This window comes from Adiantum capillus-veneris, chromosome 26 (assembly GCF_014529385.1).
Source record: "Adiantum capillus-veneris isolate H3 chromosome 26, ASM1452938v2, whole genome shotgun sequence".
Lineage (NCBI taxonomy): Eukaryota > Viridiplantae > Streptophyta > Polypodiopsida > Polypodiales > Pteridaceae > Adiantum > Adiantum capillus-veneris.
The window spans coordinates 15,531,583-15,603,671 of record NC_140956.1 but is presented as its reverse complement, the minus strand read 5'-3'; the positions used below and the strand labels follow the sequence as shown (position 1 = coordinate 15,603,671).

Here is a 72,089-nt window from a genome sequence, read left to right as displayed (position 1 = left end):
AATTTGTGCTTATGGGATTTCCCTTCCTCTCCAAGAGGAGAGAGAGCTTAGGAGGCCTCTTGATGAGACCCCCAAAAGAAGACTCTCTCCCATATGAGAGGAGGAATCCAAAGAACAAGAAAGTAATGAATCCCTAAGTTCCTTTGAAGATGTGGCTCCACAAAGACGGCGGTCTAGATGATCGCCAACTCCTCCCATGAGGAAACGGTCAACACACAGTCCTTCTCCTCGTCACTTCAAAAGAGAAGAGAGGAAACAAAGGAAGAAAAGGTCAAGAAAGAGGTCACCCTCTTCTCCTTCTTCTTCACCTTCCTCCTCTCCTGACAAAAGCTATGGCTATTCTCCTAGAGAATACAAGAGAAGAGAACATCGCAAATCATACCCTACATGGCAAAGATCACAAAAGCTCAAGTTCAAAGAGGGAGGAAAGAGTATCTCTTTTATAACATATGATGGCACCTTTGGTGCCACCGACAAAGTATTGGCCTTCATCCAGCAGTTTGATGCGGCCTTTGGAGACGAGGGCTTCACAAAGTCCTCCAAACTACGCCATGTAGCTATGCACTTCCAAAAATCGGATCGTTAATGGTGGGCTAGCCTTCATGGCAACACTGAAGCCCCAAAGACATGAAAAACTCTACTAGTATCCATCATGAAGCAATTCCTTGCAAGCGATGCAAAGGACAAAGTACTTACCAAATGGCACAGTTTGAAGCTTCTCTTACATGAGTCTATCGCAAATATGTGGACAAGTTTTGGGATTTACATCTCAAGGCTACTGTCTTCCAAAAGATAGGCTTTGTTGAGCAAAAGCAACAATCTTGTGTGGGATTACCTGAAGAAATGGCCGAATATGTCAACTCCCAACGGCCTGGTTCTACCACCAAAGTAATCCACCATACCATGGTTGCTTCCCGCATCAATTTCCAACAAGGGGCTAAACGGAATGTCAAACCCATGGAAAACAAAGACAAAAATGATGCAAAGGGGAAAACCAATGCCCAAAATTCTTCCCAAGGCACTTCCTACAACAACAACAACTACAAAAAAAAATAGGTCCAAGGAGAAGGGAGTTTACAAAGGTAAAACCAAACTCTTTCATGAAGAGCTTGAAGCTTTTCTCAAGGACCATAAGTGTTTAAGTGTGGGGAGCAAGGACATGTCTATTGTTCTTGCCCCAAGAAAAATGCTCGCAACAGACTCCTAGGGATTCCACCATCGAAGCTCCAAAAGAGGATGCTCATTGCAAAGGATCATCTCTCTTCTATGCTTGCAGAAAGGTAAGGGAGCATGATGCCTTCATCTTGTTTGACCCTGGCTCTACTCACAACTTCATATCAATGGAGTTGGCCACCAAGTTGGGCATTCAAGCTTTCGAGATGGGAGATGTTGTAACAGCTCTGACACATCTTTCAAGGGACAACAAGCCTCCGTTACTCCCTTGATTGGGAAGTTGAGGCTTCATGTCCAAAGCTATGTCAACAAAGAAGACTTTTTCAATCTCTCCTCTCTAACATGAGGATGCTATCATAAGGGCACCATGGTTTGATCGCATGGTTGCCAACATGAAGTTCCCTAAAAGGAGAATCTACTTCCCTACAAGGGAAAGAACATGTATATAGATGCTAATGAGTCTAGTCATACTATACCACTTGTAAATTCACCAGCTTTTGATAAGTCAATGAAAAGCTCGATTTCTGCGTAAATGATTTTTGTCAAAGAATGCACTAATGACGCTAATGGTTTATCAAATGAAAATGGCAGGAATCAAGAAGAGTTAGACTTGTCTACTTTTCTAAATGGATTACAAGATGTTTTCATCGATGATATCCCTATGGAATTACCTCCAAAACGAGGGGATGATGACCATCAAATTGAGCTCCTACCAGGGAGCTCACCGCCTAAGAAGCCTGCTTATCAAGTTTCCCAAGCTCAACAAGAGGAGATCATGAGGCAAGTACAAGAATTGGTAGACAAAGGGATGGTGAGGCCTAGCTCCTCTCCCTTTTGTTCTCCAGTCCTTTTAGTGCAAAAGAAAGATGGTACATACCATATGTGTGTGGACTATCGAGCACTAAACGATATCACGATCAAAAACAAATTTCATGTGCCTTGGCTAGAAGGTCTGTTTGATAAGCTACAAGGGTCTACCTACTTCAGTAGGATTGACCTAAAAAATGACTATCATCAAATAAGGATAGTGGATGAGGTATCCTAAAGACCGTGTTTCGTACAATGTTTGGTCTTTATGAATATTTGGTCGTGCCTTTTGGCTAAACCAATGCACAAGCCACATTCAATCGTTTGATAGAGAAAATATTTAGACCCTACCGCAAGTTCACTGGAGTGTTCTTTGATGATATCATCATCTACTCCAAGTCCTTGGAGGAACACAAGCAACATATCCAAGTGATTTTTCAAGCATTGAGGGAGAAGAAGCTTTTTCTCAACCAAAAGAAAAGCGATTTTTTTCCTTCAAGAGATTCAATACTTAGGTCATATTATCTCTCAAGATTGTATCCGTATGGATCCATCGAAGTTAGAGGTAACAAAAACATGGCCTAATCCAAGGAATCTACATGAGCTAAGAAGCTTTATTGGTATGTGTGCATACTATAGATGCCTCATAGCAAAATTTTCTCAAATAGCAGGACCATTACATGACTTAACAAATAAGAACGTTAAGTATTCATGGACTGATAAGGAGCAAAAATCTTTTGACAAGCTCAAAGAGAAGCTTACCTCTCAACCAGTCCTCATGCTTCCAGATCTCTCAAAGCCATTTGAGGTCCAATGTGATGCTTGTGGTGATTGCCTTGGAGCAGTCTTGCTTCAAGAAGGGCATGCCATAGCATATGAGAGCATCTAACTCGTCACTTTTAATGCAATCATATGATTTTGCATTATCGTTAGAAACACTAATAAAAGCAGTGCAAGTTCAAAATCAGCATAAAGATGCACATGCACCGAAACAGATTAAAATTGATTCTTTGAACAACAAACTCCTACGTGAATTTGGTCAAAGTGTCCATATATCACCGAATGTTGAAAGACTGTTAGGTTTGCAAATGATTGTGCATCCCCTACCACAAGTGTGCAATCCTTCACGAGTCTAAGGGACACATTAAAGCGAATGATGTTAGCGTTGTATCGCACACATAATTCATATGCACACTATGTAGACCAAAAAGGGCAACTGTACAAAAAGGATCAACCAGTGTTTGAACGGCCCACATCCCAACTCATAGAATTGTGTCTAGTGATAGATCAAAAAGGATGGTTCATTTCAGAGGATAGAAATTGTTATAGCCCATCCTCTCTAGAGCTGAAGGATATTGCTTGAGTGAACCCATAAATCTCTTCAGAGCCAAACACTCCTCCATCGAAAATCAGACTTTGACGTTGTGACCAAATGAGTGACCAAAACAAACGTAGATATAGACAAGAGTCTAAAATCTATGATGACTTGAGTTGTGAAACCACAGAAGCTCATATCATAGGAGACCCATGGGATAGACAATATCAGGGCAAAGATAATGCTATCTACAGCTTGACTTGGGGAATAATTTGTCATGTTTCACGGAGATATATAGGAAACTATGCAGAAAGTTTACAGATGTCAAACATAAACAATGCTATACAAAGTGTGCCTTCACAGTCCCCAAAGGTGAGACTAAACCAGAGCCAAACATTTTTGAACTCTCATAATGAAGCAAGCTATAGTGATCACCCTAGGAAGGGGGGAGCTGTAAATTCATCAAAATCAGCTCATGCATTAGAAAACCCAATGTCATTTAGAAACCCTAGAGCCTCTAGCCAACATATCCCTTCAAAGAAGAAACCATTGAAAGATCATATGGTTGTTGGAAGTTTCCAATTGACCCCAAATTTTATCAGAGTCTACATATAAATGCCTCTATGAAGATCATCAGGGACAAAAGTTTCAGATGATCTCCACAAATCAAAGTCAAAAGCCGACAAATCCAATAGTGTTCAAACAGTTACATGTGACCAAGCTCACATATGCAAATCAAGATGCACATGGTAATCAATATCAGCAAGATCATGACCTTGTACAAACCCCTATGGATGGTAAGACTGAAGTCAAAGACTATTTGAAGATGATACAAAGCCTCAAGCTGCCAAAATAGGTGACAAAAAAGTCAAAATCAATGAAAGCTAAAGTCCAAAAGGATACACAAATGTCACCACCAAAATCTCCTTCAAAGAGACAGATTCTGCCAGACAATACAATGGATCTTCTAAGATCAAAGGTTACTCAGATGCAAGTAGACAATGCTCAACAATTGCAAGCAAAAAGTACAATATTACAGCCAATGGAGTAAACATCAATTGAAGCAGGTGGTCAAAGCAAAGAAAATGCAGATAAAGCTTAACCCAAAGACACAACCACAACAAAGTTAGTGATTTTATAGGGAATCTCAAGAAAATCAAGTGCAACATTATTGGTGAACACGAAGAAAAGTTGTCAAGTGAAGCAAAGCTAGATTTTTAGCTAGACAAGAACCTCATGTCTTTTCGTACTTGGAAAAGATGTGGCCAACCACAACTGGAAGATGCTCCTAAATTTGTGAGCGTACCTGGAGACAAACGAGTAGAATGCTGGGGAATCGTCTCCACTGCCATTCAAGTAGGTCCACAGATCATCATCGCCCAATTCCATGTGATCACAGCAAAAGATCTTACAGATAACATCATAGTGGGAATGCCAATGGCCCAAAAGATGTTCGAGATACAATGTTCAAACATGACGGAGTCATCAAAGAAAACAAAGAATGAAGATCAAAACTGGTCACCTATGGACGACAGCACAAAGTCCTCAAGCACAGTTAAAATGGAGACTAATATCAAAGTAGATCTTATTGAAGATGATTCAACTCCATCGGACTTAACCTCAGAAGATCTTAAAGAAGATCAAGCATCAAGACGTGCAGATCAAATAGAACAAAGAGCAACCACGATAGCTATTGAGCAGAGAATTCCACCAAGACAAGAAGTAAAGACGTTGAAAATTGCAGACAACCAGGAAGCAATAGAAAGTCCAAAGATCCAAACATTGCCAGCTAAATCAGCTGATGAAATTCAGATTGGAAAACAGAGTCTCAAGCCACCCTCCATAGAGACACATTTAGATCAAGATGAGACCATGACAAAAGTAGGACATGAATCTTCAAGAGCACCTCCAATGAGAATAGCTATAGTCCTCAGTAGTGTAAATGGAGCAAGTGTCAGATGCAATGCCCTATTGGATAAACAAGTAGAGTGCAATATGATTGCAGAGAACATCCAAAGGATCCTCCAGATCACTTCATGCAAATATGATAGCCAAACAATGCTAAGTATACATACAAGTCAAGAAGACATGGTTGCTACCCTTAGCATCCAAAATCATGAAGAGCTAGTAAAGTTTAAGGTAAAGTCTTCAAAAGACATGCATGCAGATGTCATCTTTGGACATCAGTGGTTAGACCAACACAGGGCCTACAAGAAAGATAAAATGTTAATACTCTCTTTTCCAAGAGGTAGCCAACAACATTTACATGTATCGTTAATTCTAGATTCAGAGTTGCAAAAGTCACAGAATCAAAGACAACTCTTGCAAACAAAGGTAAAGACAAAGTGGACCTTTCACCGATTAGCACAAAAGATGTGATAGCATATACCTCTACATCAAAGAACCCTCATGGATCAGCTTCTTCAAGCAAGTCAGACTTTCAAAACTTCAAGTCAATTGTTGACCCAACTGAAACCTCTAAGGAGACACCCAATAAATCAAAGGTATATCAGCCAAAGTACTCAAGAAAGCAAAGGAAAGTCAAGCAAGTATTTGTTCCAAGTAGTTTATTCAAAGTCAATTATCCGGTTTGGATTAAGGACGGGAAATCAACACAAAAAGACAAACACATGGGATGGATAGCATCACAATGGAGCTTAAAAGAACAGGAGTACTATGGAGGTAACAAACAGACATGGGTACCAAAACCGCAGCTTAGAGCATATGAAGTGAATTCAAGACCTTCCCAAGAAAGAAGGCCCACAGGGTATCAACCTCAACAACATCCTAGGATATCTAAGCAGCACGTGTACAATAGAACCACCTCGAAAGATGCTAAAGTCTACCACAAATCTTAAGAGGATACATAACAAAGACGGATCTCAAAGAAAGTTCCTCTTGGACAAGGATTCTACATAGACTATACAAAGATTTGGCTACCATTCAATCACAAGACAATTGCAACTATACCAGACCTGCATGAAGGTCTCAAGAACTCAACAAGACCTAGAGTGAAGCAAAGTCAACAAAGGAGATACAAAGGTCCTCAAGAGATCTGGATTCCTAAGTCTTCCAATGCTCCGAGTCAAAAGGCAAATATCGACAGCCAACAAAGGCCTACAACAACATCAAAGACTTCTTACAACATGACGAATTGGAGAATCAAATAGATAATGGAGTCTTCACAGTCAAAGAAGGACAACCCAACCAACGCGAATGCATATTCGAAGATGATAAAACATGTGTGGGAAAAGAAACCTTCAATGCCAACTTGGTCATTCACTAATCCTCTTTTTGAGGATTCAAGCTTACTTTTACCTGAAGAAATGTTCATAGTAAGCACAAGAATGTAAAAAGTCAAGTCGCCAGGGTGCAAAAAACGTTCTTTGGCGTAGTCAGAGTCGGGTTGCTGAGCCATAAAATGAGCAGAGCATTAGTCCCAAAGCTTCAAGTCGTAATAAACTATGCGCTAAGAGTCGTAGTTATTAGGCTTACGCTCAAGCTAGAAGAGTTCAACATATCTAAGTCATGTCGCTCATGTTGGATGAGATGAGCATAAGAGTCGAAGTCTATTAACTTACAATTGGTGGAGTGTTGTAGAGTCCAACACTCACATACAGTGCACAGTAAGATGAGAGCACATATCCTCGACAAACAAAAATAATTCTTAAAGGAGTGCCAGCTTGCAAAGCCATGTCATATGCTTTTATAGCTACACCATCTTTCTGAAGAACCCCTCAAAATCTTTCTTCCACGGCATCTGGTTTTCCATGCATTTCTATGCATGCACATATAGGAAGTCACACCATTGGAAAATATGCATTAGACACTCTTTTTGGCTTCCACCTATGCACCTTGAGTGAACTACAACAGGCAAACCAATGTTCCATCATGCTACCCTCTCACATTTGCTGCCTTTTTTATTCCATATCTATCAGCAAATAATCCCTTGAGTACTTTATTAATATTTCCCATGCTAATAAGCACTCCAATAATGCATGTACCCAAAGGCACTTTTTTCCTGCTGGGTTTTTCCCTTTGGTCATCGAGGTATTAGACCCTAATTTAGATCCTCATTGTTCTACTTCCCTTGTATATACTTCTCATAAATAAAAAACAGCCTCATCATTATGCTATTACAATGGACAAATGCAACATCATCTCACATCAAAAACAACTCGGACCAATAAAGACGCTGGAGAAAATTGAAGCTCATCAATAAATCCAACAACAAATGAAGACAATCAGTCCATCAAAAACCTTCCACAGCCTCCACAGACACTTTTCAACAGTGCCCGAGGACGGGCACTAAAATTGGAAGGGGGGAATGTTAACTGAGCCGACGTCACTTAGCAGAATCTACTAAAGGCCCGAGCCTTACAGATGCACATCAAAGATCAACATGAAGAAGCAGTAAAGATTGGAGTTACACATTTTTCACATTTATCCAAAATGGTCATGTATTGTCAATGGGAGTTCCAAGCTGTAAAGAATAGGTCAGTTAGTGTGCTTAGGTTGTAGATTCAATAAGTGGTGAAGCCCTAAAGGCCTTGGGCCTGGACATTGCATATTTTTACCCTAGGTATATAAGGCAGTGTGTAAAATAAATTAGGGTTCTCAAGCTCATTTGTTGAGACCACTCTTTAGTGAGAGCTCATGAGGTGTGTGGCTATGGAGTCCTTGAGCTTCTCCTTGCTCATGTGATTTGATTAACACTAATCAATGCTTAATTCTCTTTCACTATGCGTCTCTCATACTTCTTGTGATTGCTAATGATGCTTTGATTAGCTAGATCGTAACTAATTAGTGGTTAATCCCTCTCTAATCTTGTGTAATTGCCCTCTTTTGCTTGTGTGTGCATGTAGGTTTGAATGGAGTGTGGTGCTCAATAGATCTATGTGTGTGTACTTGTGATTAGTATGTTGCCTGATAGGATTAGTGATGTGTGCTTCTTGCGATCATTAGTGTGTGTGATAGGGTTGATTTGAGGTGAAGGGAAGTGGATGTAGAGATTGTCAATCATTGTGGCTTAGCTCCTCCATAGGCCAAGAAGCTTACCTCATAGAGTCACTATTCATGCTGCCATGATTAGCTCATTAATCGTGTTGAGTGTTTTTATACCCTAGTCGGATAACTCATCTCTCCAGGTTGATAATTTTGTTGGTCATTGGAGCTATGCTATGATGGTACCCCCAAGAGCATACCCTACTCCTCTGCTCATCGCCCTCAACCTTTGCATGCATCTTGCTTGTCTGTCTGTCACCTCACCCGCACCTACTCATGCTCACCTGCTCTGCCAGATGCATCGCTTGATACTTGCCATTCCCCTTCCGCTTCCCCCTCCAAATAGATGTCACTTGATTTTCTTTTTTTTTGAATTTCTCCCAGCTGGTACCCCCTACTTCCCTTTCATTGGTGCATATTCAATGGTGATTACTTTGTTAGCAATACAACTTTGTTCAAAATCCTATCTTGACAGTGCACCACATGGCACACCTCTCAAAACGGCTATCTACTTTATTTATTTATCATATTATGTAGCTCACAACTTGTGCTTTTTTACAGAGGGTGCTCACACACATGATCCATAGAGTTACAAGAGATACTTTGAAGCATCCGGGTGGAAGGGAAGGCCTTTCTCTGGCTACAATCACATATGTTTGCACCTTGAAGGCCTATAGCCTTATGCAATGATGAAATTGCTGGCTAGAGGCTCCACATAACGATGGCATCATCCTCACAAATGCACAAGAAGCTCTCGATGGGCTTGTTGATTGCAAGATACGCCCAACATGCATGTGGCACAAAAGCTATGTGTTGTTTTCATCGGATGCCTCTTTGGATGTAATCAGGTATGCTTTATTCAATTGGATGCCAAATATGGTGCCCTCAGAAAAGCACAAAACGATCTTGATGGGCATTTTTTGTGGGATGTCTCTTGGAGCTCAAGAGACCCATCTCCTAGTTGCTAGATACCTAGTTACTTTGTTAGGAATACACTTAGATTCAAAATACTCTGGCCTTTCAAACAGCACCATGGTATTTGTATCGCCAAAAGTAGCACATCTAGCCTAGTTATATAAATTAGCACACAGCTCGCAAAATCACCTCATACAATAGCACACAACTCCACTTATCCTTGCACCTTGAAGGGATACACGGATATACACAATAGGAGTAAAGCTAGAAAGCTCTAGGTTGTTTTCAGCTTCCTATCCAGAGTGTGGACTTGGAATGCACTGATTTTTGGATTTTCCACAATATAAATCTCTAGTCTATTTTCAATAGATGATGCAATCACCTACACATGCATCCTGAAGGCATGTGGCTCACAAGATGCTGATATGGGTACAAAAATTCACAATTATATTGTTAGTCAGAGTTTGTTGAAAAAAGATCTCGTGCTTGGAATTGTCTTGTTTGTTAAGTATGCCATATGTGGTACACTTGAGAAACCACAAAAAGTGCTTGAGGAACTTCCTATCCGGAATGTCACATGTTGGAATGCACTAATTGCAGGATGTGTGCAACAAGACCAGGGCCAAAAAGCTCTAGGCTAATTTTAGCAGCATTGATCAGGAGATATGCACAACAAGAGCAGGACCATAAAGATCTACGCTGTTTTCAACCCCCTATCCAGAGTGTGGACTCTTGGAATGCATTGTTTGCAAGATTTACCCCACAGAAAAAAGCTCTAGTCTGTTTTCAACAGATACAATCACCTATGTGTGCATTGTGAAGGCATGTGACTCTACACAAGATGCTAATATGTGCATAAAAATTCACAATTATATTGTTAGAGTTTGTTGAAAATAGATGTTGTGCTTGGTACTATCTTGGTTGATATGCCAAATGTGGTGCGCTTGAGAAAGCACAAAAAGTGCTTGAGGAGCTTCTTGTGCGGATCACCTCTTCAAATGCATTGATTGTGAGATGTGTGCAACAAGAACATGGCTAGAAAGCTCTCAGCTATTTTTAGCAAATGCAAAGCATTGGAATGTGTTGGTCACGAGATACACACAACAAGAGTAGGGCCAAAAAGATCTAGGCTATTTTCAACTTTCTATGCTGAGTGTGGACTCTTAGAATGCATTCATTGCAGCATATGCCCCACAAGAGAAAGCTCTAGTCTGTTTTTAGTAGATGCAATCACCTATGCATGCATCTTGAACGCATGTGGTTCTACGCAAGATGTTGATATGGGCACAAAAATTCACAATTGTAGTTTTAGTCAAAGTTTGCTGAAAAAATGTTGTGATTGGCACTGTCTTGGTTGATATGTATGCCAAATATGGTGCACAAAAAGTTGCTTGATGCGCTTCCTATCTGGAATGTCACCTCTTGGAATGCACTGATTGCGGGATGTGCGCAACAAGAGCGGGGCCAATGCTGGGGTAAGCCTTAGCTTACACTCACGGTGAGAACGCTCCCTAAAATCCAAACATGCACCATTTAAGTGCATGGTCACATTTTCCCTATGTAACCTACAAAGATTCAAACATGCCACTCATTCCCTACACACATGCTACACACTTGATGGCCACATGCCACTTGTGGTACCCTTTCCATTTCCACTCGAGGTGCATATCCATTTAGCCATTGATTGCACTTCTCCACATTGAGCCTATATATGGCGTATACCCAAAGCTTGTAATTCCTCTTATCTGTGGTATCAGAGCATGGATTAGAGTAGAATTTCCTAATCCATTAGATCCTAATCATCCTCAATATGCTAGATTGCATTGGCCCTCTCTCTCTCTCTCTCTCTCTCTCTCTCTCTCTCTCTCTCTCTCTCTCTCTCTCTCTCTCTCTCTCTCTCTCACAGCCATTGCAATTGCTAATCATAATTCCCCATGCATTACATAATAACATTAGCACTAATTACACTTTCTATTAATTATTAATAATTAGCCAAGCATTGAGCATGTTCTTGGACTAGTTCCTTGAGCCACGACTCTTCTTGGTCTAATTGAAGTTACTTAGGATGTATATTGCATCATGATTTTTTATTTTTATTTTTTTGGTGAATTTCTTGCTTGATTTTTTTGATAATTTTATGCTTAATACCCTTGATTAAGTGAGTGTGTGAGTATTCCCTTCCGAATGCATGTGTGTGGCCTAGAGGACAAAAAGGGGCTCTTTAATGAGTGTGTGTGTGCCACTAGCACTATGTGGCTTGATGCTTTGTAACATTTAATGCACTAGTAACTTGTGTGTAGTGGAAATTGATAACATAGCAAGCATTTCATTAAGAACAAGTTCCTAATGAGCATAGAGAGAGTACTTACTTGAGAAAGCAACATAGCAATTTACACCTACCTAATTTGGCATTGACAATACTTGAAAAGAGAGAGAAATAGAACAATTGACAACAATTGAGGATCGGATTTACATGGATCCCGTCCCCCCTCCATAAAGTATTATAGCTTCTCCCATCAAAGGAGAATTTTGTACAATACACTCTTTGTGTTCCTTGATAAAACTAGTTGGTGTGATGAAGATGGAAGCTTCATACACCAAAATATGCTTGAAAAACACACCTAGTGTTCCTAGCCTCAGTCCCAAGACCTCTCACACCTTCAAAAATGGTGAGAGCTAGCAGGGAATGAGGATAGATTGAGAGGAAGAAGAGGTATCTTACGAGAAATAAGTATTGTCCTCACATAATCACTCTAATAGCATAGCTTAGCTTAGTAATTAGCATGGTAGAGGAGATGAGCATGCCATTGAAGCTTGGCTCTTGGTTGGATTTGCATTCCATAGCCAAGAGTTGTTGCTGTAGGTCTCTACTTCTCAATGCTTGGAAAAGGAGATGGAGTTCTTCTTGCACACATGAGTTGTGTGTGTGTAACAATGTGTTGAGTAAAATGCAGCCCCTTCTCTCATCTTGGTTGACTCCTCTTGCTAAATGCTCATGCTAGCCTCCCATTGGCTCCTATAAAGCTTAGCCAATCAAATTAGAAGCATAGTTGATAGCCTTTTAACAAATGTCCCCCTTTCCCCTTTTGTGAGAGCTTTAGGTATTTAAATAATTCAATTAAACTCTCATTGGACCCTTTAGTCTTCTGGCCAATAGGAATCAGGCAAGCCATTGGGCTGCTGTGGACCCCTTGGTAGATTGTCCAATAGTCTTCTAGGGAGCTTAATTTCTATTGGTTCTTTTATCAAGCATTTTTAATTTGATTAGACTAAGTTTACTTTAGCCTAATTCTCATTGGTCCACCTTTATGGCCATCCAATAGGATTTGAGGGGAGGTTGGGGGCAACTGGCCTAGGAGCTTGACATGTGTCCAGTATTCCCTTTGTGTAAAGGGGAAGCCTTGGAGTGTGTGTGTGTGTGTGTGTGTTTCTCTCTCATCCCCTACAAAATGGGCTCGCCCCCTCCTTCCTAGGGATGTGGGAAGACTTTTTAGTATTCCCCATGACCATCCAATTCCCCTATGCTTTGGCCATTGGATAAAAGGTTTATTTTTGGAACCTTAGCCTATGGAAGTCTTTATGGAAATTAACCTTAGGTCTTTTAAGCCACATTGCTCTTTTGCAGGCTATCCCCCTTTGGATCCCTATTTTCCCTCCTTTCGATCCCTGATAGAGATCGAGGTCTGCAACCTTACCAATATTCTAGCTTTTACTCTCCTGGTACTTCCCTATATTAATTGATCAGTTTAACATGAGAAAATAATTTGGGAGTATTAGATATTAGTTTTTATGACATGCTTGAACATAAAATCAGTTTGTTTCTAATCCCCTTTCTTGAGAGTCTACTGACACACTGGTGGGAGCCACTTTAAACAAAAGTTCTTTGAAAATTTGGATGCCTTGCCAATGCTAGCTTGCTACAAAGATTTGCATCACTCGTAATTAACTTCGACTTCAAAAAGTGCTACAAGGGCTCGCTCGTTGCCGTCAAGCTGCCCACATAACCACGAGCACATCACCTGGTCAATGCTCACAATAGCTCGCCAGAGTTCGATTTCCAACAGCTCGCAACCTCTCATTGTTGCACCATTGTTTCAGCTCCTAGGCGCCACCACTCCTCGTCATTGGCTATTTCAAAACTTGCATGCAACACGTGGCCTCCCAACCGCGCTCGCTCATCAACTCCCTCTGCAAACTATAAGTTGTGCTCACACCTCATCATCTGTTCGCCATCGACTGCTCACGCTGCTTGCCATTAACAAGTTGCTCTCGGCCTACGCATTACTCACCTAATATCTTCGATTTACTTGTGTGTGCATTTGTTGGCCTTGCAACAGAGCCTCATCACACCTGGCTCAACGATTGTCAAAAGGGAAAACTCCAAAAAAATTAAAAATAGTTTTTATTTTATTTGGAGTCTCTTTTCTGTAAGCACCCATTCCCACTGGCCTGCACTACTTGGCTCCACACTGTCTTGAGCTTCTTTTATTGAAGCTTACTTGGCACTAAGGCCCCGATTCCCAAAGGGAGAGCGAACACATCTTGAAGAACATCAAGGCATTCACGCATGAGCATCCACAAGAAGGCATCAAAGCATTCTAGCTTTTGGTAATAATTGCAATGTATGCAACATTTGAGTCATCAAAACTTCCACATGAAAGTGCAATCATTTATGTTATGCATGGCACATTTAATCTCAAGATTGTAAGGGGTTATAGACACTGGCAATATCCATTGGTAAGACCACCCCATAACCAAAGCATTAACATTATCATGCATATATACAAAATGTGCTTCTATGATGAATATGCAATGAACATGAATCCCATGTGCACCCCACCATGATCAAAGTACTCCAGATTCAAAAGCAAGGAAATTAAAGCATCAAAGATGAGGACCTAACAAATTTTCCAAAAGAAAATGATGACCTACAATTGTAAGTGTTTAGACACTACCCCAAACCATAAAGGTTGAAGGTAAGACCTACACTATTTCCTACACTAGATTCCATCTTTATGAGCCCCATGTAGTTACTCGATGTAACCCATGTTAGACTCCCAATCAGAATCCATGTTGTATTGTGTAAGCTTTAGCTTACGAGGGCGTCTCTTGGGGTAAACCTTATCTTACACTCACTGTGAGAACGCTCTCTAAAAGCCAAGCATGAACCATTTATTTTGCCCCACATGTGCAGGGCCACAAAGCTCTCGTCTGTTTTCAGCAGATGCAAAGCGAGGGCCTCTCTCAAGATTCTGTTTGTAGAAAGCAACATTGGAATGCACTATTCTTTGAAGATGCACAACAGGAGTAGGGCTAGAAAGATCTAGGCTATTTTCAGCTTCCTATCCAGAGTGTGGACTCTTGGAATGCACTGATAACAAGATTTTCCATGAATGAAAGCTCTAGTCTATTTTCAACAGATGCAATCACCTACGCATGCATCTTGAAGGCATGTGGCTCTATGGAGATGCTAATATGGACAAAATTTCACGATTATATTCTTAGTCAGAGGCTGTTGGAAAAATATGTCATGCTTTGCACTGTCTTGGTCGATGTTAACCCTCACGGCTCACGGACACCCCATCACCTACGACGGACGTGTATTATGTATTTGGTAGAGTCAGGTACCGGGCTTGTCGGACCAATAGGAAAAGGGTAAGAGTGATCGCCGATGAGAGGCGCACTCTAACTGGGACATTCAAGGGATTAGTTGGCTAAGCATGGGCGCCCAAGTGTGAATGGGGTGAGCTCCTATAAAAGCCAACTAAACCTAATTTTTACTCATTCTCTCATTTGTGCAATAGAAGAGTGCTCTTGCTACATCTCCATCTCCATCTTCTTCTTCTTCACCTCCTTGTGTGTGTGTGTATGTGAGAGAGAGAGAGAGAGAGAGGGAGAGTGTGTGTGTGATCGAGCATTACGAAGGCATGACGGCGGCGAGGCGGTTGAGCACGGCACGACTGCAGCTTCTTCTTCATCGCGGCGAGGAATCCACCACAAAGGCGAGCGTAGAGCGGTGAGTGACACACCCTTTGTTCTCTTGAGCTTGCTAGTTTAGGCTTGTTGTGTGCTTGGAGCCGTTTGTGGCTCGCACACGGTGTATTGGCAAGTCCCTTGCTTCGACAGTGCGGCAAGGAGTGCACATTTTTGGCGCCGTTGCCGGGGATATGCCCTACACTAAGCTCGGTTAGCACTTTACGCTTTTTTGTGGTGCAATCTCTATCATAGGAAAGGCAGGGAATGAGGGTGTGTAGTTGTGTGGAGATTTCTGTTTTTTGCGTTTTCTACGTTTTCTGGTTTGCACTACACAGTTAGCATTTCTTGCGTTTTTGCATTTTCTGCATTTTCTGTCAAGTTTCAATTTCTGTAATTTTCTGCGTTTTCTGTGTTAAATTTTCATATGGACACCCATTACCCATCCACGATAAGCTCTAGACCCTCAGCGGGGACACAAGGTAGCACCACCCAAGACCCTAAAATAGCCGCTAGTGATTCCTCCTCCGACTCAAAAATCATGGAAGCATACCCTACCCAAAACACTGAGAGAGAAGGCCATGCACCTCCCGAAGCTCCACAGCCTAGTACTAGTATGTTTAGCCGTTTCATGGAAACATTAGGTAGAGCTACTCGCTCGGAACCTGATGCAAATGAAGCACACGAAGGGGGTGGGGAAGTGGAATCTCCTTTCACATCGCACGTGGACCCCACACCCCCAAAGAGTGTCCATGTGGATATCCTACCAACTTCTTACCAAGAAGGCCCTGTTGAGCTGCCTCCTTCAGAAGTTCCCTCTAGAGTACCGTTGGTGACAAGTAAAACCACGGGGAGCAACATTGCTTCTACCTCACAAGAAACCGTTAACACGTTGACTCTAGAAGGATTGTTCATTAATGATCATTGGACATACGACCTCCACACTAAGGTGTTGACGGATCTACACTCTGGTCACGCCTACCATGTAGGATGGATAGAGATTGTACAATCCACCACTAGTGCCACGAGCATCGAAGATCAACAGAAAATGATCTGTAATGTTATCCATGGCATTATTCAATCAGAAAGGCAAAACCGAGGGGTAAATATACTCTCAACTGGCCCCATGAGATTTCTGGATACGAGCAAGGCTCAACAGCCTACTCTATCACAAATGGAGACTCCTCTAATGAGCCCCATGGACCCATCTTACGTCATTTCACCTGGGGTCTCTATGCAATCTGAGCCTCCGAGCGAAAACTTTAGCTTCCCTAACTTGGCTCAACCCTCTATTAAGGAAAACCCAGTGCTCACTCCAAGGATAAGCCTGACAGAGAATGTACCGATGACATCTACGGTTAGCGCAGTGCCACTACCTAGTGTCGTAGTACGTAATATGGGGCCTCGACCGTATGTGCCTCTAGCCCCTTATGCACACATGGCCCCACACCTCCAATTGTACCACTTGCTTATGCTCCTCGAGTGCCGCTCCCTAGCTCTTATCCGAGTGGACCTATGCCCGGTTATGTTCCATATCCTGCATCATCCACACATATGCCAAGACCGGCACCTGTCCCTCTCCCACATATGATTCCAAGAGTACCTCCACCGGCCTTGCCTCCTCACATAGGTGACTTGGCAGCGTTTGCTCAAACCATAGGTCGATCTATCGCGGAAAATATGCGTCACGCATCTGATAGAGAGCCTAGAAGTAAGGCAGTACAAATTGCCAAACTCACGCAAAAATTCAATGGGGACGAAGATGCTAGGAAACACATTGAAGTGTTTGAACAAGTATGTGATTCCTTAGGGGAACGCAACGAACTACATAAGTGCAATGCCTTAAGCTTGACATTAAGTGGGAAGGCTGGAGATTGGTATAGAACCCTAAGGGTGGACGAGAAAACAATCTACCCTACCCTTCGAAGGTTGTTTCTAAAGGAGTACATACGAGAAGGTGTGCTTTGGGGTGTAGCATCTCAGCTACAGAAGGCCGAACGTAAGGAAGGAGAGTCAGTAAGGGACTTCATTAGTCGTCTAAAGCACTTAAACTCTCGCTGCCCTGTAAATGAGCGCTTCAACAATAACCAACTGCTTGATCGATTCATCCGCGGGTTGAGGAATGAAGGAATCTATAATGGACTAGTGATTAGAGGTATCACAACCTGGGAAGATGTCACTGCCAATGCAATCCAATTAGAGGACAACTTGATGATAGCAGGCATGAGGGTGTCTACCGACACGAGATCCACTAGCTCACAAGCCATTGAGTATGAACCCATGACTGCAAAGCCCATTGCCAATGAGCCAAAGGTATTTGAGACATTCTTGACAGACCTCACCAAGGCAATCCAAGAGTCTCTTAAGGATAATCGACCCCCTCAAAATAGTCACATGTATCCAAGAAGGGAGCAACAATGGTGTTCCATTTGCTTAGGTCCACATAGCACTAGTGAGTGCCCTACGTTTAGAGTAAAATTTAATGGAACTTGCAACGCATGTGGTAGGTATGGTCACCAAGCTAAAGATTGTTTAATGATCAAACGTATGATGGCAAATAGACCACCTGTAGCCTGGACGGATGCACCTCGAGCTCCTGTATTGATGCCTGCTCCACCTGTTGAGCAACTACCGCAACACATGGTCCCTAGACCTCAAAATGTTGTACAAGCTACACCGCTACCACCTCCTGTGCTAGGACCGCAGCCCCCGCATCCAAGAGTCGCCCCTATGAACCAAGTGGGTTGCGAGCCATCAAATGCTTATCCAGATGGCTGTGAGGAGGAAATAGACACTAGTATTGCCTACGGACTTGATACATTGGAAGAGTGTCCTATATACTACATGGAAGATTGCTGGGGGCAAGTCAAGCCGGTTTATCAAGCTGCTGCTCTCGCATCCAGAGGTCAAAATATCAACACCCAGGCTAGGAGGCCACCTCTTCAATGCTACGAGTGTGGTGGACCACATCGAGCAGCGGAGTGCCCTATTAGGCTGCAAAAGAATGCTGCACAAATGCAAATGAATCAAGGGAGCACGTCTGCAATGCCAATACTCACATGTAATCGTTGTGGCATAGATCACTTGATTGCCCAATGCCCCTATAACCCAAATGCGCCTAAAATCACACCCCTAAATTTGGTCGAAATTGCTAGTGTGACATCGCCAATACCACCCGTCGCACCCGCTTATGCGATTACACGGTCCATGCTTCAAGGGCCAGGCCATATCCTCGAAGAGAGGGATACCGCGTCAGTTATCCAAGCAAAGAAAAAGAAGACACGAAGGAAGAAGTCGTAGAATACGGAAAATTCAAAGCCAAGTTCCAAAACAAACATAGGAACAGGAGATGACCCCGTGTATATGAATGACCTCGAGGATGATTCAAATTCAGTCGAGACAATGGAGACTAGAACCAATACCACAAAGGGAAAGACCGACAAAGAAAACCGTAACATGGAACCAAATGAAAATCGAATAAGAGAAAACCATAAAGAGCCTTTGAAAACACCACAAGTGTTTCCAAATCCAATCCAAGACCCCCAAGATAAACCGCAGGGGCAAAAAGGGAAAAATCGTAAAAAGAAGATTGGGACGTACCCAAACCCAGTAGACGAGATTAAGCAGGTGAAACATCTAAGAGGTTTAGTGGAGGAGACTCAAAGGAAACTAGAACCAGAACCCATGCATGTCAAAATTCATGACACAGTGTTTCCCACGCAAGTTCATCCACCCCACATGAACCATAGACCGTTAGCCATATCTAGTATCATCCAAGAAGGGAGTGAGGACGGAACATCAGAAAGTGAGCATACACCTTTCTTGTTGGAAAGGATGTTTAACGAAGGAATACCTGATCCCATTGAGGAATATGAGATTCCATCCTCACCAGTTCTTAGTCAAGGACCTACACCCTGCAAAACGCCAATGAATGTTGCCAAACTAGTGGACTTCATGTCTTCTGAGGTCCGAACCACGATCATAGCAAAGCTGTATGGAGATCCTGAGTTATTCCTTGCACTTCGAGCATTCCTTAACGGAGAGCTACGAACGGGATTACCGCAGTTTGCGCAACCAAATAGGCCTGACTCGATTATGATTGATGAGGAAAATCATGTGCAATCACTTGACTTAGATGGACACGAGTCTGTGATCGAGGTACCCATTAACGAATTAGGGCAGTATTTTGAAGGCGACGAGTCTAATGCGACCCGACCCATCACTACCAAGGGATTAACTATAAAGGGAATTCTTGATGGTGGTGCGGGAGTTAGAATCGTTACAAAAGATTGTTGGGAATCCATGGGAAAACCCCGCCTCAGTGTTACTAACATTGTGGTAAAGATGGCAAATGGTACCATAGCCAAACCTATGGGGATGCTCAAGGATCTTAAGATCAAAGTTCTAGGACACAAGGTACGACATACGTTCATTGTAATGGATTTCTCTAAACACCTTATGTCATATGAAATGATTTTAGGACGACCATTCATGAGGGAAGCACAAATGGTTCATGATTGGTCTAAAAATCATGTCTATTTGCAATTCCAAGACTCTGTCCTTAGAGTGGATTTGGTGACTGGTAAGGTACACCCCTTAGGGAGTAAAACCATTATTGATCATCGCTCTGACACCACAGTTCACTCGGCCCCACTACAATATTGTTACACTTGTAAGAAGGATACAGACATTGGCCAAGATTCTCCTTACATGGATGTGTTACCGGGTATGACGCAGTCGGACAATGTGGATTGGGTCCACCTAGCATCAACCATAGACACTTGGGGAAATAGGGGGACGACCTGGGTAACACCTGAGGGGGATGAAATGCCTATACCCTTAAATATGCTACAAGCAATGCATATCGCTTCCGACAAGACTCATCCTAAGGTAACAAAGAAAACATACAAGTGGGTCCCTAAAGCTTCTTTAGTGACCATAGCTAGTGCTAAAAAACAGAAGCCTTGTAAGAAACGTACCACTCGCTCCAATAAAAGTAAGAAAATGTTGCGATGGATCCCTAAACGACTATTGGAAGCCCAAGGCTACTATCAAGGAAATGATCAAATCTGGGTGCCAAAACGTAGATTGTGCTCTTACCTATCACCTGACCCAAGTGAGCCCAATCCCGTAGCTCCAAAACGAATCAATGATCGTGGAAAGAAAAAAATCACAGAATGCTACACACCCGCTCCCGAGCTAGTTTGGGTACCAAAGAAAGAACGATTTGTTCCACCTAGCTCAGGAAGGGGGGAGTCCCATGAAGATTCTAGCTCCTCATGTAATACATGCATAGAGGTAAAATCTTCTACACAGCCTCCATCTATAGTAGTGGACCTCCATGAAGCTACAAAAGAATCCACACCTCCCAGTGTTCAAGAATCACCTGATGAATCACTTCAAGTTCGATCCTGGGAGAGTACCTTACCACCCTTGCAACTTGACGAGGCACCTAGGGTAATAGAAAACTACTGGCAAAAATCCTCACCTATTACCAACTGGAACAATTGGTTTCAAAGGGTGACAAGCTCATTTCAAACGGTATGATCTACCCAAGGAAGGGGGGAGTGTTTGCTGACAGTCATCATTCACTTGCTTCCCTCTCAACCTTTTTCCCTGACCTCTTAATCTCCGATCTTAGGGAATGTACATATAAAGCTTTATACTCACAACAAAATAAAAAATAAAAAATAAAGAGCAAGAGCAATTAGCAAACGAGTATGCACAATAAAAGTCAAAACATTGACTCAGACCTACACATGTCACATCTGGTACAGTGAAACAGAAACCTATGCCATAAAACACCTTCGATCCTCATCACTTGAGTGATGGAGGGTAAGGTAAGATTAGTACGATAGGAGAGTTTCTGTTTTAGAGTTGAGAGATTAGCGAAGTTATCTTTTCCCACTAATGTGCCTCCTGGAGGTATTCCTTTTGTTTCCTAGTGTGTACAGGAGCGTGTTGCTATTGATAGGATTTGGACCTTCATGGAACCTTTCTCTCGTTCACACTTCAAATCAAGCGCGACCATCGACACAAACAGGTGTTTCTTGTCCATTAGCATTGCCCTTATCTTTTTTGCATCCATGTTTGTCTGCTTTGATTGTGATTGGTAGCATAATATTCAGCGCATTGGCTTAGTATCAAACATTTAATTCAATGTAATGTTTTGTCATAATCACTTGTTTAGGGGTAAAAATCAAGCAGTCCGACTAAGCTAGTTTGACCAAGCTAGATATTAGAAATCTTCTCTTAATACCATGGGGAATGCCTTCCTAATAAGCAATGGTTACTTAGGTTCTTAATCCGATTTAGGCAGCATTGTGTGAAATGTACTAGGGCTTTCTAGTGGGCTTAACCCTATTGACCTTTAGTTTAAGTATTATAAAGGGAGTTTACTAATGTGATGAGCCTGGGGAGGGTAACAGTGTTATATGACCCCCCAAAGTTACAAATTAAAATGCTAAAAATGAACAAACAAAAAATCAAAGTGCCACAATGTAAAATCTTACGCTGGAAGAGGAATCTCAGCTTGATTTGGTACTTCACTCACATGTATCGCCTATGGTACTAGAGCCCTAGAGGTTCCTAGTGTGGGCGCTTTTCCTTGAGAAGCAAAAAACCCAAGGCATACAAAATAAGCACACACATCATAATTGAATCAATGTGAAAAGACTTTGGGGGGTCAAAGAAAAAGTAATCAGTCAGGCGATGATTTCATGAGAAATTCCTTTTATGGTAGCTTAACTACAAGGTTTTCTAGATATAGCCTCTAGTCAGCCCTCGAACATCAATACTTGGCTCTCGCGATTAAACAACTTAATTGACCACAGATAATTAAGAAGCTTACCCATGGTATTAATATTCGATCTCTAGTGCCTTTCGACCGTCAACTTAGCGACCCCAGACTTGTTTAATTTTCTACCTTTACATCTGTTTATGCATTTGATTACATTGCAATTTAATGTTCATTGCTAACAAATTGTTTGAAATTCTTTGACCAATCAATTTTTCTACCTAAAACTGCATATGCTTTTTAAGAGAATGCAATTACTGTGCCAATGTTGTTTGATTTTGCAGTGACTGAAGAAGGCTAAGGACATTCATCTCAAATGCTCTTCCACCTCGACGACCCAGCTTCAACTCAATAGCTTCCGAGGACGGAATCTACATCAGGAAGGGGGGCATGTTAACCCTCACGGCTCACGGACACCCCATCACCTACGACGGACGTGTATTATGTATTTGGTAGAGTCAGGTACCGGGCTTGTCGGACCAATAGGAAAAGGGTAAGAGTGATCGCCGATGAGAGGCGCACTCTAACTAGGACATTCAAGGGATTAGTTGGCTAAGCATGGGCGCCCAAGTGTGAATGGGGTGAGCTCCTATAAAAGCCAACTAAACCTAATTTTTACTCATTCTCTCATTTGTGCAATAGAAGAGTGCTCTTGCTACATCTCCATCTCCATCTCCATCTTCTTCTTCTTCACCTCCTTGTGTGTGTGTGTATGTGAGAGAGAGAGAGAGAGAGGGAGAGTGTGTGTGCGATCGAGCATTAAGAAGGCACGACGGCAGTGAGGCGGTTGAGCGCGGCACGACTGCAGCTTCTTCTTCATCGCGGCGAGGAATCCACCACAAAGGCGAGCGTAGAGCGGTGAGTGACACACCCTTTGTTCTCTTGAGCTTGCTAGTTTAGGCTTGTTGTGTGCTTGGAGCCGTTTGTGGCTCGCACACGGTGTATTGGCAAGTCCCTTGCTTCGACAGTGCGGCAAGGAGCGCACAGTCGATATGTATGCCAAATGTGGTGCACTTGAGAAAGCACAAAAAGTGCTTGAGGAGCTTCTTCTCCGGAATGTCGCCTCTTGGAATGCACTGATTGTGGGATACAAACGACATGAGTAGGATCAGAAGCTCTTGGCTATTTTCAACGGATGCATCTCTCCAAATTCAATTTGAATGCATATGCTTGCACCTTGAAGGCTAGTGGGCTTATGCAAGGCGTTGACATGGGTGAGAGAAATTAACGAGGGATGTCATGCTTGGCAGTGCTTTGGTTGATATGTATGCCAAATGTGGTACTGTCATAAAAGCATGAAATTTTTTTGATGGGCATTCTCATTGGAATGTCATCACCTGCAACGTGTTGATTGCAAGATATGCCCAATATGCCTATCCTAAGAAAGCTCTTGACTGTTTAACGATACTTCTTTCTCCAAATGCATTCACCTATGCTTGCACCTTGAAGGCCTATGGCCTTATGGAAGACTTTCACATGGGTATCAGAATTATTGATGTGATTGCTAGTTAGGGGATGTTGATTGCAAGATATGTGCAACATGATATGGCAAGAAAGATCTAATTTGCTTTTACCAAATGTGAAGTGAGCTAGACAAATTATTTTGGAGTGCTCTTATAGCATGTCTTTGTTGTCTTTGAAAGCTTTGGATTGCTCTAAAAAAATGCAAATTGAGGGTTTCTCACATTGAGATTGTTGGTAAAGGTCTATTGGTGACAAATTATCGTACTTGGTGCTTCGGTCTAGCTATATGTCAAATGTGGTGCTCCTATGAAAGTAAAACAAGTTCTTGATGGGATTTCCCTTCAGAATGTCATGACCTCAAACGCGTTGATTGTTGGATATGCCCAGTTTCTTTATGCGAGGGTAGCTTTGGAATTGTATGCAAATGGAAGGCTTTTCTCCAAATGTATTCACCCATGCTTACACCTTGAAGGCCTCGGGCCTTATGCAAGCCGTTGACATGAATGAGAGAATTAACGAGAAGATACCGAGTCTCGCGCTGTTGGTGAAGGATGTCATGCTTGGCAGTGCTTGGTTGATATGTATGCCAAATGTGGTACTGTCACGAAAGCATGAAAATTTCTTGATGGGCATTCTCTCTAGAATGTCATCATGTGCAACGTGTTGGTTGCGAGATATGCCCAATAAAGCAAGAAAGCTCTTGATTGTTTTAACTAAACCTCTTTCTTCAAAGACATTCACCTACGCGTGCACCTTGAAGGCCTATGGCCTTATGGAAGACTTTCGCATGGGTATTAGAATTCATGATGCGATTGCTAGTCTGGGACTGTTGGGAGTACAATGTCATGCTTGGCGGTGATTTGATCAATATGTATGCCAAATGTGGTGTTCTCACAATAGCACGAAACTTTGTTGAAGGGCATCCTCCCTAGGATGTCATCTCTTGCAATGGTTAAGTGCAGGAGATGCCCAACATTGCTGATGCAAGGAAGCTCTAGGATATTTTAATTGGATGCAAATTGAGGTTTCTCACTAAACGAAGTCTCTTAGAGTGCTCTTATAAGAGGATATGCCCTGCAAGGGCAGACTGAGGAATCTCTAAACTATTTTTGTTGGGATGCAACATGAGGGCAACTCCTCTAATACAATCTTCTTTCTCAGTGTACTCATTGCATGTATTGTTGCTCAACGGCTCTTGAAAGCATGTTGTGCTTGTCAATTCTTTGGCTCATATGTATGCCACATGTGGTGCCCTTTTACAAAAGCACCAAAAGCTATTGCAGCAGGTGTAATGAGTGATTCTTATGCAACTGCTGGCATGTCAAAGACGACAAAAAAATTAGAATGCATGAGGAGCAAGAATGGTGCTCAAAAACAGCCAGTACATAGTTACTGGATTGATGTGAGTGGAAGGGCTCAATGATTTGTTGAAGATATCAAGTATCTGTAAGACAAACATATCTACTTGCAGTATATCATATGTGCCTACCACGCTCATATCTGTCCCCTACCACTGAAAAAGAGCCTCTTGGCTCTTCCATATGAAAGCTTTGGTGATGCAACTTCAGCCTTTGCCATGGCCACTTCGCCTCCAATATGCACCTACCGTACTCAAAATGGTCCCCTAACACTGTAAAAGAGCCTTCTCGGCTCTTCCATACCAAAGCTTGATACACAGCTTCAACCTTTGCAACGTCTCTTGTCTCCACTATCATGTTTGTTTTGAGGAGTGCGATCATACGGAAGGTTGAATGCAAGTTGTGTGCATCTGTGATAGACATTCAATCGTGCGATGAGTAAATATTACCATTTTTTGATTTTTCACATTGAGAACGCAATTAACGAACACATCGAAAATTGCATGCTGCCGTGGGGATGGCACATTCCCACGTATTATGATAATTTGAGGAGGACTGTGCAAACTCTCCTATGCAAGGAAACTTGCTTTTTTTTTTGAAACATAAAAATGAACCAACAAACAATTAATAACATTGATGTTTAGTTTGATCATGAATATTGAGCTTGACAAAACTCTAACCTTCCTTGTGATTTTTTGTGAGGTACACCTTTGAAACATGATGATCGGTATCTCAAACACACTCTCAGACGAAAAAGTCTAGCATGCTTTGATGAAAATTCTCTCTCTCTCTCTCTCTCTCTCTCTCTCTCTCTCTCTCTCTTTCATGTCTCGCCTCCCAATTAATAAATATCTTAGACATTGCTAATAACTTCAAATAGTAGAACTTACTCCATTTTTTTTCATTTGAGAAGTGTTGAAATGGCATATACAATTTTCAATACTTTGCTCAATCTCAATTCGATGCGAATGTAGCTAACCAAGCTACTCAGTGTAGTTTAATTCAATCAAACCGTTTTCTACAAAGTAAATCATGGTAAACTAGTTCTATTCTAAACGTTACAGCTTCCTCTTTTTTTGGCCCACCAAAAGCAATGAGAGTAACGCCACTACGTGCAAACCAGAGCAATGCGATCCTTGACCCTTGACGGTTCTTGTTGACAAAAGCGGCTGCCGTCTGCGTCTTCAAAACAGGTTTGTCTACTGCCCCATTTTCTACTGTTCTGTTCTTTGATGGAAACGAAGAGAGATGCTCTGTCCTAGCTAAAAGGTCAGCTACAAGTGACAAATACCTTCTGAAGCTGAAGAGTGCTGCTCTAAGCTCATTGAACTGCTTCCATTCTTGTATGTAGTTTAAATGCAGCGAAATGGTTTGTTTCAGAGAGACGTGCTCTACCACATAACTTGTCAAGAGTCATCAAGCGGAGTTGCAGTTTTGACAGTCTGATGTTGATTTTTATATGTATGTATCCCTGTTTTTGCATCTGACATCGATATTTTTGTTAAGATCAAGGGGGTCAAAGAGCTACGTGCCTCTTATCTTGCGCAAGAACATCATCTCAGAGTGGATTGGTTAAGCAGATGCGGATGTGGTCTAAGAAATGTTTTAGTTCACTGGACTATTTAGAGTATGCCTTGACAAATTTGAATTTTGTCATCGTTGACGTATCCTATCTTGTTATGCTTGCTGCTCAATGCAGTTCTGTATGGGACTTGTTTATGAGGTTTGGGTAAAACAAGGGAAATTAAATAGAACGGCTTCATTCTTTTCACTGTCTCCACGTGACATTTTTATTGATCGGGATCCATAGGGGTGAGATAGGTTTACACTCAGTCTTACCAAATGCTTCCACCAATTCTTAAATATAGCGCTCGTGGGGGAGAAAGATGCCCTCCCTATGTCTGCCATATGTCCAATCCAAGAAGCAAGCCAAGATCTATCATCTCAAACTTCTTAGCCAGAGTCTCCATAATATTCTGGATATGCTCAACATGGCTACATGTAATCACAAGATCATCCACATAGAGGATAACAAGTGTCACCAATCCTCCCTCACATTAAATGTATAAATCGGGGTCTGCAGAAGATCGTCGAAAGGAGTGTCGTAGGAAGAAAGAGTCTTCTGGTACCACACTCGAGGGGCTTGCTTTAGGCCATAGAGAGCCTTCAGCAACCTACATACCATGTTTGCAAAGTCGGGATCCTTGAACCTTGGAGGTATATCCATCTGAAAAACCGGCCACCCAAAAAAGGTAGCAAGGGTTGCGGCATAAACTATCCGATGGTCACCATCCTTGCAGTCAGTGCAAAGGTCTCGTCGTAGTCCACCTCTAAGAGAAGCCCTTGACAACTAGTCTTGCCTTGTGCTTGTCCAAAGAACCATCAGATTTGTAGTTGACTGTAAACCTATTTGACACTAATCACTTCCACTTGGCAGGCCGTGGAACCAACTCCCAAGTGTTGTTCTTCTTGATGGAATCAAGTTCTTTCTGCATGGCCAACTTCCACTTGGCAGGCCGCGGAACCAACTCCCAAGTGTTGTTCTTCTTGATGGAATCAAGTTCTTTCTGCATGGCCAACTTCCACTTCGGTTGTGAAAGTGCCTCCATAACTATCAGAGGATCTTTGTCCTTGATCACTGTTGACATCAAAGCATCGTTCACCTGTAATAAAGTCCCATCTACCTCAGCAAGTTGAAGTCGTTGAGATTGTTGTGTAGTACCGGTTTCACACCAATCGGGTGGAAAATCTGATGTTACTGAATCTCGCAAAGTCTCCAATAGCCACTTTGGCAACTTGTCTGACTTGTTCCCCGAGGGAGGAGCGACTGGCATATCTGGCTTTAACTCTGGACTACGATGAGAATCAATGTGGTCTGCATCATCTGGAATGGGTGCATTCTCCTCCGAAGCCTGAGGGACAGGGATAGGAGGAGAGGGTTCATCAAGAGGCAACTCATAGTCTGGGTCTCCAAGTATCGGCAAATCAGGGGTCGTCGTGGAAGACTTGGGAGTGGAAGCCCCCTCTCAAGGTAAAAACTCGTTGAAGTGGATGAGTACAACATCCTTCTCTGGATCGTAGATATTCCTCGGAAATAGAGCTGTAGCGGACAAAATACATTCTCTTGGACTTAGGGTCAAACTTTTTGTCACAAATTGTTGATGTGTCAAAGCCCTGAAGAATGGAGCCAACTTACAGATGCCGGCCGAGGGGCCTAAACCCTAAGAAGAACAAGTAATAGAAAAAGAAGTCCTACCAACTTATGGTATCCCTTTCGATGGGGCCCCAAGCGACATAAAGGATTAAAATAAAGCAGGACCCACATACACACAAATCCGAAAATTGCACTGACATGATGATGTGGCAGAATTGTACGGATTTCCGCGTTTCACGATGACAGTGCTGACGTGGTAGATTTCCGCAAAACGCGCTGACAGTGCTGACGTGGCAGTTGTACGGAATTCTGTGATTTATGCTAACAGCTTTTTGGCATTGCTTTTGGACCAGAAGCTTTTGAGTTTGAAGGCTTTTTATGTAAACTGCTTTTCATAGGCCAAGGGCCTTTAAATATGTGCTAAGGGCTCATTCTTTGGCATGCTTCCTAGAGAGGGTGCAGAGTCTGAAGTACCGGCTTGTACTGTGTTGATGCAATATAAAGAAATACCGAAAGGGGCGCCAAGGTTTGGGGCCAATACGCTTTGGGGTGGAATTCCGCCACTCCGTGTCGCTTGTCGTCTCTCTCTCTCTCTCAGTTCAATTGTTATTGAAGTGCTAAAAGTTTGTTTAGTGTGTTCTTTTCTATTGTCACGTGGTGCCCGTCTTGTGATAGTGGTATCAGAGCATCAGGTGTGTGCTTTTCTAAAAGCATACCGGTCCTACCAAAGAGCAGACAGAGCAAGATCACACTTTCAAAGCTCATTGGAAATTTTAGCTTCGTGCTCCGACCCCGGACTTATTATTCACTCCACCCTTACTCCATCACGCATTGGGCGCGCTCCCGTCTTCACCGCTCATGTCTTACAGGGCATAAGCCATAAAGATCACTTGTAAGAGAAGGATCCATATTTGTTTCGAGTCACTGTTTTTATCAGAAGCAGTGCCATGCAGGTGTTGATGTCTATAGCTACCAAGCTGCACACCCCAAGGACTTGGCAAGCGTTCAAGAAAATTATTTTGCCCGAAGTTATATGGTTTCTCACATCTTCCGTCGGAGTGCAACTTCTGGCAGAGTGGGGTATCCTGAAATGCTTGCCATGGAAACCCTAGCAGATTATAATTTGAAATTTCTAGACATCTCTCATCAGGTGTCTCTTGTTGATAACCTCGGAGGTCCAGTGTGATTGCTATGTCTTGAGACTACCATCGCCACCAGAGGAACACTATCTGTCCAAGAGCTGATGGACGATATTGTGTGGTCGGCTACGACCTTATGGAAAGAATCTAACCCTAATTATTGGTGCAGGTTATAGGATGGAAAGTGAATCGACTTTTCGAGCTCGACTGATGTCGAGATTGCTTTTTAAGTTTGAAATCTGTTTGAGAACTCGTTTGGTGATCCTGTTGGAATTTGTTTGAAATGGATGGTGTCTGTTTTGAACCTGTTTTGGTGAGGATTTGAAATGTTTGACTTTGGTTTTAATAATGGTTTCATTGATTGGTGATTTTACTCCCGGGTGGAGAAGTGAGAAATATTGTTTTGGTATTGTTTGAACCTCAGAATCAAGCAGGCCAATGCTTGGGGAGCATTTCGTTGTATGTTTGAAAACCTCGGAACGACGCAGGCCGATGTCTGAGGAGCGTTCTGTTGTACGCTAGAAAACCTCCGAATGACGCAGGCGGATGCCTAGGGAGCGTTTGGTTGTATGCTTGTAAAATAATTGTTGTTGTGACTCACGGCTCGGACTTGGATGGTTATGCGGGAGGAGTATTAAGAAGTCTGAGCAGCGGTTACTCTCAGCACCTCCAAACGGCGCATGCTGTGGTCTGGGGGGCGTTTGGTTGTAAAAGGCCTCTATATCTCTCGACCCGGACCTTTTTAGGTTATGCGGGAGGAGTGATGAGGGAGTCGTTGAATATCTCCCGGCCCGGACCTTGTTAGGTTATGCGGGAGGAGTGTTCATCGACGACTTTATGTTTCTATGTCTTGTAACATGCATATGTGAGCATTTGTGTTGCATTGTGATGTGCCAACCACTGAATATTCCTAATTGGATGAGATTGCTTGGGTATGTAATTTTAGTGCATCAAGACACCCGTGGAAGATCAGTGCGGTCTGGGTGTGATGGCTAATTTTACTACGCCGGAATATCAAGAGTTTCGATCTGGACGAAAGGAGAAGCCAACTCCTTGATCAAAAGAGCCAAAAGAAGAAGCCAACTTCTTGATCAAAAGACCTGAAAGGAGAAGCTAACTCCCAACAAAAAGAGCAAACTGATTGTCCCTCGAAATGTCCCTCGGAATGACCCTTTGAAATAGTTGAGCTAACTTGAGTTGTTTTGCAGATATGCTGTAATCACGGACGATTACTCTCTTTCAAGAAGGGGAGATGTCACAAATTGCTGACGTGTCAAATGTCACAAACGGTGACGTGGCTGCCCAGTACACACACACACTATCTGCCCTGATGATGTGGCTGCCTTGGGGAACCCCCGGAAATCACGTTGAAAGGCTGACGTGGCAAGGCAGTACGACGCTGACACGTGGCACTGCTGTACTGACTTCCGCAGATTGTGGCGCTTTTTGCGGCAGGGCTTTTGAGCCAGCTTTTGGTGTGGCTGCTTTTCCTACGCAAGAGGAGAGAGAAAAACTGTTTGCTTTATTTTTATGCAAGAGGTTCAGAGAGAGGGAAGCCTCTCCTACTTTATTTTTCAAAGCTTTTGATTTTCAGCTTTTGGGACAGCTTTTGAAGCTTTTGGGGCTCTGCTTTTGGCATCCCTTTGTAAAACCTTTAAATAAGCGGGTAGGCTTCTCACAACTCAGAGCATTTGGACGCAGAGTCCGAGTGTGAGCGCTTGCTTGCACTCTTGTACTTTGAACACGGATTAATACAAAAAGAAATACCAAAAGGGGTGCCGGTCTTTGGGGCCAATATCTCTAGGCACGGAACTCCGCCGGGCTAGTGTCGAATCAATTGTGAAGTGTGAATTGTTTTGAAGTGATCTCTTGTGGTGTCGGGGTAGATTCTCGACTTGGAGTGTCCAAGTCTGTTACAGTGGTAATAGAGCGCGATCGATTTGTCTCCTACGGGAAATCCGATCCTTTTTACGCGGCACCTTGGGTTCAGGCAAAGATTAGTCGACTCCCTCTGCATCCAGAGATGTGGGAAGGGATCACAACGAAGATTCACGCTAGGAGTACAGCCCGCCTCGGCCTACTCAGGCGGAGCGTCAAGAGATGGAGCGTTGACAATTGATTGGCGATGCAACAAAGATGATGCTTAATTTTGCAAAGGACCCAAAATTGGCAAAATATATGAGCTAGACTTCTTTCGATGAGGTACACACGTAGTGGCAGAAGACCACAAAACCATCCCGCAAACCCGCTCTCAAGAAACCTCCTACTCCTAGGAAGTATACAGAGCAAGAATTAGAAGAGGTGGTTGATGCACGAATTGCTCAGCTTTTTGATGCGCTGAACAAAGCTGAAAAGCACGACAAAAAGCAGAAGAAAGGCACTGACTTCCCGGGTTATTTGGGTCGTCAATCTACTTTGGAAAGGCAAGAAAGTAGAAGAAGCGTGTTCGATTTGAAGGAGTACCTAGTTCTTCTTCTTCTTCTTCTTCTTCTGACAGTTCTTCTAGCTCATCGGACTCGAGCGAAGAAGACAGAAAAGGCAAAAAGCGAAGCAAAAAGCAAAGCTTCGGAAAGGGCAAGAAAAAGGCAACGAAGTCTAAATCTCGCCATGTGGTTGACAGTTCTACAGAGGACTCGTTTAGTTTGGACTCTGATGACAACAACTTTTATGCAAAGAAGAAGAATTTTTACAAAGCCAACCAATATGACTTTCTGGAAGACAAAAGCAAGAAAGTCAGATAGTTTAAGGAAGGTGGACAGTCAATTGACAGTCAATTAAATTTGGCACATTTTCTGGTTATAGTGATGCTTCGAAGGCTTTGTCTTTTGTACAGCAGTTTGACATCGCTTTCGCGGGAGGGCGTTACTCAGAGCACTCTAAGATTCGGAGAGCCGCCTCTTATTTTAAGGGGAATGCTCGAACTTGGTGGTCCACGCTTCTATTAAACAAGACAGCGCCAATTAAATGGTTGAAATTCAAGAGGCCTTTTATTTCTTCTTGGTTGACTCGAGAGTGTCAACGCGATATACGAACTACTTGGAACCATCTTCGGATGACCAAGAAGGATACAGTGGAGGCTTATTGCGAGAGATTCTGGAACTCTTCTCTACCCGCCTCTTCATTTAAGAAGATCTCGTCCAAGGAACAGATTGAGCGGTTTACCTTGGGTCTTCCTAGAGAGATCCGAGATCACTGCCTGGAACAAAAGTCAGCTTCCATTCAGGAGTTGATGAGTCATGCGAAACGGGGGTTTGCCATTCACTCTGGCAGTTTGACCTACCCCACAGATGAGATCATGACGCAAATAGCCGAACAGACTTCGACAAATGAAAGTAGAAAGAGGAAAAGCAACCCAGAAAAGAAAGATGCACGACCCAAACTCACTCCTCAGGAGAGAGCTCGCTACGTCAAGGAGGGGAAGTGCTTTGGATGCGGGGAAACTGGACATATCTCCGCGAAGTGCCCTAATAAGGCACAGAAAGAACAGAACGACAAGGACGACGAAAGGCCTGAGAGTTCGAGAGCAGCTGAGGAACGTGGAAGAAAAGGCAAGATGAAAACAGGATTGGTTCCAGATTGCGTGGGTACCGATTCCAACACGATGGACGAGAGTACAGAACTTTGCCGAGCTTGGGGCAAAGTGAAAGACCAAGAAGCCCTGATCTTCTTTGATGGAGGAGCCAAGGCCAACTTTATCTCATCGGAATTGGCGGCGCCGCTCGAGATCACTCCCAATCGGATAGGACCACTTGCAGAGACAGTTCTAGCGGCACCCGGCAGGGACGTAGCCATTACACCTGTCATTGGCAAACTTCGGTTGCATTGTCAGGGGTATTTGGGGCATGAGGACTTTTACATAATGCCTTTGGAAGGTTGTGATGTCCTCTTGGGAATTCCTTGGTACCACAAGAACAACGCTGTGGTCGACTATCGGGTGAGGAAAGCGACTTTGACCACAGAGAAGGGCAGAACCATTGTACTCGATGTAAAACTTAAGGGCGAGTCTGTCCCTGTTGTATCGGCTCGGCCATTTCCAAATTAATGAAATCCAGTCTGTTTGCTTACTCAATCTTTATGAAAGAGTTGAGTGATGAGGATAGGACAAATATGTCTGAACTTGATAAAGAACGCCAAGATTTTCTCCACTCTCATGCCGATTGCTTCTTAGAGGGCCTGCCAAGCGAGTTACCACCCCACTCGTCCTGAAGATCATACCATTGAAGATCATACCATTGATTTGATACCTGGAAGCACACCACCGAACCGGCCACCTTACCATGTGAGTCGAGCTCTGAACGAAGAGATTATGAACCAAGTGGAAGACCTCTTGGAAAAGGGTCTTGTCCAGCCTAGTACTTCACCGTAATGCTCTCCAGTGTTGTTGGTTTTGAAAAAAGACGCATCTTGGAGAATGTGCATCAATTATAGAGCTCTCAACAAAATCACCATCAAGAACAGATTTCCGATTCCTAGAATCGATGATATACTTGACCAACTTCAGGGATCCTCGTGCTTTAGCAAGATCGACTTGAAAAGTGGATGCCATCAGATCTGAATCGCGCGGGAGACGTCTACTAGACAACTTTTCGGACGACTTTTGGGTTATTTGAGTTTTTGGTGATGCCTTTTGGCTTAACCAATGCTCTTGCGACATTTAATCGGATGATGGACATGATTTTTTGAGAGTACAGGCTATTTGTTGGCACTTTCTTTGACGATATCATTGTTTTCTCCAAGGATGAGGCAGAACATGGAGATCATCTACTTCAAGTCTTTCAGGCACAAGTTGGTGATTAATGCAAAGAAAAGTGAAATTTTCCTACCAAAGATACACTTTTTGGTTCACATTGTGTCAGTAGCAGGAGTGCAGATGGATCCGGCCAAGATAGAGACTATCCGTGATTGGCCCGATTTGAAGAATGTCCATGAAGTTAGAAGCAGCTTGGGATTGTGTTGGTACTATAGGCGGTTCATTTGAAAGTTTGCAGAGGTTGCTTCCCCTTTGCATATCTTGACACAGAAAGGAGTCCCTTTCTCGTGGGGACCCACAGAGGTGACTGCCTTTCAACTTTGAAAGAGAAATTGACTACGGGACGAGTTTTGACTTTGCCGGACTTGCAGAAGTCATTTGAAGTATATTGTGATGCTTGTGGTCGTAGTCTGGGTGCGGTCTTAATGCAAGAAGGCCATGTCATTGCTTACGAGAGCCGATTGTTCTCAAGGCCGGAATTGATAGCACATATCTATGAGAAAGAGCTTTTGGCGGCTATCCATGCTCTTACCTAGTGGCGCCACTACCTACTCGGATTTTACTGTCTTTACAGATCATCAGAGTTTACGCTACTTCTTGTCACAGAAGCAGCTATCGGAAAAGCAGATGCGGTGGGCGAACATCTTGTCATAGTTTCACTTCCAGATTGTCCATGTGCAGGGACAGAAGATTTGGTGGCATATTGTAACCGGCCTGTTCAATCCAAAAAGGGCGGTAGACTTTACTTCAAACCTTGATTTAGCTTTCACCCATTATTAGTCGTCTATTTTACCTGTACTTTCAAGACACAACAAAGGGGAGAGGGATACAGGCTGCTAGATTGCACCTGTATGAGTAGACGGACACCAGATTGGCCCCTAACTTAGGCGCCCCTTTCGGTATTTCTTTATTGTTCAAAAGAGGGAATAAATGCTGTGGTTCCCTACAAGCTGCCCCGCACAAACTCGGCTGAATTTCCACTGTTCCAGCCCGATTTCGGCAGCATAACTGTACTAGAACCCTTCACAGTCGGTATTCCCACGCATTGACTGACTTTCCTGATGCATACGGGCACTTTGCAAAACCTGGCGAGAATCTGCAGCGCGCTGAATTCTCTGTTTTCAGCCCTGAAAATGCGCCAGATCACCTGTACAGCGGTCCCCTTGCGTCCCCGAACCTCCTGGGGGTATTAGGGTCCGTTTAGGGCCAAAACCCTAAACCTGCAAAAATACACAGCAGGCTGTAATTCACTGTTTCGGGCTCCGTTTCGAGTGCCGGTTGCATCCGTAGCAAGTCCTCGAGCTCCCGCACCTGTAGGGCTACTTGCCCTTTGAATCGGACGAGATTTCTGGCGTGAAACCTCTCCAAATTCACCTGTACCTGCGGGGGGATTAGCCGCTAGCTAATCCAGTACCTGTGCAAGAGGCTCTTGCCTCGGCAATCGCGCATGAACCCACACAACTGTACATTGGTCAAATGAAGAGCCCACTAGAGGGGCATAACATACTGCCAAAGGGGAGAGAGAGGGCAGTGCGTAGCGTGCAGGGCATCACTCCTGGCACCGCACTATGCATAAGAGGGAAAGCAAGCACTCCATAGCTCTTAACCTGTGACAAAAGCTGCAAATGAGCCTCTCCCAGCTTAAAATTCAGCGCCAACTCTCTCTTGCATTAGAAACTGCACCAGAATGTGCCACTTGGCACATTTATAAGCATTTTCCCGTTTCGGGGTTGCCGTCTAAAAATATCCCAACCGGTTGCCCAGTTGACTTCACGACAGAGTAAGAAAATGTTCCCTTTGTCATTCCGGAGATAATGACGTCAACACATTTTTAGGTCCCAAAATAGCAGTTCCCTAAATTTTAGGAGATGCTGCCATTGTATCTTTCTAGGTCATCCGACCCTCTTTGTACACTATGGCCACACCCAGAATTGAAATGTAGCCTCTATAGCAAAGGATTCCACTTTGGCTAGTCAATGACCTCACTTGGCTAACCATAGTCCTTGTCCAACCTTAGTGCTCTCTTGCCCTCAGGCCTGGACTCCCTCTGGACAGTTCCACACTAGCTATGCAATGCAGGGCAGTTAGATTTCCCGAGGGGTGTTTCCAAAAGTGAAAGTAAATAGATAATAAGAAAGAAATCAACAAAAAGGATAGATAGTAGTCACACGCTGGTGACATACCCCCCTCTTGAAATCTCAAACGTCCTCGTTTGCATCTATGTCGTACATGCTCACTGTCAACACTGATGTATTCAACACCTGTCGACACATATACGACACATACATGCTCATTGTCAACCCTAGTGTATTCAACACCTCGTCAACTCATGTATTGCCTGCGTGTGAACCCTGTCCCAATGACATAGTGGTAGCTTCACACTCTGCCATTGCTTTGAGTCACTAACTTTCCAATGACAAAATGGTAGCTGCACATTTTGCCACTGTCTTATAGTATACGTTGGATCCCGTAACACTTTCGAGCATACCCAAACCGACAGTTTAAGAATGCAGTTACACATGTACTCTTCAATAGAAGCAATCACTGTATCCTTGACAAACTGACAAGAAATACTCACTTCTATAGCACTAACCAAACTTTTGGACATTCCATAAGAGCAATTGCCAAACTGACAATCTGTACAGCTCTTAACATTCATGTAACATGTATTTCATTTGAGCTCACTTTAAATACCATGCACATCATTTGTTTCAGAAGCCATTGTCACACTGACAATCCATGTAGCTTTGAAACTCAAGGGGTCAAGGTAGGTTGCAAATCGAAGGCTTCCAGGTAAAGTGATAACACAGTTGGTGACTCTGCAAGTTCACCTTCTTCCATCCACTTAGCATCCATTGGTGGATAGTTTCTGAAATTTACCAAGTAACGCCTAGCAACCTTGCCTTCCACTTTCCTTTCTTTGTGTGCCAAAATCTGTTCCGGGACCAAGATCTCGTCAAGTTCCTCGACTTCCGGCTGATCTTCAGCTGGCATATCTTCTGGCACATCACCCACATAGGGTCTGAGAAGACTCACATGAAACGCATTGTGAATCTTCCAACTGTCAGGCAATTTCAACCTATATGCAACATCACTGATTATGTCGCACACTTGAAAAGGCCCATAGTAACGCATGCTGAGCTTTGGAAACAGTCTTTCCTTGCCCTTCATCTTATTTAACCTTGCCTTTTCAAAGCATAAAAGCACCCAATCACCAAGTGAATATACCACTTCACGACGGTGACGATCAGCTGCTTTCTTTTGCTTTGCCTGAGTCTTTTCTAAGGCCACTTTGACCTTCTTGTACATTTCATCCATGTCCTGAACATACTTATCTGCTTCAAATATCTTGTCTTTTGTATGCAGTATGGGAGGAACTTTCTTGCCACCTTCAACTATCTGAAAGGGTGCCTTGCCAGTTGATGAATGCACTGTATTATTGTATGCATACTCCACCAATGGCAAATACTGCTCCCACTTTCCTTTATGCTCTGACACATAGCACTTCAGCAGATCTAGGACAGTAGAATTTGCCTCTTCTGACTGCCCATCTGTTTGAGGATGAAATGACGAAGAGAATTTGAGCGTGGTGCCCATATTCTCAAACAAGCCTCTCCAGAACAAACTTGTCATGCGTGGATCACGGTCGCTAACAATCGACTGTGGCATGCCATGATACTTGAAAATATTGCTCATAAACAAGCGTGCCATCTGATCTGGTTTTATCTTCTTCCTGACAGGAATAAAATGAGCCTGTTTGCTGAATCTGCAAATAATGGTCCAAATACCATCGTTTCCTGTCTGCGTTCTCGGAAGATCAAAGATAAAATCCATAGCAATACTTTCCCATGGTTTATCTGGAATAGGTAGTGGTTGCAATAACCCTGGTGCCTTTTGCCTGTCAAACTTGACCTTTTGGCATATTAGGCATTCTCGCACAAAGGCATCCACATCTCTTCTTAATGTAGGCCAGTAGAAGAATGTCTCGAACGCTTTAACTGTAGCATCGATACCACGATGCCCTGCATATGGTGGGACATGACTCTCTTCCATAACTTTGCGTCGCAATGGCTTTGTGACACACAGTCTGCCATGCATCATCATGAACCCGTCTTTAAGAAGATAGTGTTCATGACGTTGTCCATCCATTAGCTGCTCGAAGACCCTTGCAAAATCTTCATCATTTGCATACTGTTCTCTCATATCATCAAGTTCATGATGATAAGGAATCGACACAGCTGAAATTTGTGGCTTCCTTGACAAGGCATCAGCCACAACGTTCTTCTTGCCTTCCACATGCACAATCTGAAAATGGAACATGGACAAGATATTTGCCCATCGCATATGCTTCTCAGATAACTTTGTCTGTGTCAAGAAGTACCGCAAGGTCTGATGATCCGTTTGGACAACGAAATCTGCACCTAGCAGGTAGTGTTTCCAACTTAAGAGCGCATGAATCACAGCCAGTAACTCTTTCTCATAGACCTGCATGGTCATCTCTGGCCCTTGCAAAATTCTGCTCTCATAGGCTACTACCCTGCCATCTTGCATTAGCACTGCACCAATGCTACTACCGCAGGCATCACACTGGACCACAAATGACTTCCTAAGATCTGGCAACACAATGACTGGATCTGAAGTCATCTTTTCTTTTAAGAGATTAAAAGTTGAAATCTCTTTTTGTGTCCATCTAAAGGTGCCTGCCTTCTTTTGAAGAGCATGTAAAGGTGAAGCAATCTCAACGAAATTTCGGATAAACCTTCTGTAATAGGAGCATAGTCCCAAAAAGCTTCGGACTTCATGCACCGTCTTCAAATTTGGCCATGACTTGATCGCTTCAACTTTTGCAGGATCCATTCTGACACCATCCTTTGAGACAATGTGTCCCAGAAAGTGAATCTCTTCCATAAAAAACTCACTTTTCTTTGCATTGATGAGCAACCTATGACTGCGTAGCTCTTTGAACACAATGGCCAATTGATACCTATGCTCCTCTTCATTCTTTGAGTAGACTATCATGTCATCAAAGAATGTACCAACAAACTGCTGGTGTGGACGGAAAATTCTGTCCATCATCCTATTGAACGTAGTAGGAGCATTTGTGAGACCAAAGGGCATCACTAAAAATTTGTAAAGGCCAAACGTCGTTCTAAAAGCAGTCTTGTGCACATCCTCTGATCTAATGCGGATCTGATGGTACCCACTCTTTAGATCTATCCTGCTAAACATAGCTGCTCCTTCTAATTTGTCCATAATATCATCAATTCTAGGTATAGGGAACCTATTCTTGATGGTATTCTTGTTCAGTGCACGGTAGTCGATGCACATACGCCATGAGCCATCCTTTTTCTGCACCAACAACACTGGAGAACAGAATGGAGATGAACTGGGCTGAATCAGCCCCTTTTCTAACACCTCTTGTACTTGGCCCATTATCTCTTTCTGCTGAGCCGCACTAACCCTGTATGGAGGCTTATTTGGTGGGCTACTGCCTGGCACCAAATCTATCGCATGGTCCTCGGGTCTCTCTGGCGGTAATTGAGATGGTAATGAATCGGAGAAACAGTCACTACACTGTTGTAAAAATATTGACCTTTCTTTATCTAGCACAGATAAATTTGATTCATCACAATCTGAAAACATTGACCTTTCTTTATCTAGCACAGATAAATTTGATTCATCACAATCTGACACTTCACGTGCAAAAACCAAGTACGCAGAAAGATGCTTTTTCATTACAGAAGTAATAGCAGAAGCTGATACAGTAGGAATAGACTCCCCTTTAAGCTTTACATCCAGAATATGAGTCTTTCCCCTGCTCTGTACAGTGATCTTTTTGTTGTAGGCATCCATGATTCCCTGTACACGAAACAACCAAGGAATACCTAACAACACATCACATCCGTCCAGGGGCATGATGTAAAATTCTTCAGCATCTACATAGGACTGGATATGTAGACGCAACTTTCCAATGATGGGTGTCACAGCCTCTGTATGGCCAGGACATGCCAAACCTGCCTCTGCTGTATACTCCATCTCTTCAGGTCTGATTCCCAACTTTGAAGCCAATTCTGGGGAAATGAAGTTGGCTTTGGCACCTGGATCAAAGAAGATAAGCACTGTTTGATCCTTGACCTTTCCCCATGCTCTGCAAAGCTCACTTGCATCTGAATTTGGCTTGTCGCCCACCATATCTGGCACTAGACCAGCCATGGGCTTCTTTCCTTTCTTGTCTTCCTTGTCATCAGAATCAGTTGGCCTTTTCTTTGTAGGACAATTGTAAGCAATGTGGCCTGGCTGCTCACATATAAAGCATTTGTTCTCTGTCCTCAGGACCTTCTTTTGCTCTTCTGACTTGCGAGGAAAACGTCTTTTCCATTTCTTTGCTGGTCCCTTTTCTGATTCAGCCGTAGCTTTATCTTTCCTTGCGTTGGCTGACTCCTGAGTCCCTTTAGGAGCCTCATTGGGAACGTGCTTCTTGGCTGAATTTTTCTTGCCTAATCCTGCCTTGACGCCAGTGTTAAATTCACAATCTTCTCCCTTGAGCAAACCATTGCCAGTGTTTGCTACCTCGATGAGCTGCGTCAAAGTAGTGACTTTTGTCTTCATGCAGTATTTTCTCAATCCTTTGGGTAGGCCACAACAGTATTTTTCAATCTGTTCTGTCAATGGCACAAACCTATAGGAAGTTACTGGAAGTAGAGCTTTCCAAAACTTCCGATTGTAATCATCCAGATTTCTGCAAGTGGCAGCATTTAGCTGGTGCCATTCTGTCATGACATCTGCTTCAAAGTCATCAGATAACCATGCTGCTGCAAAAATCTGCTTGAAGTAAATCCATGTGGACGGAGCTTGCCCTTGAAGCAAGAAAGTGGCTGCCTTGCGGACCTTTGAAGCCTCTGTAAAGTTTCCCCCTGCATAGGCCTTGTCAAACTGTTGGAGGAATGAGAGAGCCTTCTTCCTGTCATCAAACCCTGTAAAGGTGGTGAAAGTCACACCTTTGCCACCTTCTTTGTACAGAGTTGGCCTCTCCAGCGGCGTTAAATTGTCATATGGAAGTGACTGAAACATGGGAACACTATTAGGGTTCATCTGTGTTCCTTGGCCGCTATTAACTTGACCTGGAAATGCCATATTTGGCTGCTGATTTGTAATTCCAGCCATACCAAAATTTGCCTGGGGCATCCCAAATTGGCCCTGAGTGCTCTGAAACCCTGGTTGCATACCCATGACACTGTACATGGGGTTAGGCATCATCGTTTGAGCACCCCCAAACACTGTTCCTGGCGTGTAAAACTGATTTCCAGGTGCATGACCAGCCATGCTCTGGAATACCGATCCACCTCCAAAATAGCCAGGGTGTACTGAAGGTGGTGGGAAGACCTGTTGCATAGCCTGTAGGTTGCTTCCCTGCCCATTAGAACCAGCTATAGGCTGTTGAAAGGTGGCGGGCTGAACTGGTACAGCTTGAAAGACTGGCATCTCAGCCACCTGTTCTTGCACCTTAGGCATAGGTTGTGGAGACTGCATGTTCTCCGTCAAGTGTACAGGTGTTTCCATTGACTGTGCGGTATGAATCACCTGTGCTCGAGCCTTAACAGGCTTTTGAATATGATCCAGTGACCCAACTTGCTGAGACGGAACAGGAGGTTGCAGAAAGGCTAAAAACCTCGGGTTCTGCATTACTTGTGTGAACATAGCCACAGCAGTAGCCAACTGGGTCCTGAATATATCGTCATCTGTCTGTGGTGGTCTTGAGGACTCACCCACTTCATGTGTCTGTTGACCCTGTGAAGACGAAACCTCTTCAGTCACATCATCTGGTCTGTCAGCCATAATTGCTATTCCCTGTGTCTGGTCTATGATCCCCTGTGTCTTCAAGCCTAAACTGACCAAGGCTCACTTCTATGGGAAAAAGTGATTTAATCCCGTCGATGGAACCATGTAACCGGCCTGTTCAATCCAAAAAGGGCGGTAGACTTTACTTCAAACCTTGATTTAGCTTTCACCCATTATTAGTCGTCTATTTTACCTGTACTTTCAAGACACAACAAAGGGGAGAGGGATACAGGCTGCTAGATTGCACCTGTATGAGTAGACGGACACCAGATTGGCCCCTAACTTAGGCGCCCCTTTCGGTATTTCTTTATTGTTCAAAAGAGGGAATAAACGCTGTGGTTCCCTACAAGCTGCCCCGCACAAACTCGGCTGAATTTCCACTGTTCCAGCCCGATTTCGGCAGCATAACTGTACTAGAACCCTTCACAGTCAGTATTCCCACGCATTGACTGACTTTCCCGACGCATACGGGCACTTTGCAAAACCTGGCGAGAATCTGCAGCACGCTGAATTCTCTGTTTTCAGCCCTGAAAATGCGCCAGATCACCTGTACAGCGGTCCCCTTGCGTCCCCGAACCTCCTGGGGGTATTAGGGTCCGTTTAGGGCCAAAACCCTAAACCTGCAAAAATACACAGCAGGCTGTAATTCACTGTTTCGGGCTCCGTTTTGAGTGCCGGTTGCATCCGTAGCAAGTCCTCGAGCTCCCGCACCTGTAGGGCTACTTGCCCTTTGAATCGGACGAGATTTCTGGCGTGAAACCTCTCCGAATTCACCTGTACTTGCGGGGGGATTAGCCGCTAGCTAATCCAGTACCTGTGCAAGAGGCTCTTGCCTCGGCAATCGCGCATGAACCCACACAACTGTACATTGGTCAAATGAAGAGCCCACTAGAGGGGCATAACATACTGCCAAAGGGGAGAGAGAGGGCAGTGCGTAGCGTGCAGGGCATCACTCCTGGCACCGCACTATGCATAAGAGGGAAAGCAAGCACTCCATAGCTCTTAACCTGTGACAAAAGCTGCAAATGAGCCTCTCCCAGCTTAAAATTCAGCGCCAACTCTCTCTTGCATTAGAAACTGCACCAGAATGTGCCACTTGGCACATTTATAAGCATTTTCCCGTTTCGGGGTTGCCGTCTAAAAATATCCCAACCGGTTGCCCAGTTGACTTCACGACAGAGTAAGAAAATGTTCCCTTTGTCATTCCGGAGATAATGACGTCAACACATTTTTAGGTCCCAAAATAGCAGTTCCCTAAATTTTAGGAGATGCTGCCATTGTATCTTTCTAGGTCATCCGACCCTCTTTGTACACTGTGGCCACACCCAGAATTGAAATGTAGCCTCTGTAGCAAAGGATTCCACTTTGGCTAGTCAATGACCCCACTTGGCTAACCATAGTCCTTGTCCAACCTTAGTGCTCTCTTGCCCTCAGGCCTGGACTCCCTCTGGACAGTTCCACACTAGCTATGCAATGCAGGGCAGTTAGATTTCCCGAGGGGTGTTTCCAAAAAGTGAAAGTAAATAGATAATAAGAAAGAAATCAACAAAAAGGATAGATAGTAGTCACACGCTGGTGACACATATGCTTTGTCTCGGAAGCCGTTGGTTCTGGCTATTTCCGCGATTCACCATAGGAGCTTTGAGGATACGGTCAATCAGTATGCCACGGATATGGATTTTGCAGATGTTTTCACACGGATATGGGATGGGGAGACAGTAGCGGGATATTCTATTCGAGATGGCTACTTGATGAGGAAAACCATGTTGTGCGTTACACAGCCGTTGAGGGAAAAGGTTATGACCGAATGCCACTGTCCGTCTTTTACGGGTCACCGCGGCATAGCTACCACCTTGAAACGGGTAGAGAGATACTTCTTTTGGTCGAGCGAGACTCAAGAAGGATGTGGGCGAGTTTGTGCCCAGTTGCTTGGTATGCCAGAAGGTCAAGTTTGACAGGCATAAAGCACAGGGCACTCTTGTACTTTGAACATAGATTAATACAAAAAGAAATACCGAAAGGGGCGCCAGTCTTTGGGGCCAATATTTCTAGGCATGGAACTCCGCCGGGCCAGTGAGCGTCGAATCAATTGTGAACTGTGAATTGTTTTGAAGTGATCTTTTGTGGTGTTGAGGTAGATTCTCGACTTGGAGTGTCCAAGTCTGTTACATCAAAGCCCTGAAGAATGGAGCCAACTTACAAATTGTGGCCGAGGGGCCTAAACCCTCAGAAGAACAAGTAACAGAAGAAGAAGTCCTACCAACTTATAATGACCCCGTTTGATGGGGCCTCAAGTGACATAAAGGATTAAAATAAAGCAGGACCCACACACACAAATCCGGAAATTGCACTGACATGATGACGTGGAATAACTGCACGGATTTCCGTTTTCACGTTGACAGTGCTGACGTGGCAGATTCCGCAAAACGTGCTGACATGGCAGTTGTACGGAATTCCATGATTTACACTGGAAGCTTTTTGGCATTGCTTTTGGACCAGAAGCTGTCACAACAACAATACCCCCCCGTAAATAACTACGAGTGTCACAAAATGGTGACGTGGCTGGCCCTTGCAGTGGTACACACACACTCCCCCAGCTGTTGGTCTCGGAAAATCCGCAGACAGGCTGACGTGGCAGCAGTACGGCCTTCCGTGATTTGCGGCGGGAAGTACGGATAGTAGGCTGACGTGGCTGTGTACAGAATTCCGCTTTTTGGGCTGGACTGTACGGTAGTTGTACGGAAAAAAGCAGGCTGATTTTCTATGCAAGGTTGAAGAGCTTTTGGGGACTATTTGCTTTATTTTTCAAAGCTTTTGATTTTAAAGCTTCTGAGGCTCTGCTTTTAGCATCCCAAGGGGGCTCCCTCTGCAGAGCATATTGGCAAACTTCGTTTGCAATGTTAGGGGTGTTTAGGGCACGAGGACTTGTACGTGATTCTCTTGGGAGGTTGTGACGTCCTGCTCGAAATCCCTTGGTACCACAAGAACAACGTGTAACAGACTTGGACACTCCAAGTCGAGATTCTACCGCGACACCACAAGAATTCACTTCAAAACAGTTCATAGTTTACAATTGATTCGACACTGGCCCGGCGGAGTTCCATGCCCAGAGATATTGGCCCCAAAGTCTGGCGCCCCTTTCGATATTTCTTTTTGCATTAATCTGCAAGTACAAGGGAGTGGGAGGCTCTCACTCTCAGACTCTGCGTCCAGATGCTCTAAGAAGTGGGAAGCCTGACCACACTTATAAAGAGATTACAAGGGATGCCAAAAGCAGAGCCCCAAAAGCTGGTAGATCAAAAGCTTTCCAGAAATAAAGCTGTTCCAATCTTCCTCTCACAAGCCCTCTTGGGGTAATTAAAGCAATCCCCAAAAGCTCCAGCGTAGAGAGTTTTTTTCAGCCCTGCGTAAAGAAAAGCAAGCCAAAAGTTGCCGTACGGAAATCTTCCACGTCAACCCTGCAGTGGAAATTACGTCGGAATTCGTGCCATAATGAACGGGTCAGTTTGTAGGATGCTGTCACGTCAGCACTGCTGTTCCGAGACTGCTGCCAGCCGGGGGCGGGTGTGTGTGAGTACTCGGCAGCCACGTCACGAGTTTGTGACATACCCGCTCTTGAAAGCATTGTAATCGCCCTCGATTACGCCTGCAAAACAGACAAAAGCCATAAACTGTTTTAGCAGACACTGATTGTTAGTACCAACGCACTAGGAACACACATCTAGCACATGTACTAATCGACAGTCACATCACACGACATCACTTGACATTACATGACAAATCACATTCAAAAATTCATTTGGATCTCAGACCATGATTTTATCGGCAATGCAATTAGCAATCGCATCTAAATCCAGTCAGGACCTTATAGATGCCCGATTGACTAATCCCTATTGGAACCATGTCTATCGAGATCATTCAGACCAAAATGCTGCAGTCATTTCGTCTATCAGTTCCTGCACTTAAACAAGTCAAGAACAAATCAGTATCATATTATCGGGAATTCCAGTTCATAAAGTCATTACAGCACAATACTGTCAGCTCACAGTATCCCTGAAACTCAAAGAGACATCAGTGACTTCAATATAAAAAATCGAGGCAATCCGTTGACAAAGGAGTGGAGCGACTCCCCTCTTGTGCATACCCGTTGCACCAGATTCCACCCAAGCTGAGTTCGGGGTTCCATTTAGAACAGACTGTGGTAATCCAAATGCTTCAAGGTAAAGATTCACAATCTGAGGAGTATCTGCTAGGTCCTCCTCCTCCATCCACTTCGCATCCAATGCAAGATAGTTCTTGAATTTAACCAAGAACCGCCTTATCGCTTTACCCTTAATCTTTCTGTCTTTTTGTGCCAATATCTGTTCTGGAACAAGGATCTTCTCGTTTTTTTCCTCTTCGGGTTGCTGATTAGGCTCCCCGTCTTCGGGCACATCGCCTTTAAAAGGCTTCAGGAGACTCACATGAAAAGCATTGTGAATCCTCCAAGTTTCGGGCAGCTTCAGTCTAAAGGAGACATCATTTATCTTTTCCGGAGATCTAGCAAGGTCCGTAGTATCGCATACTAAGCTTTGGAAAAAGCCTCTCCTTTCCCATTTTCTTTCTCAGGAGTTCCTTCTCAAAACGTAAGAGCACCCAATCGTTCTCCTTCAATTTCAAATCGCGACGATGGATGTGCTGCCTTTTTCTGTCTTTCTTGAGATTTCTGCAAAGCCTCGCGGACCTTGGCAAAAGCCGTGTCCAAGTCACGCGTGTACTCATCGGCTTCAAAAATCTTATCTTTCGTGCTTAGGAAGGGTGGAACCTTCGTAGCACCTTCAATAATTTCAAATGGCGCCTACCCCGTCAAAGAGTGTCTCGTGTTATTGTAGGCAAATTTCACCAAAGGTAAATACTTTTCCCATTGAGTCTTCTGATTCGAGATGTAAAACTTCAATAAATCTAGTACCACTGAATTGGCAATCTTAGATTGCCTGTTAGTCTGCGGGTGGAAAGATGACGAGAATTGCAACCGCGTGCCAATGTTCTCCCAAATAGCCTTCCAAAATAAACTCGTAAATCTGGGGTCCCTGTCGGAGACAATCGTCTCGGGCATGCCATGTAATCTAAAGATCTGGGCCACAAAAAGTCTCGCTAAGTGATCCGGCTTCACTATTTTTTTCACTGGAATGAGATGAGCTTGCTTGCTAAACCTGTCAATAATAGTCCAGATACCATCGTGACCACTCTGTGGTCTCGGGAGATCAAAAATGAAATCCATTGCAATACTTTCTGAGGGGCAGGTGGGTATGGATAAAGGTTGGAACAATCCCTTTGCTTTATGCCTGTCAAACTTGACCTTCTGGCATACCAAGCAATTGCGTATAAAATCGTCCACATCCTTCTTGAGTCTCGGCCAAAAGAAGTATCTCTCTATCCCTTTCAAGGTGGTAGCAATGCCCCGGTGACTCGTAAAAGGTGGACAGTGGCATTCGGTTAAAACCTTTTCCCTCAACGGCTGTGTAAGGCACAACATCGTTTTCCTCATCAAGTAGCCATGCCGAATGGAATATCCCGCTATTGCCTCCCCATTCCGTATCCGAGTGAAAATATCTGCAAAATCTCTATATGTGGTATATTGATTGACCATATCCTCGAAGCTCCTATGGTGTATCGCGGAAATAGCCAGAACCAACAGCTTCCGAGACAAAGCATCCGCCACCAAATTCTTCTGTCCCTGCACATGGACAATCTGGAAGTGAAACTGTGACAAGATATTCGCCCACCGCATCTGCTTTTCCGATAGCTGCTTCTGTGACAAGATGTAGCGTAAACGCTGATGGTCTGTAAAGACAGTAAAATCCGCTCCGAGTAGGTAATGTCGCCACTGAGTAAGAGCATGGATAACCGCCAAAAGCTCTTTCTCATAAATCACTGCTGTCAATTCCGGCCTTGAAAACAATCGGCTTTCGTAGGCAATGACATGGCCTTCTTGCATTAAGACCGCACCCAGACTACGACCACAAGCATCACAATATACTTCAAATGACTTCTGCAAGTCCGGCAAAGTCAAAATTGGTCCTTTAGTCAATTTCTCTTTCAGTGTCTGAAACGCAATCACCTCTATGGATCCCCACGAGAAAGGGACTCCTTTCTGTGTCAACATATGCAAAGGGGAAGCAACCTCTGTAAACTTCCTAATAAACTGCTTGTAGGACGAACACAAGCCCAAGAAGCTTCTAACTTCATGGACATTCTTCAAATCGGGCCAATCACGAATAGTCTCTATCTTGGCCAGGTCCATTTCCACAATGTGTCCCAAAAAGTGTATCTTTGGTAGGAAAAATTCACTTTTCTTCGCACTAATCACCAACTTGTGATCTCGTAATGCCTGAAAGACCCGTAGCAGACGTTCTCGCCTGGAAGGCCCTATGAAAAGCAATTGGCATGAGTGTGGAGAAAATCCTGGCGTTCTTTATCAAGTTCTGACATATTTGTCCTATTCTCATTACTCAACTCTCTCAAAAAGATCGAGTAAACAAACAGACTGGACTTCGTTAATTTTGAAACGGCCGAAGCCGATACAATAGGGACAGACTCGCCCTTAAGTTTCACATCAAGTACAATGGTTCGGCCCTTCTCTGTAGTCAAAGTCGCTTTTCTCGCCCGATGGTCGACCACGGCGTTGTTCTTATGGTACCAGGGAATTCCCAAGAGGACATCACAACCTCCCAAGGGCATTATGTAGAAGTCCTCATGCCCCAAATACCCCTGACAATGCAATTGAAGTTTGCCAATGACAGGTGTAATGGCTACGTCCCTGCTGGGTGCCGCTAGAACTGCCTCTGCTAGTGGTCCCATCCGATTGTGTGTGATCTGGAGCCGCGCCTCCAATTCAGGTGAAATGAAGTTGGCCTTGGCTTCTCCATCAAAGAAAATCAAGGCTTCTTGGTCTTTCACTTTGCCCAAGCTCGGCAAAGTTCTGTACTCTCATCAATCGTGCTTGGGTCAGTAGCCATGCAATCTGGAACCAGTCCTGCTTTCATCTTGCCTTTCTGTCCACGTTCCTCAGCTGCTTTCGAACCCTCAGGCCTGTCTTCATCCTTGTTATTCTGTTCTTTCGGTGCCTGTTTAGGGCACTTCGCGGAGACATGCCCAGTTTCCCCGCATCCAAAGCACTTCCCCTCTTTGATGTAGAGAGCTCTCTCCCGAAGAGTAAGCTTGGGTCATGCATCCTTTTCTTTCTTTTCTGGGTTGCTCTTCTTCTTTCTACTGTCATTGTTCGAAGTCTGTTCGTTCCTTTGCATCATGATTTTCATATGTGGGGTAGGTCAAACTGCCTGAGTGAATAGCAAAACCCCCTTTCGCATGACTCATCAATTCCTGAATAGAATCTGACTTTTGCTCTAAGCAGTGATCTTGGATCTTTGTAGGAAGTCCCAAGGTAAACCGCTCAATCTGCTCTTTGAATGAGATCTTCTTAAATGAAGAGGCTGGTAGAAAAGAGCTCCAGAATCTCTCGCAATATGTGTCCAATGAATCTCTCTTGGTCATCCGAAGATGGTTCCAAGCAGTTCGTATGTCACGTTCGTACTCCCGAGTCAACCAAGAAGAAATAAAAAGCCTATTTTAAATTTCAGCCATTTAACTGGCGCTTTCTTGTTCAATAGAAGCGTGGACCACCAAGTTTGAGCATTTCCCTTGAAGTAAGAGGTAGCCCTCCGAATCGTGGAGTTGTCTGTGTAATGCCCTCCAGAGAAAGCTATGTCAAACTGCTGTATGAAGGCCAAAGCCTTCGAAGCATCTCGAAATCCAGAAAACGTGTCAAATTTAATTGAATGTCCACCTTCTTTGAACTCTCGGACTTTCTTGCTTTTATCTTCCAGAAAGTCATACTGATTGTCTTTGTAAAAATTCTTCTTCCTTGCATAAAATCTGCGGTCATCGGAGTCCGAACTATCCGAAGACGAGTCCGCTGTAGAACTGTCCGAAACTGGGCGAGATTTAAACTTCTTTGCCTTTTCACTTTTTTTTTTCTTTTCTTATTTGCTCGAGTCAGAAGAGCTAGAAGAATTGTCAGAAGAAGAAGAAGAAGAAGAAGAAGCAGCAGCAGGTAACCTTCAAACCGCACACGCTTCTTCTGCTCTCTTGCCGAGGCAAAAGTAGATTGAATGACCCAAATAACTCGGGAAGTCAGTTCCTTTCTTCTGCTTTTTGTCGTGCTTTTCTGCTTTGTTCTGCGCGTCAAAAAGCTGAGAAATCCGTGCATTAACCACCTCTTCTAATTCTTGCTCAGTAAACATCCTTGGAGTAGGAGGTTTCTTGAGTACCGGTTTGGGGGGTGGTTCTGTGGTTTGTTGCCACTGTGCATACACCTTGTCGAAGGAGGTCTGGCTCATAGATTTTGCAAATTTCGGGTCCTTCCCAAAATTTAACATCATCTTTCTTGCATCGTCGATCAATCATCGACGCTCCATCTCTTCAAGCTCCGCGGGAGTAGGCCGAGGCGGGCCGTACTCCTAGTGTGAATCTTCTTCGTGATCTCTTCCCGCATCTCCAGATGCAGAGGAAGTCTACTGATCTCTGTCTGAATCCATAAGTGCCGTGTTAAAAGGATTGGGATTTCCCGGTAGAAGAGAAATCGACCGCGCTTCGATACCACTGTAACAGACTTAGACAGTCCAAGTCGAGATTCTACCGCGACACCACAAGAATTCACCTTCAAAACAGTTCACATTTCACAATTGATTCGACATTGGCCCGGCGGAGTGATGATAGTCCCAAGACATAGCAGTCACACCGAGCCTCCGAGGTTATCAACAAGAGACACCTGTTGAGAGATGTCTAGAAATTTCAAATTATAATCTGCTAGGGTTTCCATGGCAAGCATTGGAGGATACCCCACTCTGCCAAAAGTTGCACTCCAAAGGAAGATGTCAGAAACCATATAACTTCGGGCAAAATTTTTCTTGAAAGCTTGCCAAGTCCTTGGAGTGTGCGGCTTGGTAGCTATAGACATCAACATCTGCATGGCACTGCTTTTGAGAAAAACAGTGACTTGAAACAAATCTTGGATCCTTCTCTTGCAAGTGATCTTAATGGCTTATGCCCTGTAAGACATGAGCGGTGAAGACGGGAGCGCGCCAGATGCGCGATGAAGTAAGGGTGGGAGTGCCTAATAAGTCCGGGGACGGGATGCAAAGCAAGTTACTTCAAATAAAATTCTAGTAGCCTTTGGTTTGCTCTGTCTGCACTTTTGTAGGACCGGTATGCTTTTAGAAAAGCACATGCCTGATGCTCTGATACCACTGTCACAAGACGGGCACCATGTCAATAGAAAAGAACAGACTGAACAGACTTTTAGCACTTCAATAACAACTGTACTGAGAGAGAGAGAGAGAGACGACATGCGACACGGAGTGGCGGAATTCCACCCCAGAGAGTATTGGCCCCAAATTTTGGCGCCCCTTTCGGTATTTCAGTACTCTAGTGTAATTATGTCAGACTTTGTAATTAATTTATTTACGAGAAAAGAATTATCTAATTAGTTGTGTGCACATCAGAATAGATTTAGCAGTTCTGGGGCCTTAAGTGCGTCCAAGTTTGGGCCAGTGCACCTCAGGGAGACCCTAGCAGAAAATACCATGAAGCCCTAGCGATTGGGAAATCGGGTCTTCACTGAAGGGGTAGATACTAGCCTCAGATTTCAGGCTCAGAAAATTACGCGCGCTAGTGCAAGCACAGGATGAGATGGGGTCCTTAGAATAATAACCCTAAGGCCTGATTATTTTACGGCCTTAGGATAAGTTAGTTAAAAGTATTCTTAAATGATTTGCGCTGGACCAAATGGCCGGACAAGTGCGAACAGGTAATGCCAGAGCATTGCTGGTACAGCAATACGCTAGGGAGCAGATAAAGTTTTCATTTGTTGCATCTATGTGTGTAGTTGTGCACTTAATTGCACATTTCATTAACCAGCATAGGATTTTTAAAGTCAAAAGTTGAATGGTTTAAAAGTTTTAAAGTAAGTGTGCCACTTGGCACACTTTCCCATGCAATCTCTCTCTCTCTCTCTCTCTCTCTCTCTCTCTCTCTCTCTCTCTCCATGCTAGCGCCCCCTCTTCTGGGAGGCTATAAGAGAGTAGCCCCTCCCCCTGTTGCCAGGTTGGCAGTGCACTACCCCCCCTCCCCCCCCCCCAAGTTGACCATCCTCTACGCAGTGAAGCTCTCCATTGAAGCTTGAGAGCAACACCTTGTGGTGTATGTGGAGCCTCTGAGCACCCATCACCTAGAACAAGGCCTCTCATGGTTGCTTGCAGCTTTGGGAGAAGTTTCATCGCGTAAAGTAGTAGAAAACTCTCTTTCTCCCTTCTCTAGCTGCTGCAAATTCCCTGTTTTCAGGCCCTAATCACTTGTATTAGGGTGAATTTCAGCAAAGTCTTAATAGAATCTCATTCCCCACTACCTACTCTACACATACACCAAGTTTGGAGCATTTCCATCGCGAAAAGGACCTCCAATTTAGCATTGGAACACGCTCAGGTAACAATTTCTGGTTATGTGCAGAAAATTACAGCAAGCGTGTGTGTGTGTTTTGCATGTTTCTGTGGTTGATTAATTGCAGGAATGATTACGTTCAAAGTGGCACAGTTAGCGGAAGATAGACCCTCATTCGTGAGAGCTTCCGATGAGTTTTGTGGAAGGTCTCCCCTACGAGAGCTTCCCAAAATCTCGTAGAAGAGGATAGATCCTCTCAGTAGTCAGAGAGCAGTTCTTCTACTCTCTCTCAGTCAGAAGCAGAAAAAGGTCAAGAAAGAATAGAGGAGGGGCTTTTACCCCGTTCTTGTGCTTGTAAAGATTCTCCCTTAGTAATAAAGATATTCTCTTTATGGGGGGGGACCAGCCCATCTTCTGGTCCCCAATGAAGTGTCAAGCTTTCTCTCTCTCTCTCTCTAATTCTCTTGAGTATTTGAAGTGCAATTAAATGTCAGTTTACGCTTCCGTATTTTTGTGACAGTGGTATCAGAGCAAGGTCATCTTTCTCTTCCTTAAGGGGTTGATGACTCTTGACAGACTGCAGAAATGGGAGGACGCGAGATAGAGTTCTCTCTCCTTCAACAGCAGGTGGAAGAGTTGCAAAAAGATCTCTCCCATCCAGAAGTCCAAAAGATTCTCCATACTCTTGAGAAAGGGAAGGAGAAAATGCCGATGGGGTCGGGAGAAATCCCGTAGAACCCAAAGGCGTGAGAACCAAGGAAAGATCCTTTGATTGGAACCTCCCGCATGCACGAGAGGCACAGGAAACCTCCAGAACGTCATGTGCGGTTTAACCCAAAGATTCAAGAGCAGGATCCCCCTGATTCTCCTCAGTTCTCTTTCATGAAGGATTTGGATGACATCGTTGCTCCGGAAGACATGTTTCTTGACGATCCCTCGCAGCAAGAAGTGCATTTAAGGGAAAAGACTCCAGTCCATAAGGAGTCTAAGCATAGAAAGAAGGAGCACCATAAGAAGAAGCACCACAGGCAGAAAACATTCAAGTCGGGAGACAAAGATGTGAAATTCGACACCTACAATGGGCGGCGTGATAATGACGGAGCGTTGGCTTTCATCCGCCAATTCGAAGTTGCATTTGCTGAAGGGAATTTTAAAGAAAGATCCAAGCTTCGCCATGTTAGTATGTACCTGAAAGGCACCGCCAGCAGTTGGTGGTTAACCCTTATCCTGGAAGATCGTAAACCCCAAGATTGGATTGCTTTCAAGGAGTTCTACGCACAGTTCCTTCCTCCAGACTATGAGGAAGAGGTAAAGAAAGAATGGGACCGACTTTCACAGTCGTAGAACGAAACTGTTCCACGCTATGTGGATAGGTTTTGGGACGTTCTCTTGAAAGTCACTCCATTCAAGAAGATTGACGATTCGGAAAAGATGCGCAAGTTTGAAGCAGGATTGTATGAAGCCTTGCAAAAGGCTATGAAGCTTTACCCTCGAGGTAACTTGCAGATACTTATGGAATCAGCCCGCATAGCTGATGGAATACATGACAAGGGTACTCCCAGGAAGATGGAGCAAAGCACTTACCACGCCAAGCAGAAGGCTCTCCATGAGCAGCCTACCTCTACTTCTTCTTCGCAAAAGAAGAAAAGAACCGCCTCCAAAGCAGAAGCAAAGCCAAATCAGCCCAAGAAAGGGAGATATCCTCTCTTGAGTTGCGAACTTACATTAGTGAAGGAAAATGCTTCAAGTGTGGACAAGTTGGTCATATGAAGGGTGACTGTCCTACCAAACCTCCACAACCACCCTCTTCCAATGCAGTGCCAGATGTACAGGGAAATACAACCAAGGATGGAAAAAAAAGAGCTCTTCTTAAAGCATGGGGTAGCATCAACAACCAACGGGCTCTCATTTTGTTTGACCCTGGCAGTACAGACAGCTTCATCTCTACCAAGCTAGTTGATGACCTGAACTTGCAGCCCAATCGTTTTGGAGTTTCTATTCAAGCACAATCTGCTTTCAAAGGGCAGAACTCAAACTCTATTCCAATCATAGGGAAGTTGAATCTAAAGGTCGACGACTACAAAGATCAAGAGTCTTTCTTATTAGCGTCACTTGAAGGATGCGATGTTATCTTGGGAATGCCTTGGCACTACAAGATGCATCCCATTCCTGACTATGTTCAGAAAACCTTATCCTTTGCTCATAAAGGAAAGGAGTATTTTGTACTTGCAGATGCAGGTGATTGGCGTATCCCTATCGCCATCACATTGCCCATACGCCAATCACATTGCCATCAAGAAAGTAATGAAAAAGTGTGTTTCAACGTACTTGATTTTTGCAAGAGAGAGAGATGTGTCTGTTTCACAACTTTCTTCCTCTTTGGAGCAAAAAAGACTTAAGTTATTAGAAAGTTATCAAGATTGCTTTGCAGATGAACTTTCAAATGAACTCCCACCTTCGCGACCTGAGGATCATACAATTGATTTGATCCCAGGAAGTTCTCCTCCAAATCAGCCCCCTTATCGAGTTAGTCTAATGTAGCAAGAGGAAATTCTCAAGCAGGTTAACGAACTTTTGGAGACGGGCTTAATAAGGCCTAGTACTTCTCCATATTGTTCACCTGTCTTGCTAGTACAGAAAAAGGATGACACATACCGCATGTGCATAGACTATAGATCTCTAAACAAGATCCCAATCAAGAATCGATTTCCAATCCCTCGGATTGACGACATTCTTGACAAGTTACAAGGAGCAAGTGTCTTTAGTTGTATAGACTTGAAGAGCGGTTATCATCAAATCCGCATAGCTCCTCAGGATGTGCATAAGACTTCATTTAGAACAACCTTCGGGTTGTATAAATTTCTAGTGATGCCTTTTGGACTCACTAATGCACCAGCTACATTCAACAGAATGATGGATAGAATCTTCCACTCATATAGAAGTTTTACAGGCGTTTTCTTTGATGACGTTTTAATCTTCTCAGAGTCGGAAGACAAACACTATAAGCATCTCGCCTTAGTGTTTGAAGAATTATGCAAACACAAATTATTTGTGAATGCTAAGAAGAGTGAGTTCTTTTTAAAAGAAATCCACTATTTGGGCCATATAGTGTCTCACAATCAGGTGAGGATGGACCCTGATAAGATTCAAGCAGTTGTAGAATGGCCTACGCCAACTATAGTACATGATGTACGAAGTTTCCTTGGCCTCTGTTCCTATTATCGGCGTTTCATTTGAGCTTTTGCCGCGGTAGCAAGTCCCCTCCATGACCTGACAAAGAAGCGGATTCCATTCTATTGGGGGTCTGGACAAAAACAAGCTTTCGAAAAGCTTAAGTATCTACTCAGTCACTGACCTGTTCTCACCGTCCCTGATCTTCGCAAACCTTTTGAGGTATACTGCGATGCATCTGGATATTGTGTAGGAGCAGTTTTGAACCAAGAGGGTCACGCAATAGCCTATGAAAGTCGGCGCCTTAAAGATGCAGAGTTGCATGTTTCCATATATGAGAAAGAGTTAATGGCAGTAATTCATGCTCTTTCCATTTGGAAACACTATCTGTTAGGAGTTGATTTTATTATCAAGACAGATCATCAAAGTCTTGACTACTTTCTCACACAGAGAAAGTTATCAGAAAAGCAGATGAGATGGGCCAACTTTCTTTCAATGTTCCATTTTCAGATTTTACATACTTCTGGAACGAAGAATGCAGTTGCAGATGCTCTCTCAAGGTGTCCAAAGATCAATGCACTAACAACAATTTATCATGAGGAACTAGAATTTCTCAACGAGATGTATCCTCAAGATCCAGACTTCGCCACAATTTGGGCAGATCTTCAAGCTGGTCACTCAAGGCCACCTTATTCCATTAGGGATAATACACTCTATCGTCAACAAGCAATATGCATAGCTCAGCCCTTACGACAGAAGGTGATGGATGAAGCACATAATTCTCCTTATGCCGGGCATCGGGGAATTGCTTCCACCACTAGTGCCCTCGAAAGGTATTTCTTTTGGCCAACACTCCGTGCGGACATTGAAAAACACGTACGTGAGTGTTTAGTCTGCCAAAAAGTAGAATATGACAGACATAAAGTTTATGGCAAGCTTCATCCGCTCCCTGTGCCTAACACGCCATGGGAAAGTATTGCCATGGATTTTATTACGGATCTTCCTCGATCCAAGAATGGAAATGATGCAATCTGGACTATAGTAGACAGATTCAGTAAGCAAGCACATTTTCTTCCAGTAAAGAAGACGATCAAAGCTGATCACATGGCTAGAATATTTCTAGCTCAGATTTTTAAACACCATGGATTGCCAAAGACTATTGTCAGCGATAGAGATCCCCGCATGACTAGTCTATTTTGGCAGGCATTGTTCGAAAACTTGGGAACTAAGCTTGATTTTTCATCAGCTTATCATTCTCAAACAGATGGTCAAAGCGAAATCGCTAATGCCACTGGTTTAGATCTCCTCAAGTGCTATGTTTCGGAACTATAATCCGAATGGGAACAGTACTTACCAATAGTTGAGTTTGCGTATAATAATACCATACATTCCTCAACTGGTAAAGCTCCCTTCGAAATTATTTATGGGAAGCCACTCATACTTCCTATTATGGTTACCAAAGAAAACATCTTCGCCGCAGATGAATTTGTGCGCAATATTGATATTGCCCATCAACAAGTAAAGCAAGCGATTCTTCGTACTCAAGAGCAACAAAAGAGAAAAGCAGACAAGCATAGAAGGAATCTCAATCTTGAAAAAGGACAATATGTCCTGCTTCGGTTTGAGAAAGCTAGATTGAAAAAGCGGGTCGGAAAAGGCAAAGTTGTCAAACTTTCCCATAGATTTTACGGCTCTTTCAAAATTACAGATAAAGTCAATGACGTGACTTTCAGATTGGATTTGCCTTCTCACTGGCGCATCCATAATGCTTTTCATGTCAGTCTCCTCCGACCATATGTTGGACCTCCTCCAGTGACGCCAGTACAAGAAGATCCTCCAGAAGTCGAAGAGACTAAGGAAATCCTTCAACCTGAACAGATAATACACCACTCGGAGAGACAACTCAAGTCGGGGAGTCTACATCGAAAGTATTTAGTCAAGTTCAAGAATTACGCTCCTTTAGATGCAAAGTGGATGACTGAGTCCGATCTTAAGGACTACCCAGACAACTTGCACAGTTATGTTGACGCTCTACAGTTGAGGTCAACTATTTTGAACCAAGAGGGATGTAACTATGTCAGACTTTGTAAATAATTAATTTATTTACGAGAAAAGAATTATCTAATTAGTTGTGTGCACATCAGAATAGATTTAGCAGTTCTGGGGCCTCAGGTGTGCCCAAGTCTGGGCCAGTGCACCTCAGGGAGATCCTAGCAGAAAATACCCTGAAGCCCTAGCGATTGGGAAATCGGGTCTTCACTGAAGGGGTAGATAGTAGCCTTAGATTTCAGGCTCAGAAAATTACGCGCTCTAGTGCAAGCACAGGAATGAGATGGGGTCCTTAGAATAATAACCTTAAGGCTTGATTATTTTACAGCCTTAAGATAAGTTAGTTAAAAGTATTCTTAAATGATTTGCGCTGGACCAAATGGCCGGACAAGTGCGAACAGGTAATGCCAGAGCATTGCTGGTACATCAATGCGCTAGGAAGCAGATAAAGTTTTCATTTGTTGCATCTATGTGTGTAGTTGTGCACTTAATTGCACATTTCATTAACTGGCATAGGATTTTTAAAGTCAAAAGTTGAATGGTTTAAAAGTTTTAAAGTAAGTGTGCCACTTGGCACACTTTCCCATGCAATCTCTCTCTCTCTCTCCCTCACTCCCTCTCTTCATGCTAGCGCCCCCTCTTCTGGGAGGCTATAAGAGAGCAGCCCCTCCCCCTATTGCAAGGTTGGCAGTGCACTACCCCCCCCCCCCCCCCCAAGTTGACCATCCTCTACGCAGTGAAGCTCTCCATTGAAGCTTGAGAGCAGCACCTTGTGGTGTATGTGGAGCCTCTGAGCACCCATCACCTAGAACAAGGCCTCTCATGGTTGCTTGCAGCTTTGGGAGGAGTTTCATCGCGTAAAGTAGTAGAAAACTCTCTTTCTCCCTTCTCTAGCTGCTGCAAATTCCCTGTTTTCAGGCCCTAATCACTTGTATTAGGGTGAATTTCAGCAAAGTCTTAATAGAATCTCATTCCCCACTACCTACTCTACACATACACCAAGTTTGGAGCATTTCCATCGCGAAAAGGACCTCCAATTTAGCATTGGAATACGCTCAGGTAACAATTTCTGGTTATGTGCAGAAAATTACAGCAAGCGTGTGTGTGTGTTTTGCATGTTTCTGTGGTTGATTAATTGCAGGAATGATTACGTTCAAAGTGGCACAGTTAGCGGAAGATAGACCCTCATTCGTGAGAGCTTCCGATGAGTTTTGTGGAAGGTCTCCCCTACGAGAGCTTCCCAAAATCTCGTAGAAGAGGATAGATCCTCTCAGTAGTCAGAGAGCAGTTCTTCTACTCTCTCTCAGTCAGAAGCAGAAAAAGGTCAAGAAAGAATAGAGGAGGGGCTTTTACCCCGTTCTTGTGCTTGTAAAGATTCTCCCTTAGTAATAAAGATATTCTCTTTATGGGGGGGGACCAGCCCATCTTCTGGTCCCCAATGAAGTGTCAAGCTTTCTCTCTCTCTCTCTCTAATTCTCTTGAGTATTTGAAGTGCAATTAAATGTCAGTTTACGCTTCCGTATTTTTGTGACATCCAGACTCTGCACCTTCTCCAGGAAGCATGCCAGAGAATGAGCCCTTAACACATATTTAAAGGCCCTTGGCCTATGAAAAGCAGTGTACATGAAAAGCCTTCAAACTCAAAAGCTTCTAGTCCAAAAGCAATGCCAAAAGCTACTAGCATTAATCACGGAATTCCCTACAATTGCCACGTCAGCACTGTCAGCACTGTCAGTGTGAAACGCGGAAATTTGTACAGTTTTGCCACGTCATCATGTCAACGCAATTTCCGGATTTGTGTGTGTGTGGGTTTGCTTTATTTTAATCCTTTATGTCACTTGGGGCCCCATCGGACGGGGTCCCCATAAGTTGGTAGGACTTCTTCTTCTGTTACTTGTTCGTCTTATGGTTTAGGCCCCTCGGCCGGCATCTGTAAGTTGGCTCCATTCTTTAGGTTTGTGACAATGAGCAGAAGACCCAGTACAGTATAACTAGACGATGGAAGTGGGTACCAGACGATGGAAGTGGGTACCCCCTTGCCTCATAAATAGGTGCCCAAGGGGAGGTAGCGCAAAGCTTGGAAAAATCCCCCACGACCCAACAAGAAAATGATATATGAAAATATATGAGGGCGGACGGACAAAGGGGGGCGGCTGGCCCCAAACTCGGGCGGCCAGACCAAGTACAACCTAGACTATGGGTGGCTAGCCCGGAGACATACTAGCCATACAAGTATGCCCTAGACTTGTGAAGCAACAGAGTGGTGTAAGTCTAATAGTGCCCCCCCGGGTCCCATTGGATGGGACCCCCATAAGTTGGGACAACTTGTGCAAAGTCATTTTACCCATCAATTGGACATGCCACGTCATCACTTTGTGACATACCCCCCTCTTGAAAGAATTGTAATCGCCCTTGATTACTCTTGGAAAATCAAACATAAGCTAGAAACCAGTTCAGTATAGAGTGACTCTAAGCATTGACGCACTAGACAACACATATCCAACACTTGCACAAAGACGACAATCACTGAACGTTCAAATCACATTCACATCGCTACGTCCATCAAGATATTGGATCATGGTCAATCGGCAACGTATTTAGCAATCACATCTAGATCTATCCCAGATCTCCATAGATAGTCTTTGTAGATGGCAGAATCACCTATGTATCATGATAATGATGTGGCAAAAGTATGATGTGTGGCAGTTTTAGGTGATGTGCCTTGTTTTTCCTAGTGTGCCCCCCATTCTGGCTGTTGTACTGGGCTGATGTGGAGGAGGTTTTCATTGTGGCACATGGGAGTTTCGATGGCTGCCCGTTGATTGAGAGTCTTCTTCACTTGTTGTTGACTCAAGCATCATCTGACTCACCTTTTTGCATAGAAACATGATACAGGGAATGGGAATAGGGTCGGGGTTGGGACGGCAAAAGGTAGGGAATGAGGTCGAGGCCTGGAATGGGGAACATTTTTTTTGGAGCTGCACGTACGTACATTAGTGCTAAGAACACTTGGAGCATTGAATTGCACCAAAAAGGCAAGAAACATGACTCATAATAGGAAAATATGCCAATAAAATGTTGATGCCGTTACGGCGAATACAAGTAGATAAGTATGGCCTCAAGGGCTCTAAATGGCAATTGATGAAGAGGAAAAAAAAGGCTGAAGTCTAACCAGGGAGGGGGTGAGCCCACAATGGCACATCAAACCTTGGAAGTTCTTGCCACATGAGAGTAGATAGAGGCTTGCCGCTTGATAAAGAATATATATATATATATATATATATATATATATATATAGAGAGAGAGAGAGAGAGAGAGAGAGAGAGAGAGAGAGAGAGAAATGAAATGATATATTAACGTCTTCAAAAGGCCAAAATGACCTATGAGACCATCATATACAAAATGGTGAATCTAATACAACGTCTGAAGTACAAGTACAAAAAGTACTGAATGTAAAAAATGAAAACTGAAAATGAAGTGTGAAATGTGAAATGTGAAATGTGAAAATGTAGAATAGGCCCTCAGTGACAATCTGGGTGTCGTGCTAGAATGCCTCTGATCCTCTGCTGGAGTCTGCGTCGACGGAGCGTGCTCTTGTGTCTCGGTCGTGGTCGTCTCGATCTCCCGAGCTCAGTCACCCTGTCAATGAGGGTGCCTCTGGTATGAATGCAGGTACAACCCTGTGTTGGTGGTTGGTCTCTTGGCTCCCTCGATCCAAAGAAGTCTGTGATCTGTCTTTGTGACTGTTGTACTCCATGTCTCCTCAACAGACTATCTCTATGTCGGTGTAGCTCAAGTAGATATAAGCCAAGGCATCTTTGATCCTGATACCTCATGACTCTATCTAGGGGTCCAAAACCCTCCCTGAATAAGAAATGGAAGCGCCCTCGTATCTCATAATTCACAGTGCAGTGGCATATGTAGTGTAGCTCTGTCTCTGGCTCTCTATCGCATAGTTGGCATATCCTAGACTCCGGTGGTATCCCTCTGAATCTACCCGTCTCAATCTCCAGCTGGTGTGAGGATGTGCGAATCTGACCAATAGCACATCGCAGACCATGAGACAAATGAGTGACCATGTAGCTCGGACGAGTCACAAACCCATCTCCCGAAAGTTGGAGAAGTTGCTCTTTGTAGAAAGCCATCTTCGTGCCCAACTCCTGCATCGGCTCTACCCATGTCCTCCTGGTGTCCAACTGTATAAGATCCTGACGAATGAGTCTAGTGATCTCCGTCCGTGTGACTGGCAGGGAGGGTGCATCCAGGTAATACTGAAAAGGAGGCAATCTATCCATGCTGAGACCATGCCTCTGAAACCATGAGGTCATTTGCGCATACCAACATGATGCGTCTCCCTGCATCGCTAACTGTCTAGTGGACTCAAGAGCCAATCTAGTATATCTGCCTCTACGTGTATCCCATAGACTGTGCATAAAGGACACTGATCTGGTAAGAGCCTCAATCTCTATAGGAGGAGCGGCTACCTCCGCTCGAATAATCGCATGTGGTACGGAGGCCTTGGCTCTAATCATCCGGGATATCATAAATACCAAGAGTCTCTCCATGTTCCTCCAACTGTCATGATTCACAAATGGTCCCCAAACCTAGACCCCATAAAGCATAGCTGAAGCAACCAAAGTATCAAAGAGCCATAGCTTTGTTCGTGGTTCTTGAAACTGAACCTGCGAACACATCCTCTCTAGCCCTCCCAATGCCGCATAGGCTGTGGACAGTCTAGCCTCGGCTGCTCTCCTCAGAGTAAACCTCGGTCCCGTGAATACCACCCCCAGATATGTATATTCATCTATGTACTCCACAGTGTCCTGACCATATACGAGTGTAGGTGCCGATCTCTTGACCCACTGTGGTGTGGTGTTAAGCACCATAACCTTGGTTTTACCAAGGTTCACAGACAGTCGACTATCCTCTGCAAAGTTGTGCAATGCATCCAACTGTCTCTGCATGCCCTTTGGCGACTCTGATATCAACAGAATATTATCAGCATATAATAATAAAGGGATCCATGTCCCTACTAGTTGAGCGCCTCTGTCACCCTCTCTGTCAATGTAGTGAGAGACCTCATCTACATACATACCAAAAAGTGTAGGGGACAAAGGACACCCCTGTTTCACTCCAATAGTGGAATGAACAATGTCAGTCCCCTCAAGAGTGCGTACCTGGCCAGTCTCTGAGCCGTATAAAGCCATGATCCCCCATATGATCTCTGTGGGTACTCCAAACTTCAGTAGCCTGTGCATCAATCTGGCCCTCGACAGTGTCAAATGCTTTGCGTAAGTCCACAAAGCAACAATACATCCGTCTCCCATGTGCCCGACCCTCCTCAATAATGGCTCCGAGTGTAAGAATATGGTCCAAAGTGGAGAAACCCCTCCTGAATCCAGCCTATCTTGCTGCTCGTATGCCCTCATTTTCTGCCCATTTACTCAGTTTCTGTTCAAGAATGGATGCATACAACGTGCCAATGTGTGCCCTATCATAATAGTACGGTAGTTCCCTGGCACCGTGGGGTTCCCTGCCTTGAAGAGAGGTACAATAGTAGATAATCTCCAGGACTCGGGTAGTCCCTCACACATGACACGGTTAAACAACCACGCAAGAACCTCTGACATTAAATCTCTAGCATGTATCAAGTGCTCTGCCACCAAACCATCATGATCATATGCTCTCCTAGTCCTCATCCTGTCAATGGCGTTCTTCACCATCTCAGTGGTAAAGAAGGTACTAGTGGCTGGACATGGCTCTAGAGGGTCTGGTAATGGTGGTTGCCTAGGTACTGTATATAATGATGCTGCATACCGACCCCAAATCTCGGGAGAAGTAATCACTGGAGGAGGTGAGTGCTCATGGAAGAGACGCCAGGCCTCACCTGAATCTCGACTCAAAAAGAGCTGATACAAATCACGTTCCATCTGGGCTAAAAAGGCCCGCTTCTTCCGTCGCACTAAACGCCGAAGGGCAATCCGAGACTGTCTATATGTAATGACTCCAAGTATAAGCTCGCTCTGAATCTGAACTCTCATCTCTCTGCACTCCTCATCATACCAACTATTTTGAGGCATGTTCCCAGAACGTCTTCTCTGATCTGGTTGAGTGTGTGGGTATGCCTCTGCTGCTGCCCCATGCAAGATTTCCGTCAATAGAGTGGTGATCTCCTCCACGGTATATACAGGCTCAGTTGCCCACATCCGTCTATAAATCTCCTCCACATAAACTGAGTCTGTCCCTGGTGTAAAAGTATACCGTGTGTGTGCAATCCTCCGTGGTGTCTGAGAGGCACTATACTGGAAAGAGACTGAAAAAGTCAGGAGAGCATGGTCCACTGCTACTCCAACAGGTCTAGGACCCACATTGAGATCTTGAATATTAGAGATGAAGCTTGGTGAAGTCATGACATAGTCCACTGTACTGGCCCCATGTCTGTGTGGAAAGCATGTGAATCCCCCAGACAAAGGAAAATTCTCTAGACCATTAAGTATGGCCAAACCATGCGTAATCGTCATCTCCATGAGATATCTCCCATACTCTGTGTGCTCTCTATCCTGTGAGTGTCTGTCAAGCCCCATCTCCAATATATCCATCTCTCTAAGCATCTCCTCCGAGGTATCATAAAATACCGTGTGGGAGTTGGCCGTCCTGGCATTAAAGTCTCCCAAGAGAATGATATCTCCATTTCTAGAGAACTCCCATATGTCATCATCAAGTATAGAGAAAGGGGATTGCCCTCTAGGTGAAGTATAGACTGATGTGCTAGGGGGAGAGAGAGAGTAGAGGGGCTTGACTCTTGAGCCTTGAACCTTGAGGCTTGAGAGCTTGATGCTTGAGAGAGTAGAGGGAGCTTGAGAGCTTGCGGCCAACGCCCAAGTGAGCTTGAAAGTGAGGCTTGAGCAAAAGCATAGTGATAAGTAAGACTCAAGAGCTTGAGGCTTTGAGCAATGCATTGAAGAGACCTCCTTTTAAAAGAGCCCCTAAACAAGGTGTAAAAGGGCCCTAAAGCCCCCCAAAAACTGGCCATTTTCTGCTGTTGGATTTAAAAAAAACCTGGCCATTGCCTTCCCCCCCCCCCCAGTTCCTAACCGGCTGCTGTTCCAGAACGTTGTTCCAAACGGCCAACCTTGTGTGACTGGCCGGCAAGAGACCATCCCCGTCCGTCCCTGTCCCAGGCCGTAGGGGTCCGTTCCCTGTTCCCCTGTTTCTACGCCTTTTTGGCTGTTTGACATACCCACTTAAATTTAGCCCTAGACTTCATGCTGTACTGTATGCAGCCCGGGGAACCGTCTGCTAGGTCACTAGGTTCTATATATAGCACCCCATCCCCTCTCATTTTCCAATCTTTGGATTGCGGGCATAAGCAGTGGTGTGGCATCGTCTCATTGTGTTTAGTATTGTTACTCGGAAGCCTATAAACTATCTTCTTTGTTTGAATTCAAGCGTGTACTTTTGGAGTTACATGAACAAGATAAGCATAAGAACTTTACTCCCCCCTTCTGTTGAAGGAGCATCAGGACTGATTCGCAGTTAATACCTCGGGGTTCATATCAACAAGATTGCCACGAGAACCCTGCCCACCCCCTTTCTGTCATGGAAACATCATGACTACCTTCAAACTTTTGCAAGGAAATTCAAACTTGTACATGTGATCTCACAATTGTCTGATTAGAAGGTGAGGTGCTCAAGCTGATCGTAAAATCCTACTGTGTTTGTACGGAATGTTATGATTGATTTTCTTCTCCTTTGTCATATACCCGGCTAACTTGTGTCATGTATTCTTGTCTAGTTTGCAAGGAAAAATCAAATGGCAATGGTGAGTGGCAATGATTGGGCAGGAATTTTGCCTGATGTTCTTGTTAACATTTTTTGCCGGCTTTCTCTGCGAGATCGATTGCGTATCATCCCCATAGTTTGCAAACAATGGAAACTTGCAGCAGAGAACCCTGCATGCTGGCAAGTTATTGATCTCACTTTCTTTTTGACTCGAAGGATGCCCATTCACAAGGCCCAGGCACATTTACAGCTCTTTCTGAGTCGAAGTCATGGTCTACTCACTCACCTAAATTATCCATTTTTCATGGATGACAACTCCTTGGCATTCGTAGCATACAGGCAAGCTTCATCTCCTTGATTGCAGTAATGCTTTTTATCAATCTACAATTTTTTATTCAAGTTTAACTTCTCTTTCAGGGCCCCCTTGCTTGAAGTGCTTCACATGCCAAATAGTAGCTGGGTGACAGATGACTGGGTTTTACAGCTTGCTCCTATGTTAAGATCCATCACTGATTTGGATTTGAGTGGTTGCAGCGGACTTTCACATGTGGCACTTGAAGCTCTTGGAAAGAACTGCAGAAAAGTAACACATTTACGGAAAAACCGGAATTTTTTTTACACTCATCATCCCTGTGATGAAGAAGCACTCGCAATTGCCCAACATTTTCCTCGTCTTCAGCATCTTGAACTAGCCAATGCTCCATTTTCCATTGATGGCCTGAGAGCCATTCTATGGGGTTGTGTGGCACTCACCAGTCTTGATCTCAGAGGACGTTGCCAACATTTGGAAATGAGTGAAGTTTTTATCATGGAATGCAAGCAGCGACTGGGAGTGTTTCTTGAACCTGGAGATGACACTTTCCTGATGTTTGATTTGCAAGGTCCAGAGGATGCTGTGGTAGAGTAGTTGAAGCTTTGAACAATGGATTGCTCAGCAAGTGGATGGTCCCCTGGGTACCTACTTGCTCTATGCAAGCTTAGTTGCTCTTTTCTCTACCGGCCCAAGTATGGCGTGGTTGTGGGCACACCATGCTTGCTAGCCTTACCCATTTGATTGATATCGATCAGAGGTGCCAAACTGTCATTTTTAGTCAAAGGATATATCTGGTATTTTTTATGACAAGATGATACCGGTAATTTACATGGGTTAAACCAGACCTTCCAGTTGAAAGCTTCCTGTATGCTTTGTATGTTCTGCTAGATTATGATATCAAAGCATCAAACCATCAAATGAAACAGAAATGGTCGCTGTACATAAATTATATGAGAAGTATTGTCTCAGAAATTTTGAGAGGAAAAGTTTGAAAGTTTGATTTGATGAGAAGACATCAAGGCTGCTGTTTAATGTATTGGTATGTTGAAAGCTCAACCATTGATGGCCAGCCACACAATCATGTATTGCAAGTTAGCTGTTATTGAGGATGTTCCCAGACCTCTTGCAAGAATGTTCCTCTCTACTTGGTAGAGAGATGCTAAGTACTATGATTGGCCAGTATTGCTGGTTGAGAATAATCTTAAGTCCAAGCTTTATGTCTTGAGCCAAAACATTGGGTATCAATGTCTAGTAGGTTGCTTAAGTCTCAAATTCATGAAGAGCCGAGTGGACCACATATGATTATGAGTACCCAATAAGCCACAGTAACGATTGTATGAGTCATTGCACATAGAGAAGTTCTCGACGTCAACGTTGGCTTCTCCATAGGTGCAAGCTTTTGAACAAGCCATCACAAAGCTTTTGAACAAGCCATCACAAAGCAGATGGAGGCAGGCCGTTGATCAAGCAAGGAAATCTCTAAACTGAACGAAGTGTTCGCTTTCATAACAGCATTTTCATCATCTCCTCTTTGTGTGTTCTCTCGACCCTTGCTCCTAGCTAACCCTTGTCTTGAAGACTGGTTAATGACTGGAACATGACTCTCCTCTCTATCCTCCAAAACTTGCATCATCTCCTTCAATCACTCCTGTTGCTTTTGTTGAAGCATTGCAACTTCCTTTGCAGTAGAATGAAATGCACAGATTTGTGCCTCTTTGTTAGAACTATGTACTTTGTCAGATGCACGTTTGACATTAAGAATACGACGCCCAAAGTACTATGCCATTGTTTTTTAATTTGTAAGTCCCGAGTGGCCGTCTCCATTTCAACTTTTATAGTAGAAGGCAAGATATGTTGGATACATTTAAATCAATTAGGTATTTACAATTGCATCAGATCTAGAGAATTGACAAGCAATCAGAAATCAAGAAAGAGATCTTGCAAGAGAGAGATATAGTGTGCACATGAGAGGCAACTTATTTGATCGTTCCTCTGTGCTAAACGATTGCGAGCGAACATCAAAATGCGCACATGATGCCCATTAGGTCGCCAACATTGTCAGGTTGATAACAAAAGATGGGACGAACCTTACACTACCAGTAACAAGGAGGAGCACATGAAGGGAAGACATGACCATTTTGGCCCTCCGATCTTGAGTCCCTTTATTGTTTACTATCATCGGTTTTATCCACTAGATTCTCATAAGATTAGCCATAGCCGACGTGATATTCAATGAGAAGAAAATGCACAAGAATCTTGTTAAAGAGGTTGAGGTGAGGAAGGTTACTTTTCAAGATGTTATGCCAATTGTTTATGAACAAAGACAAGAGGCTATCCATGTGCCACAGGGTGAGCTAAGTGTGCACAGTGATGCTCCTAGTAACTTTGAATCACCAAAGGGACAACTGATTCTTCAGGTAAAGTCTACTCCATTGAGAAGGTCACCGAAGGTTTCTAGGCCACGAGAGCATAAGTGAAGGATTGCCTTACTAAAGATGGAAAAATCAATATGCAGTGCTCATCTACAATTGAAACTACACCTATAGCATTGACTTTTTGGATCTCAAAATTCACAAGGGATGTGTGCACACACACACACACACACACACACATTTAATGTACATATATAGAGTAAAAGTATGCACATTCGTCTATTTCAAGCAGTGTTCGGGAAAAGTCATTTTTTCAAACATTCTAAATTCCTTTTCTTGATTTTGTCAAGAGGAAATTTTAGAAACTTAGGTTACTTTTTTGGTTTTAACACTATTATGGGGTGGAATATCTCCTTTTCCCTTGCCCTCAACTAGCATTTTTGAAATTGAAAACGTCACGATATTAAGCTGAGACACTTTTCCCAAATGCTTATTTCAGATTACAACAAGTTTCGAGAATCTAAGTCACAATTCACTCATTATTCATAACCCCTACATGGTGTTTGTTCCAAAATTGACTTCAAAAGTTTGCTCTTTGGGCTTTTTCTATACCTCGGGTATCTCCCTTGAGGACCTACCCTTCTCCTCCCTATGCTAAATTTCTACACATATGAGATGTGGAGGCGGTTTGGATAGAAGAGGTAGTTGTCAAAAGTGTGAGCTAAAATTGAGTAAAAAGGGTTTCACGTAGTGAGCTCATTGGTGTTGCTTTCACATGCTCACTACTCTATGTAAAAGAAAGTCAAGTTTGCTCATTTTGAAAAGTACTCTTATCTAGTAAACGATGCAAATTTTTTTACACTTAAAATTTGTAGGAAAAATTGCGACACACACAATTGTCTCTTTGTACAACGCGGAGGCTCAATGTACTACACACGCGGACGCACACACGCAGACGTGCGCACGCACATGCACACTTACCATCACTCCTACATGCGTTATTGAAATGTAGGGGGTCGTAGAAGGACCCCCTAAAACTTTTGTGCAACATTTTAGGTGAGGCACAAATAATTTTTTTGGAGGGTCCTCTAATAGCGCCATTAGAGGGTCTATTGGGCAGCCCTCTGAGTTTCACAGCCTACCACGGGGAGGCTCAATGTACTATGCACGCACACGCACACGCACACACACTTACCAGGCATTGCTACTCGCTCTCCCTTTATTTTATTCATTACTTCATGAGATGCTCTGCGAGATTCCTTCTCTCCTCTCAAGTGAATGCTTCACTACCCTTACAAAAAGGTTTTTCGGTTTCTAACCCCCACTAATCCAACAAACACCTTAGTGCCCAGCTAACCTGCTCCAAAGGGCCTGTCGTATATTAAAAAAAAATAAAAAAAATTCTTGCTTTTGCATCTGCTTGTCGGCTCTGCATGCTGCGTTTGATACGTTCCCCTTCTCTCTCCTCTGCATGCTGCAATAGGGATACCCTCCCTTTTGCGCTGCGTTGCAGCTTGCAATTGGGGCACCACTTGCTTCTCTGCGCATCTGCCAAGATTTGCTCCAAATTGTTTTTCTCAAAAATCATAGGGCTTGCTTTACAATTTCAATGTGGAATGCTAGTCCAATAGGAGCTTCTATTCAATCCATAGGATGCCAATACATGAGCATGAATGCAACCAAGCAAGGAAGATGGGTACTAGTTTTCTCGAGGATGTATAATCTTGGGTTTATTAGGGGGTTTCACTTTGTATATCATAATTTATTGAGGTGGATTGTATAGAGATTTGAGGTTTCAATCTATAAAAGAAGGCTCTTGTGAGTGAGTAGATATGCATTCTTGAAGTAGTCTTGTGATTAGAGTCATATGCTTCAAAGTCACTCTCTTAGGGTTGGAAATCGTTGTCAAGTTTCACAAGAAAATGTAGCCATGGTGTTCTTGAGCCTCTCCCATGCTCTTGTAGCTTCTTCGAATAACTACTCAAATCGGCTGATGACGAGAGCATGTGTTGATTTCTTGCTCACATGTGCCAATCCAAGGAGCGATAACATAGCTGAGGCAAAAAGCTTGGTCATCACATAAGCAAATGCCGCAAACACCTTGTCAAAGAGAAGGAAAAAGCATTTGAATGGCTCTCAAAATTCTCACATTGATGAAGCAAATATCTTGAAAGACATGTACTCATTTTGATAATCTTTTTGCATACATCTCTTGTAAAGGGATGAAACACTGCCACATAGGGGTAAGAACTTCCATGTACATTTGCGTATAAAGCCAAGAATGGACACTACCACAATTGAGGTAAGACCTTCTTTATTGGCACTACCTTGTTCCATGTAACACATTCAAGAGGGACACATTGTAATGTAGATGTGTCGCATGCAACACTTACTAGGAAAGAATGTCAGAAGAAGTGTGCATTTTCCACATGGCACAAATTAGTCCACCCTTAGATAGTAGAATATTCCAAATTCCAAAAACATTCTATCTTTATGGCATATTCTGAGTGCCATTGGAATATCGAATGCAAACAACATATCCCGAAGACATCTTCTAGGAACCTTCTAGTGTCTTCCACGAGAATCAAACCCTTGATATCATCTATAGATACTCTCATAGGCATCCTACTTGGCATCATAGAATTACATCTACACAGTAATCATTATCCTTTGTCTAAAGCCAGCCGTCTTTTGAATAGTTATGTTCTTTTGTGTATAAGTATAAGTCTAAAAACAACAACACACACGTCCTAAACACAAGGTTCTCCCAGAAAGCTGGGAAACTAGGACGATGGCTTTGGATATTTTTGTCTGGATCCACTGTCTATAATTCCTTGCTAGGTTGAGAGGTGTTAGGTGGTCTTTCCTTGTCTATAGATTGTAGTCTTTGACTCTACTGGTTTTAAGTTGCAGGTTAACCCAAAATTACTTACCCTTGTGCAATTATTTTGATTCTTATGATTTTAGGAACATTTTACCTATAAACGAACTACTCTTGGATGGACTGTTCGTTTCAGGACTATCCATAGAAATTGGTTAAAGCATGGAAAACTTCTACGACTGACTATGAATGGGATCTATACTATTCTCTACTGGCTAACAAAGCCTTCAAACTCTGACTAGAGTATAATCCTCTCTATTAACATTGTCACTTATAGCTTTGATAAAACTCATGGATTTTCTAATACGATATATCTCTTGGGTTTCAGACTTGACTATTCTATTCTCATAAAATTGATGAGGCAGTAGGTCCATACTCAATGGACCTACTGCCGAATCATTGAGTATGGTGCTTGGGTTACTGCGGATGCGTGCACGCGTGCACGTGCACACGCACGCACGCACACACACACACACACACACACACTGTAACATTTAATGGCCTAAAATCTTATTTGTAGCGGAAATTAGCATGAACATAGTGGGCATTTCATTAGAATAGATTCCTAATGAGAATTATAAGAGTGCTTGGGTGGAGAGAGCAACAAAAAGCATAACACCTAGTTAGAGAGCATCGACAATACTTTCAAAAGAGAGAGCAATTAAGCTATTGACAACAGTTGAGGACCGGATTTGCATGGAGCCGGTCCCCCCTCCAAAAGGCTTTGTATTATGGTTTCTCCCATCAAGAGAGACATTGTACAATACAATTCTTTGTGTTCCTTCAAGACTAGCTAGTGCAATGAAGATGGAAGCTTCATACACCAAGCAAAACACTTAATCAAACACAACTTGAATTATCCCCGTTCTCAGACCCAAGACCTCACACACCTTCGAAGATGGTGAGAGCTAGCAGGGTATGAGAGTAGATTGAGAGGAAAAAGAAGTATCTTACGAGAAAGAAGTACATCTCCTCACATAATCACTCATATTAGCATAGCTTAGCTTAGTAATTAGCTTGGTAGAGAATATGAGCATGCATTGAAGCTTGGCTCTTGGTTGGATTTGCATCCACATGCCAAGAGAGTGTTGATGTAGGCTTCTATCTCACAAGCTTGGAGTAGGTGATGAGCTCTCCATTAAAGCTTGGGAGGAGATAGAGTATTTTCCCTTCACACATGGTCAAGTGTGAGAGTGTGAGTGTCAATGCCAAGCAAAAATCAGCCCCCTCTCTCTCTTGGGCGAGCCCTAGCTGCTAAGTTAGTCTGGCTTTTGCCTCATTGGACCTCCCCAGGTCAAGCCAATAGGGATTAAGCAGCATAAGTGATAGCCTTCTGACATGTGTCCCCCTTTCCCCTT

At 43.7% G+C, this 72,089-nt stretch overlaps 1 protein-coding gene across 10 annotated transcripts; it reads left to right on the top strand.

Annotated features, from left to right (window-relative positions):
- Nucleotides 1–25,858: 25,858 nt before the first annotated feature.
- On the top strand, nt 25,859–66,482 carry LOC147423051 (F-box protein FBW2-like). Of its 10 annotated transcripts, XM_086501698.1 has the most exons (5): nt 25,869–25,998; nt 64,898–65,064; nt 65,179–65,205; nt 65,382–65,504; nt 65,583–66,482. In XM_086501698.1, the coding sequence occupies exons 4-5, from the start codon at nt 65,383–65,385 to the stop codon at nt 66,070–66,072; spliced, it is 612 nt and encodes a 203-aa protein (XP_086357824.1). In that variant the 5' UTR covers nt 25,869–25,998; nt 64,898–65,064; nt 65,179–65,205; nt 65,382; the 3' UTR covers nt 66,073–66,482. The 10 variants fall into 10 exon arrangements, with proteins under 10 accessions (XP_086357817.1, XP_086357824.1, XP_086357818.1 ...); XM_086501692.1 differs by having other exon boundaries at nt 25,871–25,998; nt 65,179–65,504; XM_086501699.1 differs by lacking the exon at nt 64,898–65,064 and having other exon boundaries at nt 25,882–25,998.
- Nucleotides 66,483–72,089: the final 5,607 nt, after the last annotated feature.

Excerpts from the sequence above, each read along its gene's own strand:
- LOC147423051 (XM_086501691.1), top strand. The coding sequence starts at position 65,197 with ATGGCAATGGTGAGTGGCAATGATTGGGCAGGAATTTTGCCTGATGTT. Across the intron at positions 65,505-65,582 it reads TTGGCATTCGTAGCATACAG|GGCCCCCTTGCTTGAAGTGC; the intron begins GCAAGCTTCATC and ends CTTCTCTTTCAG.